Source organism: Coregonus clupeaformis, unplaced genomic scaffold (genome assembly GCF_020615455.1).
Source record: "Coregonus clupeaformis isolate EN_2021a unplaced genomic scaffold, ASM2061545v1 scaf0223, whole genome shotgun sequence".
Classification (NCBI taxonomy): domain Eukaryota; kingdom Metazoa; phylum Chordata; class Actinopteri; order Salmoniformes; family Salmonidae; genus Coregonus; species Coregonus clupeaformis.
The window spans coordinates 440052-512140 of NW_025533678.1; the positions used below are offsets into that span (position 1 = coordinate 440052).

The following is a 72089-nucleotide window of genomic DNA, read 5'->3' on the forward strand; positions in this document are numbered from 1 at the left end:
GGGACAACTCACAGGACGGCAGACCCCCAGGGCAGGACTGAGCAACACAGCAGCTATTGAACACATGACGTGGGCAATACAGACTTCCATATAAGGCATCCAGACGTTATTAAAGTTGCCCAGTATACACTTATAAGAGGTTAACTCAAGCAGTAGAAAGTTAGAGGTGATATTAAAGCACACACTATGTGTAACTTTGCTGCTCTGTCAGCAGTTTCCTGTGGGGGGTTTTAAAAATAAATCAGTTTCCTGTAGGTAGCTGGGTTCAACTACTGATCGAAGATAACTTGCTAAGAAGTTTATCTCACATCATTGAAGTAAGGAACTAATGAGATAGAAGTCATATAGCCTAGCAGTATTTTTCCACTCTTCAGTCCACTCTTCATGACAGTAGACTTGTATAGCTCCGTGGAGACCCAGTTAGAGACAGATATGATACCGGCAGTGATATTGATGATCCTATTCTGGAGCACAGGTAGGATGCTGTTATACTGATATACACTTGTGACAATTACTGAGATATGTTTTGATATTGTAAGATATATGATCATTTGCAGGGTTAGTAAATAACATGCAACCGGAAACAAGACAGTAAAAATCTGTCTTAAAGCAGGACAATGACGTGATCACCTGTAAATGTACTTTACTGTAGCATAACTGTCCATCTGGGGACAGGCACTAATGTCATTTAAGGTGTGATGGTGTATGTGATGTTGTATATTCAGTTTGTCTATGATTGATTGTATCTGTCCCAATGGAAATGAATGAGAGTATATATTATGTATCTATTTGATATTCGTATTGTGTTTCTATGGCCTCCCGAGAGGCGCAGTGATCATAGGCACTGCATCGCAGTGCTAGAGGCGTCACTACAGACCCGGGTTCGATCCCAGGCTATATCACAACCGGCCGGGATTGGGAGTCCCATAGTGCGGCGCCCAATTGGCCCAGCATCGTCCGGGTTAGGGGAGGGTTTGGCCTGGATAGGCCATCATTGTAAATAAGAATTTGTTTTTAACTGACTTGCCTAGTTAAATAAAGGTTTATTAAAGGTTCAATAGAGCAAGAGGAAGGGGGGTAGCTAGAGGTCTGTTACCCAAGTCAACTGAGTCAAGCTCAACAAGCCTGATGCTATATGTCAGGAAGAGAGAGAGAGAGAGAGAGAGAGAGAGGGAGGGTGGTAGAGAGAGAGGAGGGGACAGAGGACGGGAGGGGAGATAGAGAGGGAGATGTCAAAGGGCTGCGAGAGATGAGAGGAGGGGTGGGGGTCGGAGGAGGAGAGCGTAGTGGAGAGAGAGGAGAGGGGAGGGGACAGAGGAGGGGAGGGGAGGGGAGGGGAGGGGAGGGGAGATAGAGATTTGTGGAGGAGAGAGAAAGATTAAGGGAAGGGAAATATATATTTATAACTGAATTCTCACCAGTGATGTCATCCTAACCAGTAATCTTTTCCACTCTTCCACTATTGGCCGAGCTCAGATTGACCTCTGACCTCTGGAACTGAACGATTGAGGAAAAGCTGATGTATTAAATTAGATAAACTGTAAACTCATCTGCAAAGAGAGGTTCACATTGAAGGGGAATGTGTGTACACATGGGTGTTTTTGCACCATACCTACGACAAGTCTATCTTCCCCATCACATCATGAAAGGTGCTCTCTTAACTATATAAAAATGAGTTTATCAGTCCTGACCTGTATAGGCCATCGGTCAATACACCCCATTTAGCCATACACTAGGTTTAGCTGTGTTTCTACACACCCCATGTAGCCATACCCTGGGTTTAGCTCTATTTCAACACACCCCATTTAGCCATACACTAGGTTTAACTGTATTTATACACACCCAATTTAGACATACCCTAGGTTTAGCTGTATTTATACACACCCCATTTAGACATACCCTAGGTTTAGCTGTATTTCTAAACACCCCATTTAGCCATACCCTAGGTTTAGTTGTATTTGTCCACACCCCATTTAGACATACCCTAGGTTTAGCTGTATTTCTAAACACCCCATTTAGCCATACCCTAGGTTTAGTTGTATTTGTACACACCCCATTTAGCCATACCCTAGGTTTAGTTGTATTTCTACACACCCCATTTAGCCATACCCTAGGTTTAGCTGTATTTCTACACCCCATTTAGCCATACCTTAGGTTTAACTGTATTTCAACACACCCTATTTAGCCATTCCCTAGGTTTAGATGTAATTCTACACACCCCATTTAGCCATACCCTAGGTTTAGCTGTATTTCTACACACCTCATTTAGCCATACACTAGGTTTAGCTGTATTTCAACACACCCCCTTTAGCCATACCCTAGGTTTAGCTGTATTTCTACACACCCCATTTAGCCATACCCTAGGTTTAGCTGTATTTCAACACACCACATTTAGACATACCCTAGGTTTAGCTGTATTTCAACACACCACATTTAGCCATACCCTAGGTTTAGCTGTATTTCAACACACCCCATTTAGCCATACCCTAGGTTTAATTGTATTTCTACACACCCCATTTAGCCATACCCTAGGTTTAGCTGTATTTCTACACACCCCATTTAGCCATACCCTAGGTTTAGCTGTATTTCTACACACCCCATTTAGCCATACCCTAGGTTTAGCTGTATTTTAACACACCCCATTTAGCCATACCCTGGGTTTAGCTCTATTTCAACACACCCCATTTAGCCATACCCTAGGTTTAGCTGTATTTCTACACACCACATTTAGCCATACCCTAGGTTTAGCTGTATTTATACACACCCCATTTAGACATACCCTAGGTTTAGCTGTATTTCTAAACACCCCATTTAGCCATACCCTAGGTTTAGCTGTATTTCTAAACACCCCCATTTAGCCATACCCTAGGTTTAGTTGTATTTGTACACACCCCATTTAGCCATACCCTAGGTTTAGTTGTATTTCTACACACCCCATTTAGACATACCCTAGGTTTAGCTGTATTTCTACACCCCATTTATCCATACCTTAGGTTTAACTGTATTTCAACACACCCTATTTAGCCATTCCCTAGGTTTAGATGTAATTCTACACACCCCATTTAGCCATACCCTAGGTTTAGCTGTATTTCTACACACCTCATTTAGCCATACCCTATGTTTAGCTGTATTTCAACACACCCCCTTTAGCCATACCCTAGGTTTAGCTGTATTTATACACACCCCATTTAGACATACCCTAGGTTTAGCTGTATTTCTAAACACCCCATTTAGTCATACCCTAGGTTTAGTTGTATTTCTACACACCCCATTTAGCCATACCCTAGGTTTAGCTGTATTTCTACAAACCCAATTTAGCCACACCCTAGGTATAGCTGTATTTCTACACACCCCATTTAGCCATACCCTAGGTTTAGCTGTATTTCAACACACCCCATTTAGCTATACCCTAGGTTTAGCTGTATTTCTACACCCCAGTTAGCCATACCTTAGGTTTAGCTGTATTTCAACACACCCTATTTAGCCATTCCCTAGGTTTAGCTGTAATTCTACACACCCCATTTAGACATACCCTAGGTTTAGCTGTATTTCTACACACCCCATTTAGCCATACCCTAGGTTTATTTGTATTTCTGCACACCCCATTTAGCCATACCTTAGGTTTAGCTGTATTTCAACACACCCCCTTTAGCCATACCCTAGGTTTAGCTGTATTTCTACACACCCCATTTAGCCATACCCTAGGTTTAGCTGTATTTCAACACACCACATTTAGCCATACCCTAGGTTTAGCTGTATTTCAACACACCCTATTTAGCCATACCCTAGGTTTAGTTGTATTTCTACACACCCCATTTAGCCATACCCTAGGTTTAACTGTATTTCTACACACCCCATTTAGCCATACCCTAGGTTTAGCTGTATTTCTACACACCCCATTTAGCCATACCCTAGGTTTAGCTGTATTTCTACACACCCTATTTAGCCATACCCTAGGTTAAGCTGTATATCTACACACCCCATTTAGCCATACCCTAGGTTTAGCTGTATTTCTACACCCCCCATTTAGCCATACCCTAGGTTTAGCTGTATTTCCACACACACCATTTAGCCATACCCTAGGTTTAGCTGTATTTCTACACACCCCATTTAGCCATACCCTAGGTTTAGCTGTATTTCAACACACCCCATTTAGCCATACCCTAGGTTTAGCTGTATTTCTACACACCCCATTTAGCCATACCCTAGGTTTAGCTGTATTTCAACACACCCCATTTAGCCATACCCTAGGTTTAGCTGTATTTCAACACACCCCATTTAGCCATACCCTAGGTTTAGTTGTATTTCTACACACCCCATTTAGCCATACCCTAGGTTTAGCTGTATTTCTACACACCACATTTAGCCATACCCTAGGTTTAGCTGTACTTCTACACCCCCAAACTACTTCCTGCGGCTATGGGACAGAGGAGGAGGGGAGGGGAGATGGAGAGTGAGAGAGAAGAGGAGTAGAGAGAGGGAGATGTCAAAAGGGATAGGGCTGACAGACTAACACGCAGTCAACTGAATATCTTTTCATAACTGCCTTTGTCGTATCGGGTGAATGGTGGCAATTATTGCTGTCAACAAAGAGTCCGCTCAAGCTGCACCGTGTTAGAGGCTTTTATTAAAATCACGAGGTTACAGCATAAGTTACAGACCCGCGGTGTCCGGAGAACGGCGTCCCAGATTGCCATGGCCGTTCTGCCTCTATTTGTCTACCCCCTTACTTATAAACAATGCAAAAAGATGGGCTCCCTCTTCTGGCCAATCACCAGTCTCCCCTGTCTACAACACACTTCCTGTCTGTTGTATGTGGCGTTACACTAAAACATTCCCTTTTGATACTAACATAAACAACATTCAATTTCTTCATGAAAAATATTTAACAAAGACATAATCTTCATATACGATACCTTCTCACCAGTGATGTCACCACAACCAGTATCCTTTTCCACTCTTCCACTCTTGGTCCGGCTCGGCTTGACCTCTGACCTATGAAATGAATGACTTCAACAACAGACAAAAGCAAAGGTATTAACTTATATATAAACTCATCTGCAAAGAGAGGTTCACCTTTCCATGGAAGGGGAATGTGTGTACACATGGGTGTTGTTGCGTCATACCAACGATAAGCCTATCTTCTCCATCACATCATGAAAGGTCATGTTGATGTTCATTTCTCCTCTCTTTTGCCCTCCCCCTCTCTCACGCTCTCCCTCAGTTCAATTCATTGACACGGGAAACATATGTTAACATTGACAAAGCAAGTGAAATAAACAATCACAAACAGTAAACTTTAAACACACAAAAGTTTCAAAAGAGAAAGACATTTGAAATGTTAGTCATTTAACTAAATAAACAAATAAAAAATAAAAATGAGTGTAACAGTCCTGACCTGTATAGGCCGTCAGTCAATACACTGTAAATGAAATATAAACTAGCTGGCTCCACTAGGGTCCTCTCAGCCAGATGGCTCCACTAGGGCCCTCTCAGCCAGCCGGCTCCACTAGGGCCCTCTCAGCCAGGTGGCTCCACTAGGGCCCTCTCAGCCAGGTGGCTCCACTAGGGCCCTCTCAGCCAGCTGGCTCCACTAGGCCCTCTCAGCCAGGTGGCTCCACTAGGGTCCTCTCAGCCAGGTGGCTCCACTAGGGCCCTCTCAGCCAGGTGGCTCCACTAGGGCCCTCTCAGCCAGGTGGCTCCACTAGGGTCCTCTCAGCCAGGTGGCTCCACTAGGGCCCTCTCAGCCAGGTGGCTCCACTAGGGCCCTCTCAGCCAGCCGGCTCCACTAGGGCCCTCTCGGCCAACTGGCTCCACTAGGGCCCTCTCAGCCAGGTGGCTCCACTAGGGCCCTCTCAGCCAGCTGGCTCCACTAGGGCCCTCTCAGCCAGGTGGCTCCACTAGGGTCCTCTCAGCCAGGTGGCTCCACTAGGGCCCTCTCAGCCAGCTGGCTCCACTAGGGCCCTCTCAGCCAGGTGGCTCCACTAGGGCCCTCTCAGCCAGCCGGCTCCACTAGGGTCCTCTCAGCCAGGTGGCTCCACTAGGGTCCTCTCAGCCAGCCGGCTCCACTAGGGTCCTCTCAGCCAGCCGGCTCCACTAGGGTCCTCTCAGCCAGGTGGCTCCACTAGGGTCCTCTCAGCCAGCCGGCTCCACTAGGGTCCTCTCAGCCAGCCGGCTCCACTAGGGTCCTCTCAGCCAGCCGGCTCCACTAGGGTCCTCTCAGCCAGGTGGCTCCACTAGGGCCCTCTCAGCCAGGTGGCTCCACTAGGGTCCTCTCAGCCAGCCGGCTCCACTAGGGTCCTCTCAGCCAGGTGGCTCCACTAGGGCACTCTCCCCTCAACTAGGACATTTCAAAATGTGTGCATCAGCAGTCACTCAATTAACCCATGTCAGCGACATTTTCTTTAGATTGGTAAATTAGTCTTGTAGTAAGAATGGTCCAATTACCGACCCGGTTGAGGCCCATTGATTATCAGTTATCATATTAAAAAAGGAAAACATTTACCTCCACCCTTTGGAAAAATGTTTAGAATTGCAGCAAACTTGCTTCAGAACGGCAACATTTACTCTATGCCCCATGGCAAAATGTTCCAAATTGAAGGAAATTAACTTTAAAACGTACATTATTTTCAGAAAAATAACTTTTAAGTGGCACTGACCCAACAATGATACTCTCTGCTGGTGCCAATAAGATAGGCCTTACTGTTGTTCACTCAATTAAGTTGAGAATTTTGATAACTATATAAAAGAAAGATTAAAGTATTTTCACTGCCTTCTCTTTACAGCAATAGACATTTGCTTTCCAAACTATGTTTTCCCACGATTGTATTTGGAAATATTGCGATATGCCTGGCTGGGCCTCTGCTTTTCACTGACAGTCTCAACTCAACAATTATCTGTCGAAATTGCGCACGATGCCTTTCCGATGACAGTAGGCAATGAGATTTAAAACAATCCACAACATATATATATTTTAAAGAAGCTAATGAATGATCCTCTGTGGCCAAATCATGCTTTAGTGGCCTATTTTGGAATGCTTTTCATTTTAGGCTAATCAGGCTACATCCCTTGCATTCAATGCTACAGGGCGGCAGCAGTGTCATATTATTTTGAACTAGACAGCATCAGATAGATCAGTAGTTCCCAAAATCTGGGGCGGCCTCCTAGGGGCGGTGCGAGGGGTCAGGTGGGGGGTCGGGTGGGCGCAGGGGTCATTATGCAATTTGTTATTTGATTTGATTTATTTCAGGACCATTCACAATTTAGCTCAACGCTGATTGGCATTTTAATTAATTTTTTATGATCAAGGGAGGCCAAATGTTAGCATTCAATGCTACAGGGCGGCAGCAAAGTCATACTCTTTTTAACCAGACAGCATCAGATAGAATGGCCTCCACATACAGAGACAGAGGGGCACCGTTTCACTCGCTCAGATGCTTTCTCCGGTGAGATACATTCAGCCTCTTGCTAATTGAAGGAAAATGATAAAACACAGAGAGATGAAAGATACATTATTTTATATGTTTTTTCTTGGTCATTTTTTTGGCTTCTTTTGGCATCCATGAATACACGCCACTGCGGAGGTTAGGAGATATAATGTAGCAGGTTAGGATAATTAACGTGGGAGGTTAGGATAACTAATGTAGCAGGTTAGGATAATTAACGTGGGAGGTTAGGATAACTAATGTAGCAGGTTAGGATAAGTAATGTGGGCGGTTAGGATAACTAATGTAGCAGGTTAGGATAATTAATGTGGGAGGTTAGGATAACTAACCTAGCAGGTTAGGATAATTAGTGTAGCAGGTTAGGATAATTAACGTGGCAGGATAGGATAATTAACGTGGCAGGTTAGGATAATTAACGTAGCTGATTAGGAGAATGAACGTGGCAGGTTAGGATCATTAACGTGGCAGGTTAGGAGAACTAACGTAGCGGGTTAGGATCATTAACGTAGCTGATTAGGAGAATTAACGTAATGTGCGTGTGGTGAGGTTTTACCATTTCAATCAGGAGAAAAATAGGAGTACTGCTGATCTAGGATCAGGTCCCCATTGTCCATGTAATGTTATTCATTAGGAACTAAAATACTATATAAAAATGAATACAGGCCTGGATAGATATGAATGGAATCATTACCTTGATAAAGGATTGTTTTCCACCGTAGGCCTGGTTCAGCAGTATTAGTTCTGCAGTGCAACCCTGGCCCAGACTGGATGAACACCTCTATCTAGTGGACATTTGACTGCATGACAGGAAGACAAAGGGACCCTATTCATTAGCAGTGTTTCCCAACCAGGGGTACTAGGACCCCTGCGGTTACTTGGACTATCCACAGGGGGTCCTTGAGAAGACTCATGAGACCAGAGGGTTACTGGTAAAATGCACATGAGAGGGTCCTCTGGGTAACCGAAAAAGGTTGGGAACCACTGCCCTATACAGAGCAATAGTAATGGAGACTTTCTGTAGGCACTAACTCCACCTCGGTTCATTGGACAAATCCTACAGGGAAATTAATGGAGTTTTTGTCAGGTTTTTGGATAAATTCCGACGATAAGGTCTGTGGTAAACACAGGCTTAGGAGATCTTATAACCTACGTTTTATTATATGAGATAATCTTCATCAGCTAACGTCACTTTCTGTGAAATTTGAAGCATTTATGTAATCAGAAAAAGCCCATAAAAGCTTCATAATTCATAAAGGTCATGTTAACTGACTGATATTATCTCATAGAACAAAACATAAAGGCTTCATTATTCATAAAGGTCATGTTAACTGACTGATATTATCTCATAGAACAAAACGTATAAGATCTACTAAGTCTGTGTTCACCTCAGACCTTATTTTCAGCGTTTATCCCAAAACCCTGTTCTTTCCCCATTCATTTAGGCTACAAGCTGGCGAGCTCTATACAGTGCACACTGCTTTATGGCACCCTTTCACAGTCATGGGGACAATCTCAATTGCATTCTCCTCGCCCCTCTGACCTTCTCCTCCAATGGGTTTAGAGGAGGTGAAGAGAGAGAACGGGAGGAGTATACAATTGAGATTCTCCCAGAGGGTAACTGCATACACGGAGTGTGTCTGAAAGTGGTTGTTGCTAAATAAGTGGGAGGCTCAACATAAATGGGTGTATGGAAACTTAACAGCTAATTGGGCAGATTGGTTGCCACTCAAGACCATTCTTTGAGTGGCTGCTTGCTGCTTCCTTGTAGCAATTTAGCTAAACTTAACCCTAACTCTTTTCCTAATCTTAACCTCATTATCCTGATCTGCTAGGTTACTCCTACAACCTGACACGTTAATTATCCTAACCTGACATGTTAATTCTCCTAACCTGCCACGTTAATTATTCTAACCGGCTAAGTTAGTTCTCCTAACCTGCCACTCCACCGGGGAAAGGAAAGCTTAAGTACTTTTTGTATTGAGTGTCTGTTTTTCTAACATCGCAGAAGGGGAAGAGAGTATAGGGGGAGGCAGACAAAGGGGGAAAGAGATGGGAGAGAAAGATCATATATTATTATCACTGACTTCTCACCAGTGATGTCATCATAACCAGTAACCTTTTCCACTCTTGGCCCAGCCCAGCCTGACCCTGACATATAGCATCAGGCCTGTTGAGTTGTCTTGGGTAACAGACCTCTAGCTTCTACACCACATCCCCCCTTCTCCTGCTCTAACATGAGACCTCATCAGAACTAATTTTGGGTGCTGGTACTGTTTATATTTAGGTGCTGGAACATTAACCAATATTCTATAAGAGGTGAACTCAAGCTGTAGAAAGTTAGAGGTGGTATTATAGGACACACTATGTGAAACATTGCTGCTCTGTCAGCAGTTTCCTGTGGGGTTTTTCAAAACAGACCAGTTTACTGTAGGTAGCTGGGTTCAACCAGTGATCCAAGATAAGTTGCTAAGAAGTTTATGTCACATCAAAGACCTAATGAACTAATGAGATAGAAGTCATATAGCCTAGCAGTATTGTCCACTCTTCAGTCCACTCTTCATGACAGTAGACTTGTATAGCTCAGTGGAGCCCCAGTTAGAGACAGATATGATACCTGCAGTGATATTGATGATCCTGTTCTGGAGCACAGGTAGCATGCTGTTATATTGATATACACTTATGACAGTTACTGAGATATGATTTGATATTGTAAGATATATGATCATTTACAGGGCTAGTAAAATAACATACAACTGGAAGCAGACAGTAAAAATCTGTCTCAAAGCAGGACAATGATGTGATCACCTGTAAATGTACTTTACTATAGCATAACTGTCCATCTGGGGACAGGCACTAATGTCAGTTAAGTTGTGATGGTGCCATGCATCTGACTGTTGTATATTCAGTGTGTCAACAATTGATTATATCTGTCTCTGTGTAAACGAATGAGAGTATATATTATATATTATATTGGTCTTATGTTAGTGTAGGAGAATGGGTGGTGTAGATGCTAGAGGTCTGTGACCTGAGTCAAGCTCAACAGGCCTGATGCTATATGTCAGGAAGAGAGAGAGAGGACAGAAAGGAGGGGGTGGGGAGGGCAGAGGAGAGAGTGGTGGAGAGAGGATGGAGGGGGCAGAGGAGGGGAGGGAGATAGAGAGGGAGAGAGAAGGGAGAGGAGAGAGATAGAGAGGGAGAGAGAAGGGAGAGGAGAGAGAGGGAGATAGAGAGGGAGAGAGAAGGGAGAGGAGAGAGAGGGAGATTTCAAAAGAGATAGGGCTGACAGATTAACATGCAGTCAGCTGAATATCTTTTCATCACTGAATTCTCACAAGTGATGTCATCATAACCAGTAACCTTTTCTACTCTTCCACTCAGCTTGACCCTGACCTCTGAAACAACAGACAAAAAAAATGTAAAAAATTAGATATAAACTCATCTGGAAAGAGTGTTACACATTTCCATCTATAGTGTATGTACACATGGGTGTTGTTGCATCATACCAACAACTAGCCTATCTTCCCCAGCACATCATGAAAGGTCATGTTGATGTTCATTTAACCTCTGCCTCTTTCTCTTTCTCTCTCTCTCTCTCTCTCTCTCTCTCTCTCTCTCTCTCTCTCTCTCTCTCTCTCTCTCTCTCTCTCTCTCTCTCTCTCTCTCTCTCTCTCTCTCTCTCTCTCTCTCTCTCTCTCTCTCTCTCTCTCTCTCTCTCTCTCTCTCTCTCTCTCTCTCTCTCTCTCTTCCTCTTTCTCCTCAGATATCCAGGCTCAAAGCATCAGTCCACCAGGTAGGTAGAGTATAATTCTACAGTGATTATAGCAGTTCAATATTAGTCAACTTTATTATCCCACATGGAGAAATTCATGTGTCCATACACACCATTCTAAAACCCAATATCAAGTACTGTTTTATGGAACTACTAATACTTGTCAACCACAAAGCATTACTGCTGTTAGAATAACAGAAGCCCTGTCATAATCTGTCCTCACCACTGTGTTTTCCTCTCTGCTGTTTACAGCTGAACAATCAGTCAGACTGGTGAATGGGACCACTTCCTGCTCTGGGACAGTGGAAGTCTTCTACAGCGGAGAGTGGTTTGGTCTACGTCCTTGGTTTGGGAGTAAGATGAAAGAGGCTAAGGTTGTGTGTAGAGAGCTGGGCTGTGGGAATTCTATAGCTGAATCTAGAGGACCTCTGGTTAAAGATGGAAGAAGAAAAATCACACTATGGAGTAGTTGTAGAGGAAATGAGTCTACTATTAGAGAGTGTAACATCAGTGGACGAGGACCTGGTATCTCTTATGGTGGATATTATCATAATGTGATCTGTTCAGGTAAGACACTGGTAATATTGAGAGATTTAATTGGTACATTATACAAGATTTACATGTATCATGTTTTATGTGTTTTTCATTTCATTTAAAGAGAGGGAGAGATGTTAGATGTATTTAAACATTATATTTGTGTTTGTCATATTCATTTATGGGAGATGTGCATGGGCAGATCATTGTAGTTCAGATGTTACTGAAGTGAAGCTGCCTGATGGATGTCCAGCTGTTTATTTTCTATAAAGTGAAGTGAACTTATTCCTGTCTCCTGCCTGCATTATTCCCAACCCTGTCCTGAGTGACTAAGAACCCATTTCTACCTCTTACAGTATCAAACATAGCAACCTACAATCTTTTATCCAACATATTTGTGTTTAGTCCTTGACAGTGTCATCAACAAAACTGATTGAATGTTCCACCAACTCTTTTTCTCCAGAGTCTGTGCAGCTTGTGGATGGAGCTGGCCTCTGCTCTGGGAGACTGGAGGTGAAGTCCAATCAGTCCTGGGCCTCAGTGTGTGAAGCTGACTTTGACCAGCAGGATGCAGAGGTAGTCTGTGGGGAGCTTGGCTGTGGGGCTCCTGCAGCTCTACAGGGGGGGCTCTATGGAGAAGGTGAGGGTCAGACCTGGGATAAAGAGTTCCAGTGTAAAGGCAATGAGTCCCTTCTCCTGGACTGTGACACCTCAGACAGAAAAAACAACACCTGCCTACCTGGTAATGCAGTTGGACTCACCTGTTCAAGTAAGAAACAGTTTGTCACTCAATCAACATTGTTTATCACATGGAGTGAAGAATATGAGAGGCAATATAGGTGTGTTTTAGTGAGAAAATAGTAAGATTACTGTCTCTCTCTCTTCTTTTCTCAGAGCCTGATGATGTGAGGCTGGTGGGAGGAGGCAGTCGCTGTGCTGGTGGAGTGGAGCAGTACGACGAGGGAGAGTGGAGGACTGTGGGAGCTGCAGGCTGGGCCAAGGCTATAGCTGCAGTAGTGTGTAGAAAGCTGGGTTGTGGCTCCACTGTTTCAGTACTACCTGGAAACACCACTAGAGGGTTTAGAGTTGACTGTTCTGGGTCTGAGTCTTCACTGAGGGAGTGTGGGACATCGTATTCAACTTATGATCTCCTTCTTGGATTCACAGTGATCTGCTCAGGTAATAACAAGCTACACTTTATGGCCAAAAATGCAGTGGTCTAAGGCACTGCATCGCAGTGCTAGCTGTGCCACTAGAGATCCTGGTTCGAATCCAGGCTCTGTCGTAGCCGGCTCCAACCGGGAGACCCATGGGGCGGCGCACAATTGGCCCAGTGTCGTCCAGGGTAGGGGAGGGAATGGCCGGCAGGGATGAAAAAATAATGTATGCACTCACTAACTGTAAGTCACTCTGGATAAGAGCGTCTGCTAAATGACTAAAATGTAAATGTAGTGGATTCAGCTATTTCAGCCATACCTGTTGCTGACAGGTGTATAGGATCGATCACACAAAGCCATACAATCCACAGACCACCATTGGTAGTAGCTTGTGTGGCCTTACTGAAGAGCTCAGTGACTTTCGACGTGGCGTCTAGGAGCAACATTGGCTCAGCCACGAAGTGGTAGGCCATATAAGTGATCTGCTCAGGAAATATCAATATATGATCATTATATTCCACTGATTCCCTTTATTCATTCAACTTCCTCTGCCCCTCTAATGATGACTGTTTGCTTGTAAGTCTGCAAAATAAATCACTCAGTCAAGTAGGAATCAAATACAACTTAAATATCCCAGAATGCTTTTGTATTTGAGTGTTATCTCAGTGAACGTCTCTACTCACTGCCACTGTCACATGTCATGTTATTGTCATATCTAAATGAGGAAAGAAAGTAGTTGAGGAGCTACGTTTTCTTTTTCTCTCCTCTTGTTCCAGATGTCCTGCTTCAGCCTGATATCAACATATGTTGTCTCAGTGACTGTAGGCCCACTACTCATGTTGCCCTGTGAGGGAGGGTGGCTAGCACTGTTACATGCTGATGTTATTGTCATATCTATAGGAAACTAGTTGAAGAGGTTTTTCTTGTTCTCTTTTATTGTTACAGATCTCCTGGTCCAGCCTGATATCTTCCTGACTGACTCAATGGGAGGGATCTCCAGGGGCCACCAGGGGCCCGAAGTGTTTAGGGGCTACAACTTCACCATCACCTGCTCTACTCAGCCACAGTACCCAGGAGGCTCCTTCCTCCTCACGTTCACCGGCTCCAACATAACCCAGACCCAGCCAGCTGTCAATCACTCTGCTGCCTTCCTCTTCCCTGCTGCAGATGGCTCCCACCAAGGGAACTACAGCTGTGTTTATGACAATTATGTTTTCTCTCATAACTTCTCCTCTGAGAGTGAGCTCCTCAACCTCACCGTCACAGGTAACTGAACATGATCCAGACTTATAACTTTGTCATTGACAGATTTCCCACAGATCTATGTGATGATAATCAGTCCCCACATCAAAGGTGTTTCTGTTTGCAGCCTCTCCTCTGCCAGCCTTCATCATCAGACACGTTGTAGTGCTGCTGATCCTACTGACAGCCATCACCACCTTCTACCTGTACTACAAGGTAAAGACATTTACTCAGACGTTACAAGTCATTTAAATGTTTGTGTCTTTGAGCAGGGTTCAGATTCTACATTGGTCTATATCTGTGTTTAAGGTGTGTGATTAACCAGATGTGTATCTTTGACTTGTGTTGCACTATCTTGGGTTTGTTCTTCAGTACTGTACTGATTATGAGAGAACGAGAACGAGAGAGAGAACGAGGGGGAGAGAACGAGAGGGGGAGAGAACGAGAGGGAGAGAACGAGAGGGGGAGAGAACGAGAGGGGGAGAGAACGAGAGGGGGAGAGAACGAGAGGGGGAGAGACACGGACAGAGAGACATGGACAGAGAGAGACAGAGACACCAGTGGCAAGGTGACTGTGAACATGGATGTGTATCAAACAGGCACAACGACAGTACAGGGACAAAGTATGAGCAATTCAACGGCTCAGACACGAGACGTATGTGGCAGGGACTCCAGACAATCCCAGATTATAAAGGGAAAGCTAGCCACGTATGGGACACGACGCCTCGCTCCCGGACAAGATAAACACCTTCTTCTCCCGCATTGAGGATAACACAGTGCCACGACGCGTGTGGTGAAGGTAGGCAGCAACACCTCTGCCACCCTGATCCTCAAGACAGGGGGCCCATAGGGGTGCGTGCTCAGCCCCTTCCTGTACTCCCTGTTTACCCATGACTGCGTGGTCACGCACGTCTCCAACTCAATCATCAAGTTTGCTGATGACACAACAGTGGTAGGCCTGATTAACAACAACAACGAGACAGCCTACAGGGAGGAGGTGAGAGCCCTGGCGGAGTGGTGCCAGGAAAATAACCTCTCGCTCAACGTCAACAAAATGAAGGAGTTGATCATGGACGTCAGGAGACAGCAGAGGGAGCACGCCCCCATCCACATCAACGGGGCCACAGCGGAGAGGGTGAAAAGCTTCAAGTTCCTCGGCGTACCCATCACTGACAACCTGAAATGGTCCCTTCACACAGACAGTGTGGTGAAGAAGGCGCAACAGCACCTCTTCAACCTCAGGAGGCTGAAGAAATTTGGTTTGGCCCCTAAGATCCTCATGAACTTCTACAGATTCACCACTGAGAGCATCTTGTCGAGCTGTATCACCGCCTGGTATGCAACTGCACCGAATGCAACCTCAGGGCTCTCCAGAGGGTGGTGCGATCAGCCCAACACATCACCAGGGGCACACTGCCTGCCCTCCAGGACATCTACAGCACCCGGTGTCACAGGAAAGCCAGGAAGATCATCAAGGACCTCAGCCACCCGAGCCACGGCCTGTTCACCCCACTACCATCTAGAAGGAGGAGACAGTACAGGTGCATTAAAACTGGGACAGAGAGACTGCGACAGCTTCTATCTCCAGGCCATCAGACTCTTAAACAGTCACCACTAGCCGGCCTCCGCCCAGTACCCTGCCCTGAACTTTAGTGACTGTTACTAGCTGGCTACCACCCGGTACTCTACCCTGCACCTTAGAGACTGCTTCCCTATGTACATAGTCATGGAACACTGGTCCCTTTAATAATATTTACATCCTGTTTTACCCACTTTACATGTACAGTGCATTCGGGAAGTATTCAGAGCCCTTGAATTTTGTACACATTTTGTCACGTTACAGCCTTATTTTAAAATTGATTAAACCCATTTTTTTACTCATCAATCTACACACAATACCCCATAATGACAGTGAAAACAGGTTTTTAGAAATGTTTGCAAATGTATCGAAATAATAAAAAAACAGAAATACCTTATTTACATAAGTATTCAGACCCTTTGCTATGAGACTCGAAATTGAGCTCAGGTGCATCCTGTTTCCATTGATCATCCTTGAGATGTTTCTACAACTTGATTGGAGTCCACCTGTGGTAAATTCAATTTATTGGACATGATTTGGAAAGGCACACACCTGTCTATATAAGGTCCCACAGTTGACAGTGAATGTCAGCGCAAAAACCAAGCCATGAGGTCGAAGGAATTGTCGTAGAGCTCCGAGACAGGATTGTGTCGAGGCAAGAGGCACAGATCTGGGGAAGGGTACCAAAACATTTCTGCAGCATTGAAGGTCCCCAAGAACACAGTGTCCTCCATCATTCTTAAATGGAAGAAGTTTGGATCCACCAAGACTTTTCCTAGAGCTGGTCGCCCGGCCAAACTGAGCAATCGGGGGAGAAGGGCCTTGGTCAGGGAGGTGACCAAGAACCCGATGGTCACGCTGACAGAGCTCCAGAGTTCCTCTGCGGAGATGGGAGTATCTTCCAGAAGGACAACCAACTCTGCAGCACTCCACCAATCAGGCCTTTATGGTAGAGTGGCCAGACGGAAGCCACTCCTCAGTAAAAGGCACATGACAGCCCGTTTGGAGTTTGCCAAAAGACACCTAAAGACCTCAGACCATGAGAAACAAGATTCTCTGGTCTGATGAAACCAAGATTGAACTCTTTGGCCTGAATGCAAAGCGTCACGTCTGGAGGAAACCTGGCACCATCCCTACGGTGAAGCATGGTGGTGGCAGTATCATGCTGTGGGGAGGTTTTTCAGTGGCAGGGACTGGGAGACTAGTGAGGATTGAGGGAAAGATGATGAACAGAGCAAAGTACAGAGAGATCCTTCATGAAAGTCTCTGAATGTCCTTTAGTGGCCCAGCCAGAGCCTGGACTTGAACCGGATCTAACATCTCTGGAGAGACCTGAAAATAGCTATGCAGTGATGCTCCACATCCAACCTGACAGAGCTTGAGAGGATCTGCAGAGAAGAATGGGAGAAACTCCCCAAATACAGGTGTGCCAAGCTTGTAGCTTCATACCCAAGAAGAGTCAAGGCTGTAATCGCTGCCAAAGGTGCTTCAACAAAGTACTGAGTAAAGGGTCTGAATACTTATGTAAATGTGATATTTCCGTTTCTTATTTTAATACATTTGCTAAATGTCTAAAAATCAGTTTTTGCTTTGTTATTATGGGGTATTGTGTGTAGATTGATGAAGAAAAAAAAACAATTTAATCCATTTTAGAATAAGGCTGTAACGTAACAAGATGTGGAACAAGTCAAGGGGTCTTAGTACTTTCCGAAAGCACTGTATATCCTGTATTCTAGTCATGGCTCATCCTATATAACTACTGCTGTACACACTTTTTATATCCACATACTGGCTATACTGTCTTTACACACCATTATATGTATATATACACTGAGTATACCAAACATTAGGAACACATATTTACAGTATATATATATTTATATTCCAGACTCTGACACTGATTTCTTCATTTATTGTATTTTTCTGGATTATGTGATTATTTATTTTGTTGCTAGGTATTACTGCCCTGTTGGAGCTAGAAATACAAGCATTTCGCTGCACCTTCGATAACACCTGCAAATCTGGGACAAATACATTTGATTTTATTTGAAATGTCTGACTCTTGGTGCTGTGTCTCCCTAGACCACCAGGAGGCAGAAGAGAGTGAACAGGGTGAGCAGCGTGGTTCTTTATGTTGATGCCAATGCCATGGAGATGGTCTCTCTGAGCTCCAGAGCTGAAGCTGGACCGGGAGAGGAGAGAGCAGCCCATGGGACTGAGTAGGAGTAGAATGATGCTGACCCTACATGCTGATCTTAGGTCAGTTTTGTGTTTTAAAATCGATGGTCAGCAGTGGACTGGTGTTTAAAATGTGGTGACAAACCTTGTGGTTCTAATTTTAATAACATGTTCAGAATTAGTTTATCTTTCTAGAACCTTGGAAGAAATCTAAATGAAGTGACTGCAACCACCATTATTCCTTTTAGTTAGTTTTTTGCTACCAGGGGAACATGGGGTTTTGGGTAACATGGGGTTTTGGTAACTTGGGGTTTGGGTAACTTGGGGTTTGGGTAACATGGCGTTTTGGTAACATGGGGTTTTGGTAATATAGGGTTTTGGTAACTTGGGGTTTGGGTAACTTGGGGATTGGGTAACTTGGGGATTGGGTAACATGGGGTTTTGGGTAACATGGGGGTTTGGGTAACATGGGGGTTTGGGTAACATGGGGTTTTGGTAACATGGGGTTTTGGTTATGTGGGGTTATGGTAACATGGGGTTTTGGGTAACTTGGGGGTTTGGGTAACATGGGGTTTTGGGTAACATGGGGTTTTGGGTAACATGGGGTTTTGGTTACGTGGGGTTATGGTAACATTGGTTTTTGGGTAACATGGGGTTTTGGTTACGTGGGGTTATGGTAACATGGGGTTATGGGTAACATGGGGTTTGGGTAACATGGGGTTTTGGTAACATGGGGTTTTGGGTAACATGGGGGTTTGGGTAACATGGGGTTTTGGGTAACATGGGGTTTGGGTAACATGGGGTTTTGGTTACGTGGGGTTATGGTAACATGGGGTTTTGGGTAACATGGGGTTTTGGTTACGTGGGGTTTTGGTAACATGGGGTTTTGGGTAACATGGGGTTTTGGTAACATGGGGTTTTGGTTACGTGGGGTTATGGTAACATGGGGTTTTGGGTAACATGGGGTTTTGGTTACGTGGGGTTATGGTAAAATTGGGATTGGGTAACATGGGGAATGGGGTAACATGGGGTTTTGGGTAACATGGGGTTTTGGGTAACATGGGGTTTTGGGTAACATGGGGTTTTGGTAACATGGGGTTTTAATTACTTTTAGAGAGTAGCTCAATTACGTCTGTTTTGTGTTCCAGAATATATTGCTGCTTTTAGCTTTTGTCTTTATGTCTTTATCTTATTTAGTGTTTCTCTTAGATTCTTTATCTTGAAGTGTTTCCATTATTAGTCCATGTATTATTATAATCATCTGTTCATACTTAAATCAAGGGATCAACTTTTTCTCAAGTCATTTTGGTTTATTGTTGGGGATTGTTGTGTTGTTTACCTCTCATGATGTTATTGATTATAAATGTTATGATATTGATTAGGATGTAGATTATTGTTATGATGTTAGTAGTATATAGATAATGATGTTATTGATTATAAATGTTATGATATTGATTATGATGTAGATTATTGTTATGATGTTAGTAGTATATAGATAATGATGTTATTGATTATAAATGTTATGATATTGATTATGATGTAGATTATTGTTGTGATGTTGTTAGTAGTATATAGAGATAATGATGTTATTCTCTTATGATCTGTGGGTTACAGAGAAAGTATAGTACTTAGTGCAGGTCTGATATACAATAGATGGTGTTGTACAAATCAATCAATCAATAAGTAACGTAAATGAATATTGTATTGTATTATATCAATGACATTAAAGTTATTGTTGACAAGTGCTAATTCTACACTGAGTATACAAAACAAAAGAACACCTGCTCTTTCCCAGACATAGACTGACCAGTTGAATCTGGGTGAAAGCTATGAAGCGTTATTGATGTCACTTGTTAAATCCACTTTAATCAGTGTAGCTGAAGGGGAGGAGACAGGTTTTAAAAAATGATTTTTAAGGCTTGAGATAATTGACACATGGATTGTGTATGTGTTCCATTCAGAGGGTGAATCGGCAAGACAACAGATTTAAGTGTCTTTGAACAGGATATGGAAGTTGGGGCCAGGCAACCCAGTTTGAGTGTGTCAAGAACTGCAACGCTGCTGGGTATTTTACGCTCAACAGATTGCCGTGTGTATCAAGAATGTCCTCCACCCAAAGGACATCCAGCCAACTTGACATAACTGTGGGAAGCATTGGAGTCAACATGGGCCGGCTCCCCTGTTCAATGTTTTTGACACCTTGTAGAGTCCATGCCCTGACAAATTGAGGCTGTTCTGAGGGCAAAAGGTTGGGGTGCAACGCAATATTAGGAAGATGTTTCTAATGTTTTGTACACTCAGTGGATAGTTGATGTGAGTTCAGATAATGTTTTGTTGTTATGTTATTTACCCTTTCCAGATAAAGACCTGTTGCTCTCTAAACTGCCATGTAATCACTGAATGCTTTTAATAAACTCAGTCTTGTGTGATTTCCCCTCCTGTTTTTTATTTCACAGTGGTCAAGGGGTTATTGATCATTAGTGATTCCATCAGTGACACCAAACATCAGCTCAGCCCAGAGGTTCAGCACCTTGACCCTTAGTGACCTCACCCCCAGACAGAAAGACAGACAGACAGACAGACAGACAGACAGAAGAATGTCAGAGGCAGAATTCTGCATCTTCATATCACAATAACAGCTTTCTAATGTATCTGGAGGTGGTCTGAATATCGCTCACACAGGACAACGACTCCCATTGTTAGGGGCATAGACATGAGCATCTTGTCACTATATACAGATCTCTGGACGGGTGGATACACTTTTACACCTGCTACGTTAGGTTAGATACACAGAGACCACATGACAGAGGAATGTACACAACACAACTACGAGAGGGACAGAGACAGTTGGTGAAAGTAGACATCATCTACTCTGAAGAACTAGTTAAATGATTTGTTCAGACGGTTCTGCAGTATACTTAGACAGGCTAGCTAAATAGGATGACTAAAGACAGTACAGTATGGGGAACACATACACAACTGAAATATTTGATTATTTCATAGTCATTTCCTATTTTTTTATTGATCATTACCCAGTGTGGACCTGACAGGGACAATGGAATATTTTCAATGTTTTGGCAATTGAATGTTCAAATAAAGTATTGTGAGTGAGTGTGTATATATAGTATCGTGACTGAGTGTGTATATAGTGAGAATATATAGTATTGTGACTGAGTGTGTATATACTATGGTGTGTATATATAGTATTGTGACTGAGTATGTATATAGTGAGAATATATAGTATTGTGACTGAGTGTGTATATACTATAGTGTGAATATATAGTATTGTGACTGAGTATGTATATAGTGAGAATATATAGTATTGTGACTGAGTGTGTATATACTATAGTGTGAATATATAGTATTGTGACTGAGTATGTATATAGTGAGAATATATAGTATTGTGAGTGAGTGAGTAAATAGTATGAATATATAGTACTGTGACTGAGTGTGTATGGTCAGTGCAGATAGTTCAAGTAGTCATTAATTCACTATTCATCAGTCTTATGGCTAATTAGCAGGGTTAGAGTTAGGTTTACCTGAGTCCATAGAGGAATCTTCACTATGTTAAGAACTATTAACCATGTTGGTAGTCCAAGCACCTGTCTCCTGCTGCTGCCCCCTAGGGGTGGGATGTTGCTACAGGAAATAGACTGTCCTACTGTGGTCTCAGCTCCAGGGTTTTCCCTAGGCACAGATCAGGATCAGCTTCCCCAACCCCAAGGTCATGGCAATAAGGGATCCATCTTTTGTCAAATTAACATCAAAAGTTGATCATCTTTTGCATTTTAGCTAATCCTAACACTTTTCCTAACCTTAACCTAATCATCCTAACCTGCTATGTTAATTCTCCTAACCTGCTGTACAAATTCTCCTAACCTGCTATGAAAAGTCAAATCTGGCATTAATCTGACAAAAGCTGGATCCCTTCTAGCCATGACCCAACAGCAACACCGTCAGAACTATAGCAGTCTTCATTCTGAAAGGAGTCTGGTCTTCTTCAGAAGTAGTGTAGTAGTCTACAGGGTTCAGGACTCACCTTTTTAAACACTTCTTATCTCTCATATCATGAGGTTCCACATGTGTTTGGTTACATAGTGCCCAATGCTCTTCTTAGTGATAAAACAGCAAACATTAAGAGTGTTTACTTATCAGACCCACATATATAATAAATATACTAGAATATAATATACTATATTCATATGCTTTTAGTACTCACACATGAATCATATCATGTATGCAGGTCATGTGTTGTTTTGAGAAAGCAGTAAAAACATACTGACAGGACAGTTCCTCTTATGGCCACTAGGTGGTAGTCTGGTGTCACAGACGCAGGACTGTAGTCTAGAACGATGCATTGTCCCAATTATGTCTCCTTTCTCTTAAAGTGTGCACTTGTTCACTTCCCTAAACTGAAATGACTGGTATACTAAATATGGTGGAAACTCCCACTTGATAACAGAAGGTATAGTCCCATGGGTGGAACGGTGGGAGACGAACAGTACCCCCTCTCCCCCTCTCCCCCTCTCCCCCTCTCCTCTTCTCCCTCTCTCCCCCTCTCCTCTTCTCCCTCTCTCCCCCTCTCCCCCCTCTCCTTATATTATATAATATACATTTGAGGAGGGGAAGGATAGAGAGAAAGGGGAGAAGAGAGGGAGGAGAGCGAGAGATGGGAGAGAGAGAGAATATATTATTATCACTGACTTCTCACCAGGGATGTCATCATAACCAGTAACCTTTTCCACTCTTGGCCCAGCCCAGCCTGACCCTGACATATAGCATCAGGCCTGTTGAGTTGACTTGGGTAACAGACCTCTAGCTTCTACACCACATCCCCCCTTCTCCTGCTCTAACATGAGACCTCATCAGTACTCATTTTGGGTGCTGGTACTGTTTATATTTAGGTGCTGGAACATTAACCAATATTCTATAAGAGGTGAACTCAAGCAGTAGAAAGTTAGAGGTGATATTATAGGACACACTATGTGAAACGTTGCTGCTCTGTCAGCAGTTTCCTGTGGGGGTTTTCAAAACAAATCCGTTGTGAAGTGGAAACATCTAGGAGCAACAACGGCTCAGCCATGAAGTGGTAGGCCACACAATCTCACAGAACGGGACCGCCGAGTGCTGAATCTCGTAACATGTAAAAATGGTCTGTCCCAGGTTGCAACACTCACTACCGAGTTCCAAACTGCCTCTGGAAGCAACGTCAGCGTAATAACTGTTAGTCGGGAGCTAAAACAACTGTTTCTACTAAAACCAAATAGCCTCCAGTACAGTAACCACTAGAGTAATACAGGATACAAGATAAACATGTTCCAAAGTAGTATCGCTCCCAGTTTCCTCCATCCAGTAATACATGAAACCTTGACTTTGTTTCCCCTTACAGTATGTATTGGAATCTACAGTCTTTACTGTGCTTTATGTAGTGCTACTGTCCAGTAGTAAAAGTAGTAGACAGGTCCAAGTCTGCAGTACATACCTATTGTCATTTTGGGACGTCTGGATGATGGATGCTACAGTGAAACGGCTCATATTGGGCTGCACTCTCTGCCCAGCCTCTATCAAGGTCAAACCATGGTTGACCACATGGTCCACCACAGTCACCCCACACTCTTTCATCAGAGATTACTCTCCTTGTTCTCTGTCTTCCTCCTCCTCCTCCTCCTCATCCCCTCCTCCTCCCCTCTCCTCCTCCTCTCCTCTCCTCTCCTCTCCTCTCCTCTCCTCTCCTCTCCTCTCCTCTCCTCTCCTCTCCTCTCCTCTCCTCTCCTCTCCTCTCCTCTCCTCTCCTCTTCTGTCCCCCTCCTCTCCCCCTCCTCCTCCTCCTCCTCCTCCTCCTCCTCCTCATCCCCTCCTCCTCCTCCTCCTCCACTCCCTCTCCTCCTCCTCCTCATCCCCTCCTCATCCCCTCCTCCTAATCCCCCCTCCTCCTCCTCCTCCTCCACTCCCTCTCCTCCTCCTCCTCATCCCCTCCTCCTCCTCCTCCTCCTCTTCCCCCTCCTCTCCCCCTCCTCCTCCTCCTCCTCCTCCTCCTCCACCTCTACCTGATTCTAATGGTGATTCTGATACAACCATAAATTCATACATTGTGCACCTAGGCTGAGAGGATGGAAGTTCAACATTTAGCTAGATGTAGTATGCTAATGTTAACTAGCTAACGTTGCCCTTGAAAGGAAGTTAGGCTAGCGAGCAAGCATTTTAGCCAGGTAGCCTAGAACAACAAAAACGTAAAGCGTGTACTGTGTGACAGTCATATAATTCATCTCATATGGCCTAGTAATACTGTAGAGCTTTTTTTACATCCACACAATATAGCTGGGTCACCCTGTCCTGTCCCTAGGGGTCCACGGCCCTGCAGCGCCCCAACCCAACACACCCCACTCAGCTTTAGGGTCTTAGTGAAACATTCATTATTGGTTTCAGGTGTGTTAGGCCAAGGCCAGAGTGACAACTCACAGGACGGCAGACCCCCAAGGCAGGACTGAGCAACACAGCAGCTATTGAAAACATGACGTGGGCAATACAGACTTCCATATAAGGCATCCAGACGTTATTAAAGTTGCCCAGTATACACTTATAAGATGTGAACTCAAGCAGTAGAAAGTTAGAGGTGATATTAAAGCACACACTATGTGTAACTTTGTTGCTCTGTCAGCAGTTTCCTGTGGGGGGTTTTAAAAATAAATCAGTTTCCTGTAGGTAGCTGGGTTCAACCACTGATCGAAGATAAGTTGCTAAGAAGTTTATCTCACATCATTGAAATAAGGAACTAATGAGATAGAAGTCATATAGCCTAGCAGTATTTTCCACTCTTCAGTCCACTCTTCATGACAGCAGACTTGTATAGCTCAGTGGAGCCCCAGTTAGAGACAGATATGATACCTGCAGTGATATTGATGATCCTGTTCTGGAGCACAGGTAGGATGCTGTTATACTGATATACACTTGTGACAGTTACTGAGATATGATTTGATATTGTAAGATATATGATCATTTACAGGGCTAGTAAAAGAACATACAACTGGAAGCAGACAGTAAAAATCTCTCTTAAAGCAGGACAATGATGTAATCACCAGTAAATGTAATTTATTGTAGCATAACTGTCCATCTGGGGACAGGCACTAATGTCATTTAAGGTGTGATGGTGTATGTGATGTTGCATATTCAGTGTGTCAATGATTGATTGTATCTTTCCCTATGGAAATGAATGAGAGTATATATTATGTATCTATTTAATATTCGTCTTATGTTTCAATGGCCTCCCGAGAGGCGCAGTGATCATAGGCACTGCATCGCAGTGATAGAGGCGTCAGTACAGACCCGGGTTCGATCCCAGGCTATATCACAACCGGCTGTTATTGGGAGTCCCATAGTGCGGCACACAATTGGCCCAGCATCGTTCGGGTTAGGGGAGGGTTTGGCCTGGGTAGGCCATCATTGTAAATAAGAATTTGTTTTTAACTGACTTGCCTAGTTAAATAAAGGTTTATTAAAGGTTCAATAGAGCAAGGGGAAGGGGGGTAGCTAGAGGTCTGTTACCCAAGTCAACTGAGTCAAGCTCAACAAGCCTGATGCTATATGTCAGGAAGAAAGAGAGAGAGAGAGTGAGGAGGGGAGGGTAGTGGAGAGAGAGAAGAGGGGACAGAGGACGGGAGGAGAGATAGAGAGGGAGATGTCAAAGGGCTGCGAGAGATGAGCAGAGAGAGATGGGGCGGAGGAGAGAGGATGGGTGGGGGGCGGAGGAGAGCGTAGTGGAGAGAGAGGAGAGGGGAGGGGACAGGAGGGGAGGGGGGGAGGGGAGGGGAGGGGAGGGGAGGGGGAGATAGAGATTTGTGGAGGAGAGAGAAAGATTTAATGGAAGGGAAATATATATTTATAACTGACTTCTCACCAGTGATGTCATCCTAACCAGTAATCTTTTACACTCTTCCACTATTGGCCCAGCTCAGATTGACCTCTGACCTCTGGAACTGAACGATTGAGGAAAAGCTGATGTATTAAATTAGATAAACTGTAAACTCATCTGCAAAGAGAGGTTCACATGGAAGGGGAATGTGTGTACACATGGGTGTTGTTGCACCATACCAACGATAAGCTAATCTTCCCCATCACATCATGAAAGGTGATGTTGATGTTCATTTCTCCTCTCTTAACTATATAAAAAAAATAAAAAATAAAAACGAGTGTATCAGTCCTGACCCGTCGGTCAATACACCCCATTTAGCCATACCCTAGGTTTAGCTGTGTTTCTACACACCCTATTTAGCCATATCCTAGGTTTAGCTGTATTTCTACACACCCCATTTAGCCATACCCTAGGTTTAGCTGTGTTTCTACACACCCCATTTAGCCATACCCTAGGTTTAGCTGTATTTCTACATACCCCATTTAGCCATACCCTAGGTTTAGCTGTATTTCTACACACCCCATTTAGCCATACACTAGGTTTAACTGTGTTTCTACACACCCCATTTAGCCATACCCTAGATTTAGCTGTATTTCTACACACCCCATTTAGCCATACCCTAGGTTTAGCTGTGTTTCTACACACCCCATTTAGCCATACACTAGTTTTAGCTGTATTTCTACCCACCCCATTTACCTATACCTTTAGGTTTAGCTGTATTTCTACACACCCCATTTAGCCAAAGACTAGGTTTAGCTGTTTTTCTACACACCCCATTTAGCCATACACTAGATTTAGCTGTATTTCTACACACCCCATTTAGCCATACCCTAGGTTTAGCTGTATTTCTACACACCCCATTTAGCCATACCCTAGGTTTAGCTGGATTTCTACACACCCCATTTAACCATACCCTAGGTTTAGCTGTATTTCTACACATCCCATTTAGCCATACCCTAGGGTTAGCTGTATTTCAACACCCCCAAACAACTTCCTGCGGCTACAGGACAGAGGAGGAGGGGAGGGGAGATGGATAGTGAGAGAGAAGAGGAGGAGAGAGAGGGAGATGTCAAAAGGTATAGGGCTGACAGACTAACACGCAGTCAACTGAATATCTTTTCATAACTGACTTCTCACCAGTTATGTCATTATAACCAGTAACCTTGTCCACTCTTCCATTCTTGGTCTGGCTCAGCTTGACCTCTGACCTATGAAATGAATGATTTCAAAAACAGACAAAAGCAAAGGTATTAAATTATATATAAACTCATCTGCAAAGAGAGGTTCACCTTTCCACGGAAGGGGAATGTGTGTACACATGTGTGTTGTTGCACCATACCAACTATAAGCCTATCTTTCCCATCACATCATGAAAGGTCATGTTGATGTTCATTTCTCCTCTCTTTTGCCCCTCCCCCTCTCTCACTCTCTCTCTCTCTCAGTAACATTCAAAGGGGTTTTATTGACAGGGGAAATATATGTTACCATTGACAAAGCAAGTGAAATAAACAATCACAAACAGTAAACTTTAAACACACAAAAGTTTCAAAAGAGAAAGACATTTGAAATGTTAATAATTTAACTATAAACAAACAAAACAAAAAATACGAGTGTATCAGTCCTGACCTGTATAGGCCGTCGGTCAATACACTGTAAATGAAATATAAACTAGCTGGCTCCACTAGGGTCCTCTCAGTCAGCCGGCTCCACTAGGGTCCTCTCAGCCAGGTGGCTCCACTAGGGCCCTCTCAGCCAGGTGGCTCCACTAGGGTCCTCTCAGCCAGGTGGCTCCACTAGGGTCCTCTCAGTCAGCCGGCTCCACTAGGGTCCTCTCAGCCAGGTGGCTCCACTAGGGTTCTCTCAGCCAGCTGGCTCCACTAGGGCCCTCTCAGCCAGGTGGCTCCACTAGGACCCTCTCAGCCAGGTGGCTCCACTAGGGCCCTCTCAGCCAGGTGGCTCCACTAGGGCCCTCTCAGCCAGGTGGCTCCACTAGGGCCCTCTCAGCCAGCTGGCTCCACTAGGGCCCTCTCAGCCAGGTGGCTCCACTAGGACCCTCTCAGCCAGGTGGCTCCACTAGGGCCCTCTCAGCCAGCTGGCTCCACTAGGGTCCTCTCAGCCAGGTGGCTCCACTAGGGCCCTCTCAGCCAGGTAGCTCCACTAGGGCCCTCTTAGCCAGATGGCTCCACTAGGGTCCTCTCAGCCAGGTGGCTCCACTAGGGCCCTCTCAGCCAGGTGGCTCCACTAGGGTCCTCTCAGCCAGGTGGCTCCACTAGGGTCCTCTCAGCCAGGTGGCTAAACTAGGGCCCTCTCAGCCAGGTGGCTCCAATGGGCCCTCTCAGCCAGGTGGCTCCACTAAGCCCTCTCAGCCAGGTAGCTCCACTAGGGTGCTCTCAGCCAGGTGTTTCCACTAGGACCCTCTCAGCCAGCCGTCTCCACTAGGGTCCTCTCAGCAAGCCGGCTACACTAGGGCCCTCTCAGCCAGGTTGCTCCACTAGGGCCCTCTCAGCCAGCTGGTGTTTGTAGGAGAGTGTGAGCTTGTGTGTAAAAAGTAGAAGTACAAATGGCAAAGGAAATGAAATAAACTGATAAATCTAGGCCTAGGTTTTATTTACTGTGGTGTTTGTTCTCCACTGGTTACCCTATTCTTATCACAACAGGTCACAATTTTTGCTGCCATGATTGCACACTACTGTATTTCACTTAACAGATATGGGAGCTTATCAATATTATAATTGTTTTCAAAGTATTTGGGGGTCCTTGTAATCTGAGGGAAATATGTCTCTCTCATATCATCGTTTATTTGGCAGGAGGTTAGGAAGTGCAGCTCAGTTTCCACCTCATTTTGTGGGCAGTGTGGCACATAGCCTGTCTTCTCTCTATCTATGGTGATTTTTGGGATGCGGAAGGCAGACATACAGGCGGATGAAGTAGATTGAGATGCAGCCCATGCAAAAAAACAAATCTCTATCTTAAACAGACGGATTTTGATGGGGATATATTGTATTATGATAATTAGTGCATCAATCGACTCTTAAGGACATCAATGGACATGTAATTACTGTTATCTGAAATAAAATAAACATCATTTTTGTTAAATGACAATTAATTTGCAGATTCGGTAAAACTAAAATATATAGTTTTCCCTTAAATAATGTGCAGCTTTTTTCCAAAGTAAGTACTAAAAAGCCGATTTACCATATTTTGATTGTAGTATCATTTATTTTTAAGTAAATACAAAAGTTGTCATATTTAGGTGGTAAAAATGACTGCCATTTAAAGGAGCGGTACACCAACATTGGAAATATATTTAATTTTATTGACAAAAATAAATTCATACATTGATCCTGAGAAACAATGACCATAAATATGGCTGGAGCTCCACTAGGGCCCTCTCAGCCAGCTGGCTCCACTAGGACCATCTCAGCCAGGTGGCTCCACTAGGGCCCTCTCAGCCAGGTGGCTCCACTAGGGCCCTCTCAGCCAGGTGGCTCCACTAGGGCCCTCTCAGCCAGGTGGCTCCACTAGGGCCCTCTCAGCCAGGTGGCTCCACTAGGACCCTCTCAGCTATGTGGCTCCACTAGGACCCTCTCAGCTATGTGGCTCAACTAGGGCCCTCTCAGCTATGTGGCTCCACTAGGGCCTTCTCAGCCAGCTGGCTCAACTAGGGCCCTCTCAGCTATGTGGATCCACTAGGGTCCTCTCAGCCAGCCGGCTCCACTAGGGCCCTCTCAGCCAACTGGCTCCACTAGGGCCCTCTCAGCTATGTGGCTCCACTAGGGCCCTCTCAGCCAACTGGCTCCACTAGGGCCCTCTCAGCTATGTGGCTCCACTAGAGCCCTCTCAGCCAGGTGGCTCCACTAGGGTCCACTCAGCCAGCTGGCTCCACTAGCGCCCTCTCAGCCAACTGGCTCCACTAGGGCCCTCTCAGCCAGCTGGCTCAACTAGGGCACTCTCAGCCAGGTGGCTCCACTAGGGTCCACTCAGCCAGCTGGCTCCATTAGCACCCTCTCAGCCAACTGGCTCCACTAGGGCCCTCTCAGCCAATTGGATCCACTAGGGCCCGCTCAGCCTGCCGGCTCCACTAGGGCCCTTTCAGCCAGCTGTTACCACTAGGGCCCTCTCAGTCAGCCGGCTCCACTAGGACCCTCTCAGCCAACTGGCTCCACTAGGGCCCGCTCAGCCAGCCGGCTCCACTAGGGCCCTCTCAGCCAGGTGGCTCCACTAGGCCCTCTCAGCCAGGTGGCTCCACTAGGACCCTCTCAGCTATGTGGCTCCACTAGGGCCCTCTCAGCCAACTGGCTCCACTAGGGCCCTCTCAGCCAGCTGTCTCCACTAGGGCCCTCTAAGCTATGTGGCTCCACTAGGGCCCTCTCAGCCAGGTAGCTCCACTAGGGTCCACTCAGCCAGCTGGCTCCACTAGGGCCCTCTCAGCCAGCTGGCCCCACTAGGGCCCTCTCAGCCAACTGGCTCCACTAGGGCCCTCTCAGCCAGCTGGTGTTTGTAGGAGAGTGTGAGCTTGTGTGTAAAAAGTAGAAGTACAAATGGCAAGGGAAATGAAATAAACTGATAAATCTAGGCCTAGGTTTTATTTACTGTGGTGTTTGTTCTCCACTGGTTACCTTATTCTTTTCACAACAGGTCACACATTTTGCTGCCATGATTGCACCCTGCAGTATTTCACCTAACAGATATGGGAGCTTATCAATATTATATTTGTTTTCAAAGTATTTGGGGGTCCTTGTAATCTGAGGGAAATATGTCTCTCTCATATCATCGTTTATTTGGCAGGAGGTTAGGAGGGGCAGCTCAGTTTCCACCTCATTTTGTGGGCAGTGTGGCACATAGCCTGTCTTCTCTCTACCTATAGTGATTTTCGGGATGTGGAAGGCAGACATACAGGTGGATGAAGTAGATTGAGATGCAGCCCATGCAAAAAAACAAATCTCTATCTTAAACAGACAGATTTTGATGGGGATTTATTGTATTATTTGAATTAGTGCATCAATCGACTCTTAAGGACATCAATGGACATGTAATTACTGTTATCTGAAATAAAATGAACATCATTTTTTGTTAAATGACAATTCATTTGCAGATTCTGTAAAACAAAACAATATATTTTTCCCTTAAATAATGTGCAGCTTTTTTCCAAAGTAAGTACTAAAAAGCCGATTTACCATAATTTGATTGTAGTATCATTTATTTTTAAGTAAATACAAATGTTGTCATATTTATGTGGTAAAAATGACTGCCATTTAAAGGAGCGGTACACCAACATTGGAAATATATTTAATTTTATTGACAAAAAGTAATTCATAGATTGATCCTGAGATACAATGACCAAAAATATGTCTCATCTGTCTTTATTTACTTACCCCACAGCTAGCATTATCATCGCTTCAAAAATCATGCCCAAATCCTCAAAGTCACTTCAAACCAAATGTTATAGCAACCCATCTACCATAACAACTTGCACATATAGAATATTGGAGGATATGATAGGAATGATGGTATTTATATAACATTTCCCGTGGAATAACCAACTATTCTTCAAAGAATACCCACCAATACAGCGCTATGTGTACGTTTAGAGGGTAGCTGGTTTCTGCATTACAGTTTCAACAAGTATTCATCCCACTGACAGACTTATGAGCTGTTGTGACTGCAACTAAACATATACGCAAGGTCATTTTGATTGTGTACACGGTCATACCTAGTTATAACCAGTTATAACCAGGCGAGTACGTAAGGTTCTTCATTTCTGCAGGTGATCTGTTTATCTGGTCTAAATCACTGATACATGTCCCCCTGGATTCAAATAAATACTTTTTTAGATTTGCCTTAGAATAACTACCTTTCGGAGAATACACACCAATACAGCTGTCTGTATCTGAGTTCTATATTGCAGTTCTATCAACTATTTATACCGTTGGCAGACTTTTTAATGAAGGTCCTATCAAATTACTATAGGAGGAATCAGATGCTTTTCGTTGGGGTCAGAATGATCCCAAATGACTTGAATTTTGCAAAAAAATTATGATGATATCAGTTGACTGACAAATACATGAAGAATTTGAAGAATTTAATAAACCAACTTTGGGCTATGATTTATAAAAAAATATGGCTCTAGATGCAATTCGTTAACTTCAGTAGTGGTGTGTGGGTAAATTTACTGGGGGGGAAAGCCATAATACAACCAGATCAGTTGTGATCATTTAATTGTCTGGTCTATAAACCTAATGAATTATCCTCTGTGCCCAAATCATGCTTTAGAAGCCTATTTTGAATGCTTTTATTTATTTCTGTATAGACAGGAGTATGCTAATTTGTATTTTATATCTTTCTGGGTAAGTGCCAGGACCATTCACAGTTTAGCTCATTCGGCCTCCCTTTTTATTATCAAGGGAGGCCAAATGTTCGCTGGCTTCCCTTGCATTCAATGCTACAGGGCGGCAGCAGGGTCATATTATTTTCAACTAGACAGCATCAGATAGATCAGTAGTTCCCAAACTCTGGGGCGGCCTCCTAGGGGCGGTGCGAGGGGTCGGGTGGGGGGTCGGGTGGGCGCAGGGGTCATTATGCAATTTGTTATTTGATTTGATTTATTTCAGGACCATTCACACTTTAGCTCAACGCTGATTGGCATTTTAATTAATTTTTTATGGTTAAGGGAGGCCAAATGTTAGTATTCAATGCTACAGGGCGGCAGCAAAGTCATACTCTTTTTAACCAGACAGCATCAGATAGAATGGCCTACACATACAGAGACAGAGGGGCACCGTTTCACTGGCTCAGATGCTTTCTCCGGTGAGGTACATTCAGCCTCTTGCGAATTGAAGGAAAATGATAAAACACAGAGAGATGAAAGATACATTATTTTATATGTTTTTTTCTTGGTCATTTTTTGGGGGGAAGCCTGGCTTCCTTTGGCATCCATGAATACACGCCACTGCGGAGGTTAGGAGAACTAATGTAGCAGGTTAGGATAATTAACGTGGGAGGTTAGGATAACTAATGTAGCAGGTTAGGATAATTAATGTGGGAGGTTAGGATAACTAATGTAGCAGGTTAGGATAATTAACGTGGGAGGTTAGGATAACTAATGTAGCAGGTTAGGATAATTAACGTGGGAGGTTAGGATAACTAATGTAGCAGGTTAGGATAATTAACGTGGGAGGTTAGGATAACTAATGTAGCAGGTTAGGATAATTAATGTGGGAGGTTAGGATAACTAACTTAGCAGGATAGGATCATTAATGTGGGAGGTTAGGATAACTAATGTAGCAGGTTAGGATAATTAATGTGGGAGGTTAGGATAACTAACCTAGCAGGTTAGGATAATTAGTGTAGCAGGTTAGGTTAATTAACGTGGCAGGTTAGGATAATTAACTTAGCAGGTTAGGAGAATTAACGTGGCAGGATAGGATCATTAACGTGGCAGGTTAGGAGAACTAACGTAGCGGGTTAGGATAATTAACGTAGCTGATTAGGAGAATGAACGTAATGTGCGTGTGGTGAGGTTTTGCCATTTCAATCAGGAGAAAAATAGGAGTGCTGCTGATCTAGGATCAGGTCCCCATTGTCCATGTAATGTTATTCATTAGGATCTAAAATACTATATAAAAATGAATACAGGCCTGGCTAGATATGAATGGAATCATTACCTTGATAAAGTATTGTTTTCCACTGTAGGCCTGGTTCAACAGTGTTAGTTCTGGAGTGCAACCCTGGCCCAGACTGGATGAACACCGCCATCTAGTTGACATTTAACTGTATGACAGGAAGACAAAGTTACCCTCTTCACTAGCAGTGTTTCCCAACCAGGGGGACTAGGACCCCTGTGGGTACTTGGACTATCCACAGGGGGTACTTGAGAAGACTCATTAGACCATAGGGTTACTGGTAAAATGCACATGAGAGGGTCCTCTGGGTAACTGAAAACGAAAAAGCCCATAAAGACTTCATAATTCATAAAGTTCATGTTACCTGACTGATATTATCTCATACAACAAAACATAAAGGCTTCATAATTCATAAAGGTCATGTTACCTGACTGATATTATCTCATAGAACAAAACATAAAGGCTTCATAATTCATAAAGGTCATGTTACCTGACTGATATTAACTCATACAACAAAACGTATAAGGTCCCGCCCCTCTGACCTTCTCCTCCAATGGGTTTAGAGGAGGTGAAGAGAGAGAACAGGAGGAGTATACAATTGAGATTCTCCCAGAGGGTAACTGCATACATGGAGTGTATCTGAAAGTGGGTGTTGCTAAATAAGTGGGAGGCTCAACATAAGTGGGTGTATGGAAACTTAACAGCTAATTGGGCAGATTGGTTGCCACTCAAGACCATTTTTTGTGTGGCTGCTTGCTGCTTCCTTGTAGCAATTTAGCTAAACCTAACCCTAACTCTTTTCTAATCTTAACCTCATTATCCTGATCTGCTAGGTTACTCCTACAACCAGCCACGTTAATTATCCTAACCAGCCACGTTAATTATCCTAACCTCCCACCTTAATTCTCCTAACCTGCCTAACCCGCTTAGCTAAAATGCAACAAGGAAGCAGCAAGCAGCCACGCAAAACGGTTTTGAGTGGCAACCAATCAGCCCAATTAGCTGTTATGTTTCCATACACCCACTTATGTTGATCCTCCCACTTATTTAATAACACCCACCTTCAGACACCCATAGTTGTTTTTCCCTCTCCACTAATGAGGAGATTCTCAATTGCATAATCCTTGCGTCCTCACTCCTCTCTCCTCGACTCCTTCTCAAAACCCATTAGATGAGAAAGCCAGAGGTCCCGCCCCTCTGACCTTCTCCTCCAATGGGTTTTGAGAAGGAGGCGAGGAGAGAGGACGCGAGGAGTATACAATTGAGATTCTCCCAGAGGGTAACTGCATACATGGAGTGTGTCTGAAAGTGGTTGTTGCTAAAGAAGTGGGAGGATCAACAGAAGTGGGTGTATGGAAACTTAACAGCTAATTGGGCAGATTGGTTGCCACTCAAGACCATTTTGCTTGGCTGCTAGCTGCTTCCTTGTAGCATTTTAGGTTTGAATGACCTCCTCCAATGGGTTTAGAGAAGGAGGCGAGGAGAGAAGGGACCCCAGGAGTTATTCAAATGACCTGGGCTATTCACTGCAGTTTACAGCCTAGACTAGAGTTGTGTACTCACTTGAAAACAATAATAACATTCTTCATTACATTGTGTTGATGTAGCTTAGGTAGAATACGTTTCTTGTCCCTAACAAACTCAAACAATAGGGTAGGTTTTTCGAGCTAGGAGGGAGTTCTGCCTGACTCTGGCATCATAACTGAGAATAATGGAATAAGGGATGCTTTTAATCATCATGTTACCTCGGCAGGCTTTTTATTTGAGAGAAATGGTGGTTTAGTTGACCCTGGTCAGCCAATCGACTGCTCTTCCCTCTGTCAGCCTCTAGCTGACTCAACGGTTGACCCGTCAACTTCTAGTCAATCTTTGTTTCATTTCAACTATTTACTATCTGTGATGTGTTAGATGTCTTGCTTAAGATTGATGTAAAAAAAAAAATCCACTGGGGCTGATATGCTTGATCCATTTCTACTGCAGTGCTCTGCCCCCCTGATTGCTGAATCATCAACCCGTAACCTGACAGTTATATCTAGTACTATCTCCAAGGTTTGGAAGGCGGCCCATGTACTCCCCCTTTTAAGGGCTTCGGGGACACTGGACATCGTTTTTCGGAAGCATGCAGGGCACTTTCTGCCTATTGGATTATAAATAGTCAACTGTTGGTTTCAAGGGCTTTCTACCGTGATAACTGTGGGGTTAGACTGTTTGTTTTTTATAGCTCCAACGGCGCCAACGAACATTTTTCAGTTTAGCACCCGGGTTTAGGTTATCTTAAAATATTATTGTATTGTGTGTATTGCCAATTGTTTGCAAGTGGATCATTCATTATTCATTATTTTTATATACACATTCTATCTGTAGGTAAGAACCCTGGTCTCTTTGGTTTTTCTTTAGCGAGTTTAGTCATACCAGGTTTATTATGTACTGAGTGGACCTTTTCACCATACTTTTACTCTATGGATTTATCTGAGCCTGTGGTGATAGGGTTACATCAACATTATAAATATGGTGGAAACTCCCACTAGTCCATGCCTCCACCAATCCAATGCTTTTAGATTATGGGAAGTAGTGAACAAGTGCACACTTCAGGAGAAAGGAGATATTATTGGGACACACTCAGATGCTCTGTTAATCAACCACATTGGTCTACCACAAGGCTTCCTTGGTTCAAACTGTCAGATTATTGTTATAATGTTGTTTGTAGTATAGAGATAATTATGTTATTGATTACAAAAATGCGAGGGGTGTATTCAGTTTTGTGAGATACTGTATGTTAGAGCAGGAGTAGGGGGGGTAGAAGTTAGAGGTCTGTGACCTGAGTCAAGATCAACAGGAGGGAGGGAGGGAGGGAGGGAGGGAGGGAGGGAGGGAGAGAGAGAGAGAGAGAGAGGGAGGGAGGGAGGGTGAGGGAGGGAGAGAGAGAGAGGGGTTAAATTAACATCAACAGACTAACATGCAGTCAACTGAATATCTTTTCATCACTGACTTCTAACCAGTGATGTCATCACAACCAGTAACCTTTTCCACTCTTCCACTTTTGGTCCGGCTCAGCTTGACCTCTGACCTCTGAAATGAATGATTTAAAAAACAGACAAAGCAAAGGTATTAAATTAGATATAAACTCATCTGCAAAGAGAGTTACACATTTCCATGGAAAGGGAATGTACACTAAATGACCAAAAGTATGTGGACACCTGCTTGTCAAACATCTCATTCCAAAGTCATGACCATTAGTATGAAGTTGGTCCCCCTTTGCTGCCCCTTTGCTGCTATGACAGCCTCCACTGTTCAGAGAAGGCTTTCCACTAGATGTTGGAACATTGCTGTAGGGACCTGCTTCCATTCAGCTACAAGAGCATTAGTGAGGTAATGTTAAATATACATTGCTGCGTGGATTTTCACTCCAGAGAACGCTTTTTCAATGCTCCAGAGTCCAATGGCGGTGGGCTTTACACCTCTCCAGCCGATGCTTGGCATTGCTCATGGTGATCTTAGGCTTTTGTTCGGTTGCTCAACCATGGAAACCCATTTCATGAAGCTCCCAACTAACAGTTCTTGTGCTGACGTTGCTTCCAGAGGCAGTTTGGAACTCGTAGTGAGTGTTGCAAACGAGGACAGACGGTTTTTACACGCTACCCTCTTCAGCACTCGGCGGTCCCGTTCTGTGAGCTTGTGTGGCCTACCACTTCACGCTGAGCCGTTGTTGCTCCTAGACGTTTCCCTTCACAATAACAGAACTTACAGTTGACCGAGGCAGCTCCAGCAGGGCAGACATTTTACTAAATTACTTGTTGGAAAGGTGGCATCCTGTGACGGTGCCACGTTGAAAGTCAATGAGGTCTTCAGTATGGGCCATTCTACTGCCAATGTTTGTCTATGGAGATTGCATGGCTGTGTGCTCGATTTTATACACCTGTCAGGAAGGGGTGTGGCTGAAATAGAATCCACTAATTTGAAGGGGTGTCCACATACTTTTGTATCTATAGTGTGTGTACACACGTGCGTTGTTGCATCATACCATCGATAAGCCTATCTTCCCCATCACATCATGAAAGGTCATGTTGATGTTCATTTAACCTCTGCCTCTCTCTCTCTCTCTCTCTCTCTAGATATCCAGGCTCAAAGCATCAGTCCACCAGGTAGGTAGAGTATACATCTACAGTGATTATAGCAGTTCAATATTAGTCAACTTTATTATCCCACATGGAGAAAATCATGTGTCCATAAACACCATTCTAAAACCCAATAACAAGTACTGTTTTATGGCACTACTAATACTTGTCAACCACAAAGCATTACTGCTGTTAGAATAACAGAAGCCCTGTCATAATCTGTCCTCACCACTGTGTTTTCCTCTCTGCTGTTTACAGCTGAACAATCAGTCAGACTGGTGAATGGGACCACTTCCTGTTCTGGGAATGTGGAAATCTTCTACGGAGGAAAGTGGTTACGTCTATGTCCTATAGGGTGGAGTGTGAGAGTGGCTAAGGTTGTGTGTAGAGAGCTGGGCTGTGGGAATGCTATAGCTGTATCTAGAGGACCTCTGGTTGAAAAGGGAAGAGGAGGAGTCACACTATGGAGTAGATGCAGTGGAAATGAGTCTACTATTAGAGAGTGTCACATCACAGGAAGAGGACCTGGTTTCTGTAATGGTGGATATTATCAGCATGTGATCTGTTCAGGTAAGACACTGGTAATATTGAGAGATTTGATTTGTACATTATACAAGATTAGCATATATCATGTTTTATGTGTTTTTTCATTTAAAGAGGGAGAGATGTTAGATGTATTTAAACATTATATTTGTGTTTGTCATATTGGTTTATGGGAGATGTGCATGGGCAGATCATTGTAGTTCAGATGTTACTGAAGTGAAGCTGCCTGATGGATGTCCAGCTGTTTATTTTCTATAAAGTGAAGTGAACTTATTCCTGTCTCCTGCCTGCATTATTCCCAACCCTGTCCTGAGTGACTAAGAACCCATTTCTACCTCTTACAGTATCAAACATAGCAACCTACAATCTTTTATCCAACATATTTGTGTTTAGTCCTTGACAGTGCCATCAACAAAACGGATTGAATGTTCAACCAACTCTTTTTCTCCAGAGTCTGTGCAGCTTGTGGATGGAACTGGTGTCTGCTCTGGGAGACTGGAGGTGAAGTCCAATCAGTCCAATCAGTCCCGGGCCTCAGTGTGTGAAGCTGACTTTGACCAGCAGGATGCAGAGGTTGTCTGTGGGGAGCTTGGCTGTGGGGCTCCTGCAGCTCTACAGGGGGGGCTCTATGGAGAAGGTAAGGGTCAGACCTGGGATAAAGAGTTCCAGTGTAAAGGCAATGAGTCCCTTCTCCTGGACTGTGACACCTCAGACAGAAAAAACAACACCTGCCTACCTGGTAATGCTGTTGGACTCACCTGCTCAGGTAAGAAACAGTTTGTCACTCAATCAACATTGTTTCTCCCATGGAGTGAAGGATATGAGAGGCAATATAGGTGTGTTTTAGTGAGAAAATAGTAAGATTACTGTCTCTCTCTCTTCTTTTCTCAGAGCCTGATGATGTGAGGCTGGTGGGAGGAGGCAGTCGCTGTGCTGGTGGAGTGGAGTGGTACTACCAGGGAGAGTGGAGGACTGTGGGAGCTGATGACTGGGACCAGGCTGTAGCTGCAGTAGTGTGTAGACAGCTGGGTTGTGGCTCCACTGTTTCAGTACTACCTGGAAACACCACTAGAGGGTTTAGTGTTATCTGTTATGGGTCTGAGCCTTCACTGAGGGAGTGTAGGAGAACAAATAATCTCCTTCCTGGACTCACAGTGATCTGCTCAGGTAATATCAAGATATTATAAATATATTCAACTGATTTCCTTCATTCATACAACTTCCTCTGCACCTCTCACAATGACTGTTTAGCTTGTAAGTCTGCTTTGCAAAACAGATCACTCAGTCAAGTAGGAATAAAATACAACTTAAATATCCCAGAATGCTTTTGTATTTGAGTGTTATCTCAGTGAACGTCTCTACTCACTGCCACTGTCACATGTCATGTTATTGTCATATCTAAATGAGGAAAGTAGTTGAGGAGCTACGTTTTCTTTTTCTCTCCTCTTGTTCCAGATGTCCTGCTTCAGCCTGATATCAACATATGTTGTCTCAGTGACTGTAGGCCCACTACTCATGTTGCCCTGTGAGGGAGGGTGGCTAGCACTGTTACATGCTGATGTTATTGTCATATCTATAGGAAACTAGTTGAAGAGGTTTTTCTTGTTCTCTTTTCTTGTTACAGATCTCCTGGTCCAGCCTGATATCTTCCTGACTGACTCAATGGGAGGGGTCTCCAGGGGCCACCAGGGGCCCGAAGTGTTTAGGGGCTACAACTTCACCATCACCTGCTCCACTCAGCCACAGTACCCAGGAGGCTCCTTCCTCCTCACGTTCACCGGCTCCAACAGAACCCAGACCCAGCCAGCTGTCAATCACTCTGCTGCCTTCCTCTTCCCTGCTGCAGATGACTCCCACCAAGGGAACTACAGCTGTGTTTATGACAATTATGTTTTCTCTCATAACTTCTTCTCTGAGAGTGAGCTCCTCAACCTCACCGTCACAGGTAACTGAACATGATCCAGACTTATAACTTTGTCATTGACAGATTTCCCACAGATCTATGTGATGATGACCAGTCCCCTCATCAAAGGTGTTTCTGTTTGCAGCCTCTCCTCTGCCAGCCTTCATCATCAGACACGTTGTAGTGCTGCTGATCCTACTGACAGCCATCACCACCATCTACCTGTACTACAAGGTAAAGACATTTACTCAGACGTTACAAGTCATTTAAATGTTTGTGTCTATGAGCAGGGTTCAGATTCTACATTGGTCTATATCTGTGTTTAAGGTGTGTGATTAACCAGATGTGTATCTTTGACTTGTGTTGCACTATCTTGGGTTTGTTCTTCAGTACTGTACTGATTATGAGAGAACGAGAACGAGGGAGAGAACGAGAGGGAGAGAACGAGAGGGAGGGAACGAGAGGGAGGGAACGAGAGGGAGAGAACGAGAGGGAGAGAACGAGGGGGAGGGAACGAGAGGGAGGGAACGAGAGGGAGAGAACGAGGGGGAGAGAACGAGGGGGAGGGAACGAGAGGGAGGGAACGAGAGGGAGAGAACGAGGGGGAGAGAACGAGGGGGAGAGAACGAGGGGGAGGGAACGAGAGGGAGGGAACGAGAGGGAGAGAACGAGGGGGAGAGAACGAGGGGGAGAGAACGAGAGGGAGAGAACGAGAGGGAGAGAACGAGGGGGAGAGAACGAGGGGGAGAGAACGAGAGGGGGAGAGAACGAGGGGGAGAGAACGAGAGGGAGAGAACGAGGGGGAGAGAATGAGGGGGAGAGAACGAGAGGGGGAGAGAACGAGAGGGGGAGAGAACGAGAGGGAGAGAACGAGAGGGAGAGAGAACGAGAGGGGGAGCGACACGGACAGAGAGAGAGAGAGAGACACCAGTGGCAAGGTGACTGTGAACATGGATGTGTATCAAACAGGCACAACGACAGTACAGGGACAAAGCATGAGCAATTCAACGGCTCATACACGAGACGTATGTGGCAGGGACTCCAGACAATCCCAGATTATAAAGGGAAAGCTAGCCACGTATGGGACACCGACGCCTCCCTCCCGGACAAGATAAACACCTTCTTCTCCCGCATTGAGGATAACACAGTGCCACCGACGCGTGTGGTGAAGGTAGGCAACAACACCTCTGCCACCCTGATCCTCAACACGAGGGGCCCATAGTGGTGCCTGCTCAGCCCCTTCCTGTACTCCCTGTTTACCCATGACTGTGTGGCCACGCACGTCTCCAACTCAATCATCAAGTTTGCTGATGACACAACAGTGGTAGGCCTGATTAACAACAACAACAAGGAGACAGTCTACAGGGAGGAGGGGAGAGCCCTGGCGGAGTGGTGCCAGGAAAATAACCTCTCGCTCAACATCAACAAAATGAAGGAGTTGATCGTGGACTTCAGGAGACAGCAGAGGGAGCACGCCCCCATCCACATCAACGGGGCCACAGCGGAGAGGGTGAAAAGGCTTCAAGTTCCTCGGCGTGCACATCACTGACAACCTGAAATGGTCCCTTCACACAGACAGTGTGGTAAAGAAGGCGCAACAGCACCTCTTCAACCTCAGGAGGCTGAAGAAATTCGGTTTGGCCCCTAAGATCCTCATGAACTTCTACAGATGCACCACTGAGAGCATCTTGTCGAGCTGTATCACCGCCTGGTATGCAACTGCACAGAATGCAACCTCAGGGCTCTCCAGAGGGTGGCGCGATCAGCCCAACACATCACCAGGGGCACACTGCCTGCCCTCCAGGACATCTAAAGCACCCGGTGTCACAGGAAAGCCAGGACGATCATCAAGGACCTCAGCCACCCGAGCCACAGCCTGTTCACCCCACTACCATCTAGAAGGAGGAGACAGTGTAGGTGCATTAAAACTGGGACAGAGAGACTGCGACAGCTTCTATCTCCAGGCCATCAGACTCTTAAACAGTCACCACTAGCCGGCCTCCGCCCAGTACCCTGCCCTGAACTTTAGTGACTGTTACTAGCTGGCTACCACCCGGTACTCAACCCTGCACCTTAGAGACTGCTTCCCTATGTACATAGTCATGGAACACTGGTCCCTTTAATAATGTTTACATACTGTTTTACCCACTGTATATGCACAGTGCAGTCAGGAAGTATTCAGAGCCCTTGAATTTTGTACACTTGTTTTTTACGTTACAGCCTTACTCTAAAATTGATTAAACCTATTTTTTTCCTCATCAATCTACACACAATACCCCATAATGACAGTGAAAACAGGTTTTTAGACATGTTTGCAAATGTATTGAAAAGGGGAAAAAAATAAATACCTTATTTACATAAGTATTCAGACTCTTTGCTATGAGACTCGAAATTGAGCTCAGGTGCATCCTGTTTCCATTGATCATCCTTGAGATGTTTCTACAACTTGATTGGACTCCACCTGTGGTAAATTCAATTGATTGGACATGATTTGGAAAGGCACACACCTGTCTATATAAGGTCCCACAGTTGACAGTGAATGTCAGCGCAAAAACCAAGCCATGAGGTCGAAGGAATTGTCGTAGAGCTCCGAGACAGGATTGTGTCGAGGCAAGAGGCACAGATCTGGGGAAGGGTACCAAAACATTTCTGCAGCATTGAAGGTCCCCAAGAACACTGTGGCCTCCATCATTCTTAAATGCAAGAAGTTTGGATCCACCAAGACTTTTACTAGAGATGGTCGCCCGGCCAAACTGAGCAATCGGGGGAGAAGGGCCTTGGTCAGAGAGGTGACTAAGAACCCAATGGTCATGCTGACAGAGCTCCAGAGTTCCTCTGCGGAGATGGGAGTATCTTCCAGAAGGACAACCAACTCTGCAGCACTCCACCAATCAGGCCTTTATGGTAGAGTGGCCAGACGGAAGCCACTCCTCAGTAAAAGGCACATGACAGCCCGTTTGGAGTTTGCCAAAAGACACCTAAAGACCTCAGACCATGAGAAACAAGATTCTCTGGTCTGATCAGGGACGGCCTGTTCAATAGGGCGATATGGGCGACGCACTGCCAAACGGGAAAAGGAAGGGATTTTTTGTCTAATCAATTATATCACGGCAACACTAGTTATCAGTGTTCACGTCTGATCTGCCAGCCACTAAATGTCAAATCAGGCTAAAGTCGTGCTTCAAATGGCCCCGCCCGTTTTTGGGGCGATTTCAGTCAGGTTGAAAATCGCCCAGAAGTCTCTCATAGCCTGTCATGTAAAATCTATTTTTTTTAAATTTCAAAGCTTTCAATACATTCTCTATGGGTGTCTGTGGGCTTGCACTTACGCGCTTTCGTCATACGTGACGTAACCATGAACGTAACTAAGACAATAGCGGCTAGCAGCGTCTCTGTTGCGACCAGTGGTTGGTTTTGGACTGATCTTGTTGATCGTGTACATACCCGCTACGAACGGACTAAATAATGAAAACGCTGCTGGCAGCGGAATCCAATACAGCTGGGAGACTTGGCTGGATGACAGAGTCCCGGACAGAGAAGTGGAGCCGGCCGGCTTCACCCTGGTCAGAGCGGACCGCGATCCTGGTAAGAGAGCGACTCTGTACCCCGACATTGAACTGCTTTCTGTGTCATTGCGACCTTACTATCTGCCCCGTGAGTTCCCCCAATTGTTTGTTACCGTTGTGTACTGTTGATAATCACAAGTTTACTGGAGAACTGAGACCAAGTAGAGACTTTGGACAGGGTGGTATTGGGGATTTATTATTCTCCTAAACTGATGGGATGACTAATTTAGAAAGAATGCAGTCTTGACTGGGCTAATGTAGGCTGTGACAACTGGCAGGCTGTAATTGATGTGAAGAGAAGATAAGGATTGTGTCTTCAAATGCTAGACTATAATAGTTCATTGTGATTTATGAGTCTTCCTTTGACATGGGAATGATGTCTAAGGGAGCTGGCTCTTCTCACTATGATAGGTTGTTATGATAATCTTGTGCCTGGCTGAAGTGTGTAACAAATGGCGCCGAAGAGATGAGACCAACCCCCTGCATCAACGGATTGGCTGAGAACGTTTAAACCACTCAAGTCTTTACTCTAATTGGCCAGCAGAGAAGTGGGAAACTTCCTCTGTCAGAGTATTTGGGTATTGTTTTCTGGAACAATTAGTTAGTTCTCTGGAGTGTCCTGCGAGACATCTCAGAGAGTCCGTATATACGAAACATCATATTTACCATTGAAGGTTTTTGCATTAATTAAAATAACTAGTATACCTTAGAAGTCGTGTTGACCTCTTTTGTTCCTAATACCAGATTTGAATTGACGCGACTTTGACAGTGGATATGGTATAATAAAGGCAGTTTATTCAGAGGTAAAGATATCTGGAATCGCGTGCACGGACTCGTTCGTCAAACTCTTAGGGAGAAGAGAGCCCCGAAAACATTGTGTGCAGACATTTTATACAATAAATGATGTAGGTTGAATCTAGTAGTTCTGATCTTCTGATTGGTCCTGATGAGTTGGGCGAGGTCCCCTCCACTGTTGCATTGGCTCTGAGTCGGGTTCTCTGTCTTCAAATGTTCAGCCTAAAGAGAGGGGATTTTTGTGTGTGTGTGTGTGTGTGTGTTTAACAGTGATGAGTGTGTGTGTGTGTGTGTTATCAGTGATGATGAGGTGTGTGTGTGTGTGTGTGTGTGTGTGTGTGTGTGTGTCCTCAGAGCAAGAACTCGTGAGTTGGAAGAACTGAGAGACCTATGGCGTGGGTGTTGTCCTTGGCCACCTGCTGACAAGGCTGACAAGATAGGACTCTTTTGTCCATTGTTATAGGATAGGAACAGCATTGATTGAAAACAAACGCCCAACACAAAATGGGTCATGCACAAGATTTTAGTCAGACCAAGCTATAACATTATATATTTACTACGACAGTACATTCAACCAAAAGCTAATATAACAAAGGCATCAGAGATTATTTATAATCTGTCACAGAAACTGGAATCCATCTCCCCAGATCAGTCAATAAATGCTTCTGGTATTGACTTATATGCTGCCCCTGTCTTCATGTTGTTGCTGGACATATCATTTTTAAAATGTGTGTAGGTCACCTAAATCATCAGAAAAATTGCCCCTCCTGAGAATTTTTTCAGGAGCCGCCACTGGGTCTGATGAAACCAAGATTGAACTCTTTGGCCTGAATGCCAAGCGTCACGTCTGGAGGAAACCAGGTACCAACCCTACAGTGAAGCATGGTGGTGGCAGTATCATGCTGTGGGGAGGTTTTTCAGTGGCAGGGACTAATAGCTATGCAGTGATGCTCCACATCCAACCTGACAGAGCTTGAGAGGATCTGCAGAGAAGAATGGGAGAAACTCCCCAAATACAGGTGTGCCAAGCTTGTAGCATCATACCCAAGAAGACTCAAGGCTGTAAAGGGTCTGAATACTTATGTAAATGTGATATTTCCGTTTCTTATTTTAATACATTTGCTAAAATGTCTTAAAATCAGTTTTTGCTTTGTATTATGGGGTATTGTGTGTAGATTGATGAGGGGGAAAAAACTATTTAATCCATTTTAGAATAAGGCTGTAACGTAACAAAATGTGGAACAAGTCAAGGGGTCTTAGTACTTTCCGAATGCACTGTATATCCTGTATTCTAGTCATGGTTCATCCTATATAACTACTGCTGTACACACTTTTTCTATCCACATACTGTCTATACTGTCTTTACAAACCATTATATGTGTATACAGTGGATATAAAAAGTCTCCCCTGTTAAAATGCCAGGTTTTTGTGATGTAAAAGAATGAGACAAAGATAAATCATGTCAGAACTTTTTCCACTGTTAATGTGACCTATAACGGGAACAATTGATGAAATCTTCGAGGGGGAAAAATGAAAAATAAAACCTTACAATAACCCTGTTGCATAAGTGTGCACACCCTCTTATAACTGGGGATGTGGCTGTGTTCAGAATTAACCAATCACATTCAAACTCATGTTAAATAGAAGTCATTACACACCTGCCATCATTTTAAAGTGACTCTGATTAATCACAAATAAAGGTCAGCTGTTCTAGTAGGATTTTCCTGACATTTTCTTAGTTGCATCTCAGAGCAAAAGCCATGGTCCGCAGAGAGCTTCCAAAGCATCAGAGGGATGTCATTGTTGAAAGATATCAGTCAGGAGAAGGGTACAAAATAATTTCCAAAGCATTACATATACCATGAAACACAGTGAAGACCGTCATCATCAAGTGGAGAGAATATGGCACAACAGAGACATTACCAAGAACTGGACGTCCCTCCAAAATGTATGAAAAGACGAGAAGAAAACTGGTCAGGGAGGCTTCCAAGAGGCCTACATCAACATTAAAGGAACTGGTCAGGGAGGCTTCCAAGAGGCCTACAGCAACATTAAAGGAACTGGTCAGGGAGGCTTCCAAGAGGCCTACAGCAACATTAAAGGAACCGGTCAGGGAGGCTTCCAAGAGGCCTACAGCAACATTAAAGGAACTGGTCAGGGAGGCTTCCAAGAGGCCTACAGCAACATTAAAGGAACTGGTCAGGGAGGCTTCCAAGAGGCCTACAGCAACATTAAAGGAACTGGTCAGGGAGGCTTCCAAGAGGCCTACAGCAACATTAAAGGAACTGGTCAGGGAGGCTTCCAAGAGGCCTACAGCAACATTAAAGGAACTGGTCAGGGAGGCTTCCAAGAGGCCTACAGCAACATTAAAGGAACTGGTCAGGAGGCTTCCAAGAGGCCTACAGCAACATTAAAGGAACTGGTCAGGGAGGCTTCCAAGAGGCCTACAGCAACATTAAAGGAACTGGTCAGGGAGGCTTCCAAGAGGCCTACAGCAACATTAAAGGAACTGGTCAGGGAGGCTTCCAAGAGGCCTACAGCAACATTAAAGGAACTGGTCAGGGAGGCTTCCAAGAGGCCTACAGCAACATTAAAGGAACTGGTCAGGAGGCTTCCAAGAGGCCTACAGCAACATTAAAGGAACTGGTCAGGGAGGCTTCCAAGAGGCCTACAGCAACATTAAAGGAACTGCAGGAATTTCTGGCAAGTACTGGCTGTGTGCTACATGTGACAACAATCCCCCGTATTCTTCATATGAATGGGCTATGGGGTAGGGTGGCAAGACGGAAGCCTTTTCTTACAAAGAAAAACATCCAAGCCCGGCTGAAGTTTGCAAAAACAAATATCAAGTCCCTCAAAAACACGTGGGAAAATGTGTTATGGTCTGATGAAACCAAGGTTGAACTTTTTGGCCATAATTCCAAAAGGTATGTTTGGCGCCTAAACAACACTGCACATCACCCAAAGAACACTATACCCACAGTGAAGCATGGTGGTGGCAGCATCATGCTTTGGGGCTGTTTTTCTTCAGCTGGAACCGGGGCCTTCGTCAGGGTGGAGGGAATTATGAACAGTTCCAAATACCAGGCAATTTTGGCACAAAACCTTCAGGCGTCCGTTAGAAAGCTGAAGCTGAAGAGGAAGTTCACCTTTCAGCACGACAACGACCCAAAGCACACATCCAAATCCACAAAAGCATGGCTTCACCAGAAGAAGATTGACGTTTTGGAATGGCCCAGCCAGAGCTCAGACCTGAATCCAATTGAACATCTCTGGGGTGATCTGAAGAGGGCTGTGCACAGGAGATGTCCTCGCAATCTGACAGATTTGGAGCGCTTTTGCAAAGAAGAGTGGGCAAATATTGCAACGTCAAGATGTGCCATGCTAATAGACTCCGACCCAAAAAGGCTGAGTGCTGTAATAAAATCAAAAGGTGCTTCAACAAAGTATTAGTTTAAGGGTGTGCACACTTATGCAACCAGGTAATTGTGAGTTTTTTATTTGGTATTTTTCCCCTCAAAGATTTCAGTTTGTTTTTCAATTGAATTGTTCACGTTATAGGTCACATTAACAGTGGAAAAAGTTCTGACATGATTTTTCTTTGTCTCATTATTTTACATCACAAAAACCTGGCATTTTAACAGGGGATACTTTTTATATCCACTTTATACACTGAGTATACCAAACATTAGGAACACATATTTACAGGATATATATACAGTGAGGGAAAAAAGTATTTGATCCCCTGCTGATTTTGTACGTTTGCCCACTGACAAAGAAATGATCAGTCTATAATTTTAATGGTAGGTTTATTTGAACAGTGAGAGACAGACTAAACAACAACAAAATCCAGAAAAACGCATGCCAAAAAATGTTATAAATTGATTTGCATTTTAATGAGGGAAATAAGTATTATTGTTGTTATTCTGTCTCTCACTGTTCAAATAAACCTACCATTAAAATTATAGACTGATCAGGTCTTTGTCAGTGAGCAAACGTACAAAATCAGCAGGGGATCAAATATGTTTTCCCTCACTGTATTTATATTCCAGACTCTGACATTGATCATTCTGATATTTATTTTTTATTAATTTATTGTATTTTTCTGGATTATGTGTGTATTTATTTTGTTGCTAGGTATTACTGCACTGTTGGAGCTAGAAATACAAGCATTTCGCTGCACCTTCGATAACACCTGCAAATCTGGGACAAATACATTTGATTTGATTTGAAATGTCTGACTCTTGGTGCTGTGTCTCCCTAGACCACCAGGAGGCAGAAGAGAGTGAACAGGGTGAGCAGCATGGATCTTTATGTTGATGCCAATGCCATGGAGATGGTCTCTCTGAGCTCCAGAGCTGAAGCTGGACCGGGAGAGGAGAGAGCAGCCCAGGGGACTGAGTAGGAGTAGAATGACGCTGACCCTACATGCTGATCTTAGGTCAGTTTTGTGTTTTGAACTCGATGGTCAGCAGTGGACTGGTGTTTAAAATGTGGTGACAAACCTTAAGTGGTTCTAATTTTAATAACATTTTCAGAATTAGTTTATCTTTTTATAACCTTGGAAGAAATCTAAAAGGAGTGATTGTAACCACCATTATTAATTTTGTTTGTTTTGTACCACCATGGTACCGTGGGGTTTTGGGTACCGTGGGGTTTTGGGTACCGTGGGGTTTTGGGTACCGTGGGGTTTTGGGTACCGTGGGGTTTTGGGTACCGTGGGGTTTTGGGTAACATGGGGTTTTGGTAACATGGGGTTTTGGGTAACATGGGGTTTTGGTAACATGGGGTTTTGGTAACATGGGGTTTTGGTAACATGGGGTTTTGGGTAACATGGGGTTTGGGTACCGTGGGGTTTTGGTAACATGGGGTTTTGGTAACATGGGGTTTTGGGTAACATGGGGTTTTGGTAACATGGGGTTTTGGGTAACATGGGGTTTTGATTATTTTTAGAGAGTAGCTCAATTAGGTCTGTTTTGTGTTCCAGAATGTATTGCTGCTTTTTGCTTTTGTCTTTATGTCTTTATCTTATTTAGTGTTTCTCTTAGATTCTTTATCTTGAAGTGTTTCCATTATTAGTACATGTATTATTAAAATCATTTGTTCATTCTTTGTATTTTGAAACATTTGAATAAATGGGTCATCTTTTTCTCAAGTCATTTTAGTTTGTTGTTGGGGATTAGTGCAGGTCTGATATAAAATAGATTGTGTTGTACAAATCAATCAATCAATCAATAAGTAATGTACATGAATATTGTATTATATTATATCAATGACATTAAATGTATTGTTGACAAGTGTTAATTCTACACTGAGTATACAAAACATTAAGAACACCTGCTCTTTCCATGACATAGACAGACCAGTTGCATCTGGGTGAAAGCTATGAATTTTAGAAAAAGCTGTTGCGCAGCAACTCACTGCCTTTCTGAAGACAAACAATGTATACGAAATGCTTCAGTCTGGTTTTAGACCCCATCATAGCACTGAGACTGCACTTGTGAAGGTGGTAAATGACCTTTTAATGGCGTCAGACCGAGGCTCTGCATCTGTCCTCGTGCTACTAGACCTTAGTGCTGCCTTTGACACCATCGATCACCACATTCTTTTGGAGAGACTGGAAACCCAAATTGGTCTACACGGACAAGTTCTGGCCTGGTTTAGATCTTACCTGTCGGAAAGATATCAGTTTGTCTCTGTGAATGGTCTGTCCTCCGACAAATCAACTGTACATTTCGGTGTTCCTCAAGGTTCCGTTTTAGGACCACTATTGTTTTCACTATATATTTTACCTCTTGGGGATGTTATTCGAAAACATAATGTTAACTTTCACTGCTATGCGGATGACACACAGCTGTACATTTCAATGAAACATGGTGAAGCCCCAAAATTGCCCTCGCTAGAAGCCTGTGTTTCAGACATAAGGAAGTGGATGGCTGAAAACTTTTTACTTTTAAACTCGGACAAAACAGAGATGCTTGTTCTAGGTCCCAAGAAACAAAGAGATCTTCTGTTAAATCTGACAATTCATCTTGATGGTTGTAAAGTCGTCTCAAATAAAACTGTGAAGGACCTCGGCGTTACTCTTGACCCTGATCTCTCTTTTGACGAACATATCAAGACTGTTTCAAAGACAGCTTTTTTCCATCTACGTAACATTGCAAAAATCAGAAATTTTCTGTCCAAAAATGATGCAGAAAAATTAATCCATTTATTTGTTACTTCTAGGTTAGACTACTGCAATGCTCTATTTTCCGGCTACCCGGATAAAGCACTAAATAAACTTCAGTTAGTGCTAAATACGGCTGCTAGAATCCTGACTAGAACCAAGAAATTTGATCATATTACTCCAGTGCTAGCTTCCCCTACACTGGCTTCCTGTTAAGGCAAGGGCTGATTTCAAGGTTTTACTGTTAACCTATAAAAGCGTTACATGGGCTTGCTCCTACCTATCTTTCCGAGTTGGTCCTGCCGTACATACCAATACGTACGCTACGGTCACAAGACGCAGGCCTCCTAATTGTCCCTAGAATTTCTAAGCAAACAGCGGGAGGCAGGGCTTTCTCCTATAGATCTCCATTTTTATGGAACAGTCTGCCTACCCATGTGAGAGACGCAGACTCGGTCTCAACCTTTAAGTCTTTACTGAAGACTTATCTCTTCAGTAGGTCATATGATTGAGTGTAGTCTGGCCCAGGAGTGTGAAGGTGAACGGAAAGGCTCTGGAGCAACGAACAGCCCTTGCTGTCTCTGCCGGGCCGGTTCCCCTCTCCACTGGGGTTCTCTGCCTCTAACCCTGTTGCAGGGGCTGAGTCACTGGCTTGCTGGTGCTCTTTCATGCCGTCCCTGGGAGGGGTGCGTCACTTGAGTGGGTTGAGTTACTGACGTGATCTTCCTGTCTGGGTTGGCGCCCCCCTTGGTTTGTGCTGTGGTGGAGACCTCTGTGGGCTATACTCGGCCTTGTCTCAGGATTGTAAGTTGGTGGTTGAGGATATCCCTCTAGTGGTGCGGGGGCTGTGCTTTGGCAGAGTGGGTGGGGTTATATCCTTCCTGTTTGGCCCTGTCCGGGGTTTCTTCGGATGGGGCCACAGTGTCTCCGGACCGCTCCTGTCTCAGCCTCCAGTATTTATGCTGCAGTAGTTTATGTGTCGGGGGGCTGGGGGTTAGTTGGTTATACCTGGAGTACTTCTCCTGTCTTATCCAGTGTCCTGTGTGAATTTAAGTATGCTCTCTCTAATTCTCTCGTTCTCTCTTTCTCTCTGAGAACCTGAGCCCTAGGACCATACGTCAGGACTACCGGGCATGATGACACCTTGCTGTCCCCAGTCCGCCTGGCCTTGCTGCTATTCCAGTTTCAACTGTTCTGCCTGCGGTTACGAAACCCCTACCTGTCCCAGACCTGCTGTTTTCAACTCTTAATGATCGGCTATGAAAAGCCAACTGAGAGACCTGAGCCCTAGGACCATACGTCGGGACTACCGGCCGTGGTGACTCCTTGCTGTCCCCAGTCCGCCTGGCCTTGCTGCTATTCCAGTTTCAACTGTTCTGCCTGCGGTTATGGAACCCCTACCTGTCCCAGACCTGCTGTTTTCAACTCTTAATGATCGGCTATGAAAAGCCAACTGAGATTTATTCCTGATTATTATTTGACCATGCTTGTCACTTATGAACATTTTTGAACATCTTGGCATGGTTCTGTTATAATCTCCACCCGGCACAGCCAGAAGAGGACTGGCCACCCCTCATAGCCTGGTTCCTCTCTAGGTTTCTTCCTAGGTTTTCGCCTTTCTAGGGAGTTTTTCCTAGCCACCGTGCTTCTACACCTGCATTACTAGCTGTTTGGGGTTTTAGGCTGGGTTTCTGTACAGCACTTCGAGATATTAGCTGATGTAAGAAGGGCTATATAAAATAAAATTGATTGATTGATTGATGTCACTTGTTATATCCACCTCAATCAGTGTAGATGAAGGGGAGGAGACAGGTTTTAAAAAATGATTTTTAAGGCTTGAGATAATTGAGACATGGATTGTGTATGTGTTCCATTCAGAGGGTGAATCGTCAAGACAACAGATTTAAGTGTCTTTGAACAGGGTATGGTAGTAGGGGCCAGGCAAAACGGTTTGAGTGTGTCAAGAACTGCAACGCTGCTGGGTTTTTTACGCTCAACAGATTACCGTGTGTATCCACCACCCAAAGGACATCCAGCCAACTTGACACAACTGTGGGAAGCATTGGAATCAACATGGGCCAGCTTCCCTGTGGAATGTTTTCGACACCTTGTAGAGTCCATGCCCTGACAAATTGAGGCTGTTCTGAGGGCAAAAGGTGGGGGTGCAACTCAATATTAGGAAGATGTTTCTAATGTTTTGTACACTCAGTGGATAGTTGATGTGAGTTCAGATTATGTAGCTGTTACATTTCTTTCCCTTTCCAGATAAAGACCTGTTGCTCTCTAAACTGCCACGTAATCACTGAATGCTTTTAATAAACTCAGTCTTGTGTGATTTCCCCTCCAGTTTTTTATTTCACAGTGGTCAAGGGGTTATTGATCATTAGTGATTCCATCAGTGACACCAAACATCAGCTCAGCCCAGAGGTTCAGCACCTTGACCCTTAGTGACCTCTCCCCCAGACAGACAGACAGACAGACAGACAGATAGACAGACAGACAGACAGACAGACAGACAGACAGACAGACAGACAGACAGACAGAAGAATGTCAGAGGCAGAATTCTGCATCTTCATATCACAATAACAGCTTTCTAATGTATCTGGAGGTGGTCTGAATATCGCTCACACAGGACAACGACTCCCATTGTTAGGGACATAGACATGAGCATCTTGTCACTATATACAGATCTCTGGACGGGTGGATACACTTTTACACCTGCTACGTTAGGTTAGATACACACAGACCACATGACAGAGGAATGTACACAACACAACTACGAGAGGGACAGAGACAGTTGGTGAAAGTGGACCTCATCTACTCTGAAGAACTAGTTAAATGATTTGTTCAGACGGTTCTGCAGTATACTTAGAAAGTCTAGCTAAACAGGATGACTAAAGACAGTACAGTATGGGGAACACATAGAGGATTGTGTTCATGTGACTAAAGTATCACACCCTGAAAATTATAGGAATGTAATAGAATCATAAAATTTTAGTTAGAAGAAAAACAAGGGCTTTGGCTTATTTTCATATCTATGCTAGCAGGAAACAGGATGTGAAACTAGACACTGAAGAACATGTCCCCATCTTAGGTGTCTGTGTAAGATACATATTTGCTCAGCAACAGACTATTTGGGTCTTAAAAAAAGAAGTGTGAAATAGACACAGGAAAAGACGACTAGGTTGCTTCTTCAAGCTTATAGAGAAAAGTTGCCTAAATATGGGCTAGGAGCTTTTTCATTGGCCCATTTAGGGGTGTAGTAAATGAATGAATGAACCTACTGCCCAATAAGGGGTCTTTGTTTAATTCATTTAAACTAGAGATTTACACCTCTGGGAGTTATTCAAAGATTTAAGAAGTAGTTGACTTCAACCATTGAGATAACAACATTCTCATGACAGGAACACATACACAACTGGAAATATTTGATGATTTCATAGTGATTTCCTATTTTTCTATTGATCCCTACCCAGTGTGGACCTGACAGGGACAATGGAATATTTTCAATGTTTTGGCAATTGAATGTTCACTGTTTTTGGGTTTGAAATTTCCAATAAAAAGCTCTAAAACCATTGCAACTCAATTATTTCATAATGCATTTCATGTTTTTTTTTATTATCGAATTTGAAAACCGTTATTTTTTTGTAATCGAACCAAAACCGAACAGACCTCAAAAAGCACTAATTGCTCAGCACTAACACAAACACACAAACACACACAAACACCTTTTGATTGTCTTTTCAACAGCAAGTTTTGTTTTTAAATTCTTAAAACAAAGACAGATTAGATGTTGTGGGACATAAATGTTCAATTATACCAATGTCATTAGTTCCTCCATTTAGCTGTATAGTGACCTATTAGCATTTAGCTGTATAGTGTCCTATTAGCATTTAGCTGTATAGTGTCCTATTAGCATTTAGCTGTATAGTGTCCTATTAGCATTTAGCTGTATAGTGTCCTATTAGCATTTAGCTGTATAGTGTCCTATTAGCATTTAGCTGTATAGTGTCCTATTAGCATTTAGCTGTATAGTGTCCTATTAGCATTTAGCTGTATAGTGTAGAGCCCCGTGGGCCCTGGTCAATAGTAGTGAGTGCTCTATATAGGGAACAGGGTACCATTGAATATAGGGTGAAGTTTTCCCTACACGCTGATCTTGGGTTAGTTTTGCATTTCCCCCACTAATGGATAAGGTTAGGATTGGGGGAGGAGAAGCTGATCCTAGATCTGGACCTCAGGGCTGTACAGTCTTCAAATCAAATCAAATCAAATGTTATTGGTCACATGGGCCGAATACAACAGGTGCAGACCTTACAGTGAAATGCTTACTTACAGCCCTTAACCAACAGTGCATTTATTTTAAACAAAAAAAGTAAAAATAAAACAACAACAAAAAAAGTGTTGAGAAAAAAAAGAGCAGAAGTAAAATAAAGTGACAGTAGGGAGGCTATATATATACAGGGGGATACCGTTGCAGAGTCAATGTGCGGGGGCACTGTTGAGAAGTATTTTGGACCTAGACTTGGCACTCCGGTACCGCTTGCCGTGCGGTAGCAGAGAGAACAGTCTATGACTAGGGTGGCTGGAGTCTTTGACAATTTTGAGGGCCTTCCTCTGACACCGCCTGGTATAGAGGTCCTGGATGGCAGGAAGCTTTGCCCCAGTGATGTACTGGGCCGTACGCACTACCCTCTGTAGTGCCTTGCGGTCGGAGGCCAAGCAGTTGCCATACCAGGCGGTGATGCAACCAGTCAGGATGCTCTCGATGGTGCAGCTGTAGAATTTTTTTGAGGATCTGAGGACCAATGCCAAATCTTTTTAGTCTCCTGAGGGGGAATAGGCTTTGTCGTGCCCTCTTCACGACTGTCTTGGTGTGTTTGGACCATGATAGTTCGTTGGTGATGTGGACACCAAGGAACTTGAAGCTCTCAACCTGTTCCACTACAGCCCCGTCCACTACAGCCCCGTCTTCACTGCAGTTTGGTGGAGTGTGAAAGATGAAAAATGAAATATTTCCCTCTGCTGGCCAGAGAACAATATTACACCTCAGGCCTACATGTACAGTACTGCATCATCCTGTCAGCCAGTTACACCATGACCCAGACACTCTGGGAGAATCTCAGCCAGTTACACCATGACCCAGACACTCTGGGAGAATCTCAGCCAGTTACACCATGACCCAGACACTCTGGGAGAATCTCAGCCAGTTACACCATGACCCAGGCACTCTGGGAGAATCTCAGCCAGTTACACCATTACCCAGACACTCTGGGAGAATCTCAGCCAGTTACACCATGACCCAGACACTCTGGGAGAATCTCAGCCAGTTACACCATGACCCAGACACTCTGGGAGAATCTCATCCAGTTACACCATGACCCAGACACTCTGGGAGAATCTAGGCCAGTTACACCATGACCCAGACACTCTCTGACGGGGCCCATGTCCACCTCTCTGACGGGCCCTTTGTCCTTCTCTCATACGGGGCCCATGTCCTCCTCTCTGACGGGCCCCATGTCCTCCTCTCTGACGGGGCCTATGTCCTCCTCTCTGACGGGGCCCATGTCCACCTCTCTGACGGGCCCCTTGTCCTCCTCTCTGACGGGCCCCTTGTCCTCCTCTCTGATGGGGCCCATGTCCACCTCTCTGACGGGACCCATGTCCTCCTCTCTGATGGGGCCCATGTCCTCCTCTCTGACGGGCCCCTTGTCCTCCTCTCTGACGGGGCCCATGTCCACCTTTCTGACGGGGCCCATGTCCACCTCTCTGACGGGGCCCATGTCCTCCTCTCTGACGGGGCCCATGTCCTCCTCTCTGACGGGGCACATGCCCACCTCTCTGACGGGCCCCTTGTCCTCCTCTCTGACGGGCCCCTTGTCCTCCTCTCTGACGGGGCCCATGTCCTCCTCTCTGACGGGGCCCATGTCCTCCTCTCTGACGGGGCCCATGTCCTCCTCTCTGACGGGGCCCATGTCCTCCTCTCTGACGGGCCCCTTGTCCTCCTCTCTGACGGGCCCCTTGTCCTCCTCTCTGACGGGGCCCATTGTCCACCTCTCGACGGGGCCCATGTCCACCTCTCTGACGGGCCCCATGTCCTCCTCTCTGACGGGCCCCTTGTCCTCCTGTCTGATGGGGCCCATGTCCACCTCTCTGACGGGCCCCATGTCCTCCTCTCTGACGGGCCCCTTGTCCTCCTCTGTGACGGGGCCCATGTCCTCCTCTCTGACGGGGCCCATGTCCTCCTCTCTGACGGGGCCCATGTCCTCCTCTCTGACGGGCCCCTTGTCCTCCTCTCTGACGGGCCCCTTGTCCTCCTCTCTGATGGGCCCCTTGTCCTCCTCTCTGACGGGGCCCCTTGTCCACCTCTCTGACGGGCCCCATGTCCTCCTCTCTGACGGGCCCCTTGTCCTCCTCTCTGATGGGGCCCATGTCCACCTCTCTGACGGGCCCCATGTCCTCCTCTCTGACGGGCCCCTTGTCCTCCTCTCTGACGGGGCCCCTTGTCCACCTCTCTGACAGGGCCCATGTCCACCTCTCTGATGAGCCCCTTGTCCTCCTCTCTGACGGGCCCCTTGTCCTCCTCTCTGATGGGGCTCATGTCCTCCTCTCTGACGGGCCCCTTGTCCTCCTCTCTGACGGGGCCCATGTCCTCCTCTCTGACGGGGCCCATGTCCACCTCTCTGACAGGGCCCATGTCCTCCTCTCTGACGGGCCCCATGTCCTCCTCTCTGACGGGGCCCATGTCCTCCTCTCTGATGGGGCCCATGTCCACCTCTCTGACGGGCCCCTTGTCCTCCTCTCTGATGGGGCCCTTGTCCTCTTCTCTGATGGGGCCCATGTCCTCCTCTATGACGGGGCCCATGTCCTCCTCTCTGACGGGGCCCATGTCCTCCTCTCTGACGGGGCCCATGTCCTCCTCTCTGACGGGGCCCATGTCCTCCTCTCTGACGGGGCCCATGTCCTCCTCTCTGACGGGGCCCATGTCCAGCTCTCTGACGGGCCCCTTGTCCTCCTCTCTGATGGGGCTCTTGTCCACCAGCTCTTTGGTGTCTTCCTCTCCCTTGCTGTCTATCCTGCTCCATATTGAAAGACACTGGAAGTGTTCACACCCCCTTTTATATGGTGACTAATTGTGGTTCCCACTATGTGAAATCAATTAGTAATAATGAGTAGTCATTGTGTATGTTCATCGTGTATCATACATGTAATTTAAATGTTTATACTTTACAAACAGATTTAATTTCTGTAGTTCTCTAAATCCATTTATAGTCGACAAACCAGTTTAAAATATATAGCTTTACCAAACGGTTAAGTGATTAACCATTACAGTTTTCCCCAATTGTTAACACACGTATGATGAAACTACATCTCAGATACTCAAAACTCAAAACACTCACTACCCTGGCATTAAAAGCGCCATGCTCTCTACCAATTGAGCTACAGAGGACCACATGGCAATTAGGGATCCAGATTTTGTCAAATTAATGTCAAAAGTATATTTTTTGTTGAGGCATTTTAGCTAATCCTAACCCTTTTCCTAACTTTAACCTAATTCTCCTAACCTGCTACGTTAATTCTCCTAAACTGCTGCACAAATTCTCCTAACCTGCTACGAAAAGTCAAATCTGACGTTAATCTGACAAAAGCTGGATCCTTTCTAGCCATGACCCAACAGCAACACCGTCAGAACAATAGCAGTCTTCATTCTGAAATGAGTCTGGTCTTCTTCAGAAGTAGTGTAGTAGTCTACAGGGTTCAGGACTCACCTTTTTAAACACTCCTTATCTCTCATATCATGAGGGTCCACATGTGTTTGGTTACATAGTGCCCAATGTTCTTCTCAGTGATAAAACAGCAAACATTAAGAGTGTTTACTTATCAGACCCACATATATAATAAATATACTAGAATATAATATACTATATTCATATGCTTTTAGTACTCACACATGAATCATATCATGTATGCAGGTCATGTGTTGTTTTGAGACAGCAGTAAAAACATACTGACAGGACAGTTCCTCTTATGGCCACTAGGTGATAGTCTGGTGTCACAGACGCATGACTGCAGTCTAGAACGATGCATTGTCCCAATTATGTCTCCTTTCTCTTAAAGTGTGCACTTGTTCACTTCCCCTAAACTGAAATGACTGGTATAAGAACTATGGTGGAAACTCCCTCTTGATAACAGAAGGTATAGTCCCATGGGTGGAACGGTGGGAGACGAACGGTACCCCCTCTCCCCCTCTCCCCACCTTTCTTCTTCTTCCCCTCTCCTCCTCTACCCCCTCTCTTTTTCTCCCTCTCTCCTCCTCTCCCCCTCACCTCTTCTCCATCTCTCCTCCCTCTCCCCCTCTCCTCTTCTCCCTCTCTCCTCCTCTCCCCCTCTCCTCTTCTCCCTCTTTCCTCCTCTACCCCCTCTCCCCCTCTTCGTCTCTTTCCCCTTACATTATATAATATACATTAGAGGAGGGGAGGGAGGGAGGGAGGGAGGGAGGGAGGGAGGGAGGAGGGAGGGAGGGAGGGAGAAGAGAGTAATGGGGGAGACATAGAGAGGGGGAGGGAAAGGGGAGGAGAGAGGGAGGAGAGCGAGAGATGGGAGAGAGAGAGAATATATTATTATCACTGACATCTCACCAGTGATGTCATCATAACCAGTAACCTATTCCACTCTTGGCACAGCCCAGCCTGACCCTGACATATAACATCAGGCCTGATGAGTTGACCTCCCTCCCCCTCTCTCCCCTCTCCTCTTCTCCCTCTCTTCACCTCTCCAGCCTCTCCTCTTCTCCCTCTATCCCTCTCTCCCTTCTCCTCTCACTCCCCCTCTCCCCCCTCTCCTCTTCTCCCTCTCTCCCCCGCTCCACCTTCTTCTCCTCTCCCTCTCTCCCCCTCTCCCCCCTCTCCTCTCCTCTCCTCTCCTCTACTCGTCTCCTATTCTCCCTCTCTGCTCCTCTCCCCTTCTCCTCTTCTTCCTCTCTCCCCTCTCCTCTTCTCCCTCTCTCCCTCTCTCCACTTCTCCCCCTTTCCTCTCCTCTCCCCCTCTCCAACCTCTCCCCCTCACCTCCTCTCCATCTCTCCCCCCTCTCCTCCTCTCCCTCTCTCCTACTCTCTCCCCTCTCCTCCTCTTCCTCTCTCCCCCTCTCCCCCACTCCTCTTCTCCCTCTCTCCCCTCTCCACCCTCTCATCTTCTCCCTCTCTCCCCCTCTCCACACTCTGATCTTCTCCCTCTCTCCCCCTCTCCTCTCCTATCCTCCTCTCCCCCTCTCCCCTTCTCCCTCTCTGCTCTTCTTTCTCTCTGCTCCTCTCCCCTTCTCCTCCTCTCCCTCTCTCAACCTCCTCTCCTTCTCTCCTCCTCTTCCTCTCTCCTCCTCTTCCTCTCTCCTCCTCTCCCCACTCTCCTCTCCTCCTCACCCCCTCTCCCCCTCTTCTTCTCCCTTACAATATATAATATATATCTGAGGAGGGGAGGGAGAGAAAGAGGGAGGGAGGGAGGGAGGAGGAAGAGAGTAATGGGGGAGACATAGAGAGGGAGAGGGAAAGGGAGGAGAGAGGGAGGAGAGCGAGAGATGGGAGAGAGAGATAATATATTATTATCACTGACATCTCACCAGTGATGTCATCATAACCAGTAACCTTTTCCACTCTTGGCCCAGCCCAGCCTGACCCTGACATATAGCATCAGACCTGTTGAGTTGACTTGGGTAACAGACCTCTAGCTTCTACACCACATCCCCCCTTCTCCTGCTCTAACATGAGACATGGGTGGAATGGTGGAAGACGAACCTCACCCCCTCATCCCCCTCTCCTCTTCTCCCCCTCTCCTCTCCTCCCCTCTCCTCTCCTCTCCTCTTCTCCCCTCTCCTCTTCTCCTCCTCTCCTCCTCTCCTCTTCTCCCCTCCCCCTCTCCCCCTCTCCTATTCTCCCCCTCTCCTCTTCTCCTCCTTCTCCTCTCCTCCCCTTTCCTCTTCTCATCCTCTCCTCTCCTCCTCCTCTCCCCCTCCCCCCTCCCCCTCTCAAGCAGTAGAAAGTTAGAGGTGATATTATAGGACACACTACGTGAAACTTTGCTGCTCTGTCAGCAGTTTCCTGTGGGGTTTTTCAAAACAGAGCTGAGTTCAACCAGTGATCTAAGATAAGTTGCTACGAAGTTTATCTCACATCATTGAAGTAATGAACTAATGAGATATAAGTCATATAGCCTAGCAGAATTGTCCACTCTTCAGTCCACTCTTCATGACAGCAGACTTGTATAGCTCAGTGGAGCCCAGTTAGAGACAGATATGATACCTGCAGTGATATTGATGATCTTGTTCTGGAGCACAGGTAGGATGCTGTTATACTGATATACACTTCTGACAGTTACTGAGATATGATTTGATATTGTAAGATATATGATCATTTGCAGGGCTAGTAAATGAACATCCAACTGGAAGCAGACAGTAAAAATCTGTCTCAAAGCAGAACAATTATGTTATCACCTGTAAATGTACTTTACTATAGCATAATTGTCCATCTGGGGACAGGCACTAATGTCAGTTAAGTTGTGATGGTGACAGCAATCTGACTGTTGTATATACAGTGTGTCAATGATTGATTGTACATGTCTCTATGTAAATGAAAGAGAGTATATATTATATATTTTATATTGGTCATCTGTTAGAGCAGGAGGGGGGACACTTTGGACTAACTCCTTGATGAGATCCACAACTAGGGACTTTTGTAACGCCTTCAAAGGCCTGTCTTAATGAATTGGACCTGGAGTTACTATCAGCTCAAAACAATTAGTTTGAATGTCGTATAGAGCTGCTCTTTCTTTTTAAACAATCTTAAGAGCTGTCATTTTATTGTGAGGAACTGTAGTTTATCAGACCTTTTTCTGTTCTGTCCTCTGTTGTGTGAGTGATCAGGTCACAGACTCAGGTCTGGTCCAATGATAGAGGTATGTGACCTGAGTCAAGATCAACAGGCCTGATGCTATATGTCAGGAAGAGAGAGAGAACTAGAGAGAGAGAGAGAGTGAGAGAGAGAGAGAGAGAGAGAGAGAGAGAGAGAGAGAGAGAGAGAGAGAGAGAGAGAGAGAGAGGAGGGAGTGGGGGAGAGAGAGGAGGGGAGGGGAGAGGGAGGGAGAGAGTGGGGGAGAGAGAGGAGGGAGTGGGGAGAGAGAGGAGGGGAGGGCAGAGATAGGAGGTAATGGGGAGAGAGGAGGGGAGGGGAGAGAGAGGAGGGAGTGGGGAGAGAGAGGAGGGGATCTGGAAGTTAATCTGGAAATTAATCTGGAAGTGAATCTGGAGGTTACTAGGAAGTTAATAGGAATACGATATTTAGATCGCAAAAACGTTTATTATGCATGTCAGATTTAAATACTGGCCGATGTCATGACTCGGGAGGATGTCTTCTCTCGAATGAGCCATTGATCATATTTCTGCGATATTCCTACCTACTGAAATGTGTAATTTAACGGAGGGTCTAGCACATTTTTCCTATTTGTCTGCCTCTTTAGTACAGGGGGCATTGCATGGTGCCGTTGCCAGAGATATTATAGAAAAGAGATAGAATCCACTGAATGAATGAATGTACAATGTCCAACTCAGCAGACTGTCGACCAATCGCGTTGACGTTGTCATACTGCGTCAAGCGGTTGCTAAGCTAATCGTCAGGCAATTCCTTCTCAAAGTCAGTCTATATGTCGAGAAACTTGCCTCTATTCCTCGAAAGTACATAATAACACGATGCCAAAGTTATACGATACTACAGATAGCAAGTTCATTATTTCACATCTCGCAAAAATATGTATGTTGCACTTCTTGTTGACGAAATTCGTGCTAATGTTAGGTTTTTGAGCTAGCGCCCAATAGACTCCCATTCACTTCTTGAAGGAGAGCTCTCCTTGTACCAGAATCACCCAGAATGCACCGCGCAGCCCATTGACCTAGTATGGGCAACGTTTCCCATCTCCTCCAAGTATATCTGCTGTTGTGAACGTTAGACTCCACTCTGTGAGCGACATCGATCTGCAGGAGATTGTAGACTCCTAAATTGATTGTGTAGTTTGATTAGGCGATTTTACAGCTAGCTAGCTACTTCACATGCTGATATTGTCTTTGTATTATTGTGTGTAGCCAGCCCATAGAGAGAGCATTGCATTGTGGATTTTGCAGTCTACTTGAGCTGCAACAGATTTCCACAACGAGTTTCCATGTTGCTACCAACATTATTATAACGTCAAAATTAAACATTTGTTTACAAAAATTGTTTTCACATATTAGTGTAATTTAACACTGTAAATGAAAGTGATGAGTGGCTTTGTGTGGATTTCTCCTTTAATGTGTAGATTTTCATTTTGTATTTCATGATTTTCTTCATTCTTTGGTTGAGTTTGTTTGTCTTTATACTTCCTTATCGATTGTAGGCCTAAGTAATTCCTTTGATGTATACCTTTTATTTCAATGCATGTGTAGGATTTATCTGGGATAGTTTGCATTCACATTCAGCTGTTTTATGCTCCAGTTACTTTCACATTGATGTCAGTATTTGAAGTCAGTCTTTGAATCGTGTATTATGCATCTATTTCATTGCACTGTATGCAATGTTCCCCAAGTAGGCTAAATGAGTCAATGGGGAGGTTGAGTAGTATGATGAGGTTGAGTTTGTTTATATGTATATATATATATATATATATATATATATATATATATATATATATATATACAGTGCCCTCCACTATTATTGGCACCCCTGTTTAAGATGTGGTCGAGGACTTCCAAAAATTCTCATTTTTTTTTAAACAACATAGAACCCAAATGCAAAAAAAGAGAAAAATCCAACCTTTTATTTAAGTACATTACTTTGGTGGTAAAAAAAAAAATCACACATTTAAAAAAAAAAACTTGAAATCATGTGTCCCACAATTATTGGCACCCCTAACAATTCCGCTGAAAATTTTAATTGATTTTTAAAAAAATATATTTTTCTGTAGTTGCTAAAGTTGGTCAGGGTATCTAGGAACTTTTAATTAGTAATACATGACTTCCTGTTTCCCTGGGGTATAAATATGACGTGACACAGAGGCCTAATTCTCTTACCCATTTGTCAACATGGCAAAGACAAGAGAACACACCATTCAAGTAAGGCAGATTTGTGTCGACCTTCATAAGTCAGGCAATGGCTACAAGAAAATAGCCACTCGCCTTAACTTGCCCGTATCTACAGTCAGAGGAATCATTAAGAAGTTTAAAACAACTGGAACAGTGACAAACAAGGCTGGAAGAGGTCCCAAGTTTATCTTGCCACAACGCACAGTGAGGAGGATGGTAAGACAAGTAAAAAAAAGTCCTAAGCTCACTGTCACAGAATTGCATCAAAGAGTGGCATCTTGGGGTCACAAAGTCTCCAAAACAACCATCAGACGCTCTCTACATGCCAACAAGCTGTTTGGGAGGCATGCAAGGAAAAAGCCTTTTCTCACTAACACTCACAAACGTAAACGTCTGGAGTTTGCTAAGCGACACTGGGACTTCAACTGGGATCGTGTGCTTTGGTCAGATGAGACTAAGATTGAGCTTTTTGGCAACAAACACTCTAAGTGGGTCTGGCGTAAAACAAAAGATGAGTATGCCGAAAAGCACCTCATGCCTACCGTGAAGTATGGTGGAGGATCTGTGATGCTGTGGGCCTGTTTCTCTTCCAAAGGCCCTGGGAACCTTGTTAGGGTGCATGGCATTATGAACGCTTTGAACTACCAGGACATTTTAAATAAAAACCTGATGGCCTCTGCCAGAAAGCTGAAGATGGGTCGTCATTGGGTCTTTCAGCAGGATAATGATCCAAAACATGTGGCAAAATCTACACAAAAATGGTTCAGCAGTCACAAACTCAAGGTCCTCCCATGGCCATCTCAGTCCCCAGACCTCAACCCAATCGAAAACCTCTGGGGCGAGCTAAAGAGGAGAGTGCATAAGAGAGGACCCAGGACACTGGATGATCTAGAAAGATTGTGCAAAGAAGAATGGTCAAAGATCCCTCTCTCTGTGTTCTCCAATCTTGTGAAATGTTATAGGAGGAGATTAAGTGCTGTCTTGTTGGCAAAAGGGGGTTGTACAAAGTATTAACATCAGGGGTGCCAATAATTGTGGGACACATGATTTCAAGTTTATTTTTTCTAAATGTGTGATTTTTTTTTTACACCAAAGTAATGTACTTAAATAAAAGGTTGGATTTTTCTCTTTTTTTGCATTTGGGTTCTATGTTGTTTAAAAAAAAAGGAGAATTTTTGGAAGTCCTCGACCACATCTTAAACAGGGGTGCCAATAATTGTGGAGGGCACTGTATATACAGTGGGGAGAACAAGTATTTGATACACTGCCGATTTTGCACGTTTTCCTACTTACAAAGCATGTAGAGGTCTGTAATTTTTATCATAGGTACACTTCAACTCTGAGAGACGGAATCTAAAACAAAAATCCAGAAAATCACATTGTATGATTTTTAAGTAATTAATTTGCATGTTATGGCATGACATAAGTATTTGATCACCTACCAACCAGTAAGAATTCCAGCTCTCACAGACCTGTTAGTTTTTCTTTAAGAAGCCCTCCTGTTCTCCACTCATTACCTGTATTAACTGCACCTGTTTGAACTCGTTACCTGTATAAAAGACACCTGTCCACACACTCAATCAAACAGACTCCAACCTCTCCACTATAGCCAAGACCAGAGAGCTGTGTAAGGACATCAGGGATAAAATTGTAGACCTGCACAAGGCTGGGATGGGCTACAGGACAATAGGCAAGCAGCTTGGTGAGAAGGCAACAACTGTTGGCGCAATTATTAGAAAATGGAAGAAGTTCAAGATGACGGTCAATCAACCTCGGTCTGGGGCTCCATGCAAGATCTCACCTCGTGGGGCATCAATGATCATGAGGAAGGTGAGGGATCAGCCCAGAACTACACGGCAGGACCTGGTCAATGACCTGAAGAGAGCTGGGACCACAGTCTCAAAGAAAACCATTAGTAACACACTACGCCGTCATGGATTAAAATCCTGCAGCGCACACAAGGTTCCCCTGCTCAAGCCAGCGCATGTCCAGGCCCATCTGAAGTTTGCCAATGACCATCTGGATGATCCAGAGGAGGAATGGGAGAAGGTCATGTGGTCTGATGAGACATAAATATAGCTTTTTGGTCTAAACTCCACTCGCCGTGTTTGGAGGAAGAAGAAGAATGAGTACAATCCCAAGAACACCATCCCAACCGTGAAGCATGGTGGTGGAAACATAATTCTTTGGGGATGCTTTTCTGCAAAGGGGACAGGACGACTGAACCGTATTGAGGGGAGGATGGATGGGGCTATGTATTGCGAGATCTTGGCCAACAACCTCCTTCCCTCAGTAAGAGCATTGAAGATGGGTCATGGCTGGGTCTTCCAGCATGACAACGACCCGAAACACACAGCCAGGGCAACTAAGGAGTGGCTCCGTAAGAAGCATCTCAAGGTCCTGGAGTGGCCTAGCCAGTCTCCAGACCTGAACCCAATAGAAAATCTTTGGAGGGGAGCTGAAAGTCTGTATTGCCCAGCGACAGCCCCCGAAACCTGAAGGATCTGGAGAAGGTCTGTATGGAGGAGTGGGCCAAAATCCCTGCTGCAGTGTGTGCAAACCTGGTCAAGACCTACAGGAAACATATGATCTCTGTAATTGCAAACAAAGGTTTCTGTACCAAATATTAAGTTCTGCTTTTCTGATGTATCAAATACTTATGTCATGCAATAAAATGCAAATTAATTACTTAAAAATCATACAATGTGATTTTCTGGATTTTTGTTTTAGATTCCGTCTCTCACAGTTGAAGTGTACCTATGATAAAAATTACAGACCTCTACATGCTTTGTAAGTAGGAAAACCTGCAAAATCGGCAGTGTATCAAATACTTGTTCTCCCCCACTGTGTGTATATATATATATATATATATATATATATATATATATATATATATATATATATATATATATATATATATATATATATATTACCATTATTTAACCAGGTAGGCCAGTTGAGAACAAGTTCTCATTTACAACTGCGACCTGGCCAAGATAAAGCAAAGCAGTGCGATAAAAACAACAACAACACAGAGTTACATATGGGGTAAACAAAAAGTACAGTCAATAACACAATAGAAAATAGAAAATCTATATACAGTGTGTGCAAATGTAGTAAGTTATGGAGGTAAGGCAATAAATAGGCCACAGTGCAAAATAATTACAATTTAGTATTAACACTGGGGTGATAGATGTGCAGAAGATGATGTGCAAATAGAGATACTGGGGTGCAAATGAGCAAAATAAATAACAATATGGGGATGAGGTAGTTGGGTGGGCTAATTACAGATTGGGCTGTGTACAGGTGCAGTGATCAGTAAGCTGCTCTGACAACTGATGCTTAAAGTTAGTGAGGGAGATAATAGCTTCAGAGATTTTTGCAGTTCGTTCCAGTTATTGGCAGCAGAGAACTGGAAGGACTGGCGGCCAAAGGAGGTGTTGGCTTTGGGGATGACCAGTGAGATATACCTGCTGGAGCGCAGACTACGGGTGGGTGTTGCTATGTTGACCAAAGAGCTACGACAAGGCGGGGATTTGCCTAGCAGTGATTTATAGATGACCTGGAGCCAGTGGGTTTGGCGACGAATATGTAGTGAGGGCCAGCCAACGAGAGCGTACAGGTCACAATGGTGGGTAGTATATGGGGCTTTGGTGACAAAACGGATGGCACTGTGAAAGACTACATCCAATTTGCTGAGTAGAGTGTTGGAGACTATTTTGTAAATGACATCGCCGAAGTCAAGGATCGGTAGGATAGTCAGTTTTACGAGGGTATGTTTGGCAGCATGAGTGAAGGAGGCGTTGTTGCGAAATAGGAAGCAAATTCTAGATTTAACTTTTGATTGGAGATGCTTAATGTGAGTCTGGAAGGAGAGTTTACCGTCTAACCAGACACCAAGGTATTTGTAGTTGTCCACATATTCTAAGTCAGACCCGCCGAATGATTCTAGTCGGGCGGGCGATGGCAAGCACCGTTCGATTGAAGAGCATGCATTTAGTTTTACTAGCATTTAAGAGCAGTTGGGGGCTACGGAAGGAGTGTTGTATGGCATTGAAGCTCGTTTGGAGGTTTGTTAACATAGTGTCCAATGAAGGGTCAGATGTATACAAAATGGTGTCGTCTGCATAGAGGTGGATCAGAGAGTCACCCGCAGCAAGGGCGACATCATTGATATACACAGAGAATAGAGTCGGCCTGGGAATTGAACCCTGTGGCACCCCCATGGAGACTGCCATAGGTCCAGACAACAGGCCCTCCGATTTGACACATTGAACTCTATCTGAGAAGTAGTTGGTGAACTAGGCGAGGCAGTCATTTGAGAAACCAAGGCTATTTAGTCTGCCAATAAGAATGCGGTGATTGACAGAGTCGAAAGCCTTGGCCAGGTCGATGAAGACGGCTGCACAGTACTGTCTTTTATCGATCGCGGTTATAATATTGTTTAGGACCTTGAGCGTGGCTGAGGTGCACCCATGACCAGCTCGGAACCAGATTGCATAGCGGAGAAGGTACGGTGGGATTCGAAATGGTCGGTTATCTGTTTGTTAACTTGGCTTTCAAATACTTTCGAAAGGCAGGGCAGGATGGATATAGGTCTGTAACAGTTTGGATCGAGAGTGTCTCCCCCTTTGAAGAGGGGGATGACCGCGGCAGCTTTCCAATCTCTAGGGATCTCAGACAATACGAAAGATAGGTTGAACAGGCTAGTACTAGGGGTTGCGACAAATTCGGCGGCTAATTTTAGAAAGAAAGGGTCCAGATTGTCTAGCCCAGCTGATTTCTAGGGATCTAGATTTTGCAGCTCTTTCAGAACATCAGTGTGGTATCGCGTCGAATGCTGGTGGGTATTGCTGTCGATCAAAGAATCCACTCAGGCTGCCTCGTGTTTTAGAGGCTTTTATTAATACCACGAGGTTACAGCATAAGTTCACAGACCCGCGGAGATCCGGAGAAACAGTCCCAAATAAATCTTACTGCGTTCTGCCCCTTCGCCGTTGTTCCCCCAGTATATATAACTTCCCAATATGTGGGTGGCTCCCTCTACTGTCCAATCCCCGTGTCTACACCACACTTCCTGTCTGTTATATGTGGCGTTACACTAAAAACATTCCCTCTTGATACTAACATAACCAACATTCCATTTCTTCATGAAAAACATTTAACAAAGACATAATCTTAATACACTACATCAGCTATCTGAATTTGGGTGAATGAGAAGCGGGGGGGGGGGGGGCATGGGCAAGTTGCAGCGGAGGGTGCAGAGCTTGTTGCCGGGATAGGGGTAGTTAGGTGGAAAGCATGGCCAGCCATAGCAAAATGCTTGTTGAAAATCTCGATTATCGTAAATTTATCGGTGGTAACAGTGTTTCCTAGCCTCAGTGCAGTGGGCAGCTGGGAGGACGTGCTCTTATTCTCCATGGACTTTACAGTGTCCCAAAACCTTTTGGAGTTAGTGCTAGAAGATGCACATTTCAGTTTGAAAAAGCTAGCCTTTGCTTTCCTAACTGATTGTGTAGTACATTTTACACTCCATTTCAAATATATTTAAACCTAATATAAACCTCATATTGCAGTGATAATTCATGTCTGGGGGCATTTTGTTAGTTTTTGCTGTTCTCCAAATAGTATTTTAGAGTTTTAAGTACAGTAAATGAGCTTCAACTGGTGGGGGGATTTCTACACACCCCATTTAGCCATACACTAGGTTTAGCTGTGTTTCTACACACAACATTTAGCCATTCACTAGGTTTAGTTGTATTTCTACACAACCCATTTAGCCATACCCTAGGTTTAGCTGTGTTTCTACACACCCCATTAAGCCATACACTAGGTTTAGCTGTGTTTCTACACACACCATTTAGCCATACCCTAGGTTTAGCTGTATTTCTACACACCCCATTTAGCCATACCCTAGGTTTAGCTTTATTTCTACACACCCCATTTAGCCATACCCTAGGTTTAGCTGTATTTCTACACACCCCATTTAACCATACCCTAGGTTTAGTTGTATTTCTACACACCTCATTTAGACATACCCTAGGTTTAGCTGTATTTCTACACCCCCAAACTACTTCCTGCGGCTATGGGACAGAGGAGGAGGGGAGGGGAGATGGAGAGTGAGAGAGAAGAGGAGTAGAGAGAGGGAGATGTCAAAAGAGATAGGGCTGACAGACTAACACGCAGTCAACTGAATATCTTTTCATAACTGACTTCTCACCAGTGATGTCATCACAACCAGTAACCTTGTCACCTCTTCCACTCCTGGTACGGCTCAGCTTGACCTCTGACCTATGAAATAAATGATTTCAAAAACAGACAAAAGCAAAGGTATTAAATAATATATAAACTAATGTGCAAAGAGAGGTTCACCTCCACAGAAGGGGAATGTGTGTACACATGGGTGTTGTTGCGTCATACCAACGATAAGCCTATCTTCCCCATCACATCACGTGTGTTGTTGCACCATACCAACGATAAGCCTATCTTCCCCATCACATCATGAAAGGTCATGTTGATGTTCATTTCTCCTCTCTTTTGCCTAGGTGGCTCCACTAGGGTCCTCTCAGCCAAGTGGCTCCACTAGGGCCCTCTCAGTCAGCTGGTTCCCCAATCCTCCTCTCCCTCTCTCCCCTCTTCCCCCTCTCCTCCTCTCCCCCCTCTCCTTTTCTCCCTCTTTCCCCCTCTCCCCCTCTCTTTTCTTCTCCCCCTCTCCCCCCTCTCACCTCCTCGCCTCCTCTTCCCCCTCTCCCTCTCCCACCCTCTCCTCCTCTACCATTCTCCCCCTCTCCCCCTCTCCTCCTCTCACCCCTCTCCTCTTCTCCCTCTCCTCTTCTCCCTCTTTCCCCCTCTCCCCATCTCTTCCTCTCCCTCTTTCCCACTCTCCCCCTCCCCCCTCTCCCCTTCTACCCTCTCCCCCTCTCCCCCCTCTCCTCTTCTCCATCTCTCCCCCTCTCCACTCTCCTACTCTCCCTCTCTCCCCCTCTCTCCCTCTTCTCTTTTCCCCCTCTCCCCCTCTCCTCTTCTCCCTCTCTCCCCTTCTCCACCTGTCTTTTCTTCTCCCCCTCTCCTCTTCTCCCTCTCTCCCCCTCTCTTTTCTTCTCCCCCTCTCCGCCTCTCCCCCTCTCCCCCTCTCCCCCTCTCCCCCTCTCCCCCTCTCCTCTTCTCCCCTCTCAACTACTCCCACCTCTCCTCTCCTCTCCCCTCTCCCCCTCTCTCATCTCTCTCTTTCCTCCTCTCCCCCCTCTCCTCCTCTCCCTCTCTCCCCCTTTCCCCCTCACCTCTCCCTCTCTCCTTCTATCCTCCTCTACTCTTTTCCCTCTCTCTTCCCCTCTTCCCCTCTCCTCTTTTCCCCTTCTCCCCCTCTCCCCTCTCCTCTTCTCCCTCTCTAACTCTCTCCACCCTCTCCTCTTCTCCCTCTCTCCCCCTCTCCCCTCTCCTCTCCTCTCCCTATCTCATCCTCTCCCCCCTCTCCTCCTCTCCCTCTCTCCCCCTCTCCTCTCCCTCTCTCCTCCTCTCCCCATCTCCTTTCTCCACCTCTCCTGCCCCCCTCTCCCCCTCTCCCCCTCTCCTCTTCTCACTCTCTCTCCATCTCCACCCTCTCCTCTTCTCCCTCTCTCCCCCTCTCCCCCTTTCCCCCTCTCCTCTTCTCCCTCACTCCCCCTCTCCACCCTCTCCTCTTCTCCCTCTCTCCTCATCTCCCCTTCCTCCTCTCCTCTCCTCCTCTCCTCTTCTCACTCTCTGCTCCTCTCGCCTTCTCCTCCTCTCCCTCTCGCCATCTCTCCCCCCTCTCTTTTCTTCTCCCCTTTCCCCCTCTCCCCCTCTCCTCTTCTCCCTCTTCCCCCTCTCCTCTCTTCTCCCCCTCTCCACCCTCTCCCCCCTCTCCTCCTCTGCCTCTCTCCTCCTCTCCCCCTCTCCTCCTCTCCCTCTCTCCCCCTCTCTCCCTCTTCTATTTTCCTCTCTCCCTCTCTCACCCTCTCCCCCTCTCCTCTTCTTCCCTCTCCCCCTCTCCCCGTCTCCTCTTCTCCCTCTCTCCCCCTCTCCACCCTCTCCTCTTCTCCCTCTCTCCCCCCCTCTCCCCCTCTCCTCCTCTCCCCCTCTCCCCCTCTCCTCTTCTCCCTCTCTGCTCCTCTCCCCCCTCTCCTCCTCTACCTCTCTCCTCTTCTCCTCCTCTCCCTCGTTCTTCCTCTCCCCCTCTCCTCCTCTTCCTCTCTCCCCCTCTCCTCTTCCTCTCTCCCCCTTTCCCCCTCTCCTCTTCTCCCCCTCTCCTCCTCTCCCCTCTCCTATTCTCCCTCTCTCCCCCTCTCCACCCTCTCCTCTTCTCCCTCTCTCCCCCTCTCCCCCCTCTCCTCTCCTCTCCTCCTCTCCTCCTCTCCCCTTCTCCTCCTCTCCCTCTCTCAACCTCCTCTCCCTCTCTCCTCCTCTCCCCACTCTCCTCTCCTCCTCTCCCCCCTCTTCCCCTCTT

The 72089-nt window shown here is 45.1% G+C and overlaps 1 protein-coding gene and 1 long non-coding RNA gene across 2 annotated transcripts; both read left to right on the forward strand.

Moving 5' to 3' along the window:
* Positions 1–34027: 34027 nt before the first annotated feature.
* Positions 34028–37894, forward strand: LOC121562241. Its single transcript, XR_005999447.1, has 3 exons — positions 34028–34051; positions 37548–37577; positions 37809–37894. It is a non-coding gene; the product is annotated as an uncharacterized LOC121562241 (long non-coding RNA).
* LOC121562148 (deleted in malignant brain tumors 1 protein-like) lies at positions 37894–48978 on the forward strand. Its single transcript, XM_045214251.1, has 6 exons — positions 37894–37918; positions 38545–38859; positions 38985–39260; positions 39718–40038; positions 40142–40230; positions 48622–48978. The coding sequence occupies exons 1-6, from the start codon at positions 37894–37896 to the stop codon at positions 48760–48762; spliced, it is 1167 nt and encodes a 388-aa protein (XP_045070186.1). The 3' UTR covers positions 48763–48978.
* The last annotated feature ends 23111 nt before the right edge of the window (positions 48979–72089 follow it).

Excerpts from the sequence above, each read along its gene's own strand:
- LOC121562148 (XM_045214251.1), top strand. The coding sequence starts at position 37,894 with ATGTCCTATAGGGTGGAGTGTGAGA. Across the intron at positions 37,919-38,544 it reads CTATAGGGTGGAGTGTGAGA|AGTCTGTGCAGCTTGTGGAT; the intron begins GTGGCTAAGGTT and ends CTTTTTCTCCAG. Across the intron at positions 38,860-38,984 it reads TGTTGGACTCACCTGCTCAG|AGCCTGATGATGTGAGGCTG; the intron begins GTAAGAAACAGT and ends TTCTTTTCTCAG.